This window comes from Petromyzon marinus, chromosome 35 (genome assembly GCF_048934315.1).
Source record: "Petromyzon marinus isolate PM22_M1 ecotype Great Lakes invasive population chromosome 35, UKy_Petmar_22M1.pri1.0, whole genome shotgun sequence".
Classification (NCBI taxonomy): Eukaryota; Metazoa; Chordata; class Hyperoartia; order Petromyzontiformes; family Petromyzontidae; genus Petromyzon; species Petromyzon marinus.
The window spans coordinates 7,471,597-7,543,685 of NC_133701.1; the positions used below are offsets into that span (position 1 = coordinate 7,471,597).

At 43.7% G+C, this 72,089-nt stretch overlaps 2 protein-coding genes across 4 annotated transcripts in view; one reads left to right on the top strand and one right to left on the bottom strand.

The window, feature by feature from the left end:
- Positions 1-8,774: 8,774 nt before the first annotated feature.
- On the bottom strand, positions 8,775-31,471 carry LOC116948923 (G-protein coupled receptor 54). 2 transcript variants are annotated; one of them, XM_076071896.1, is made up of 5 exons: positions 30,781-31,471; positions 22,999-23,123; positions 19,129-19,264; positions 15,469-15,707; positions 8,775-10,674 (listed from the first exon to the last, which is right to left on the bottom strand). In XM_076071896.1, exons 1-5 carry the CDS (start codon positions 30,998-31,000, stop codon positions 10,330-10,332), a joined length of 1,065 nt encoding a protein of 354 aa, XP_075928011.1. In that variant the 5' UTR covers positions 31,001-31,471; the 3' UTR covers positions 8,775-10,329. The 2 variants fall into 2 exon arrangements, with proteins under 2 accessions (XP_075928011.1, XP_032822083.1); XM_032966192.2 differs by having other exon boundaries at positions 8,775-10,680; positions 30,781-31,470.
- Positions 31,472-71,212: 39,741 nt separating this feature from the next.
- The window catches only part of LOC116948924 (protein shisa-like-2B), a 15,904-nt gene continuing 15,027 nt past the window's right edge, over positions 71,213-72,089 (top strand). Inside the window, exon 1 of one of the 2 annotated variants that reach the window (XM_032966194.2) lies at positions 71,213-72,089. This exon is cut by the window's right edge and continues 597 nt beyond it. The gene's annotated coding sequence lies outside the window, so the exon portion shown is untranslated. The other variant, XM_032966193.2, reaches the window with a different exon arrangement.

Below are 72,089 nucleotides of genomic sequence, written 5' to 3' on the forward strand. Positions count from 1 at the left end.
CCAAAGCCCAATAACGTTTCTTAACAGTTTGAATTATGTCACTAACCTGCACATGTTATTTAAATTTCACTTCTCTAAATGTAATGACAAAATAAGTTTTGTGCACTTTACAATTTTTTGTTCAATGTTTTTTGTATTACTAAACCACGTGTCACTTGGCATTATATGGTTTAACATCACATGACTCGAGATCTTGAAACCCATACTCTCAGCATGGATGTTATCAAGAGAATGAGTCATCTAGCCAACTCCATGAATTCACAATTTCAAATATATCAGCGCACTCCTTTGAACTGTAGCAATGTAAACACTGGTAACATGGCCACCCACATGTAATATATATTGTAGCCCTTGGAAATCCTCTTCAGACTCGTGGCCTTCTATTCAATGTAAAAGACGCTACAGACAGGCAGGTGTTAATATATGAAATCAAGCCAACCGCGAATGCTATGCAGTTTTTCAATAAGGGAAGAATATATTTCATTAGCTGGGTGTTACACAATCCACAACAACCTTGACCGTTCACAGTACGGGACGTAGCCACCCACAATCGGAAAAATTTAGTTGTTTAATATCTCATAAGGTGCATTGCGTCATTGACTGATTATGCTTTATTTAACACAGTACCCCACCAGGCAAACAAATATAAAGGGCCTTTCATGCATTTTAATATAACTTATAAATACGTATTCATGATACTATTTTATGCATATACGTCATATAAAATGTATGTGACTGTGTCGGGGGATGACGTATTTCAGGAGCAGAATTTGTATTCATCCTGGAGAAATCCGATGAGCTGTGAAGCTTTGTTTAACTAATGATCATATTGGCGGTACAACGGTGGTGTGCAGTATAAAATAGGCCGATGTTTCACAATTTAATAATTTTCCCGCGATTCGGTACCCCTGTGAAAAAAAAAAAATCTGATGGGGCGCATACAAATTAGTCCTCGTGATGTCGAAGCAGTTCAAAGACGAGTGTAGAGTTAACATTTGTATTTATAGACTGTTTCATGAAGGCCGGTATGTTATGCTGCACTAGTGTACCGCCAATAAGTCCATATGTCCTGTAGGGGCAGTTCAGAGAGTTACAATAAACAAAAAAACGATAGGCATACAAAGTATAGGCAAGGTAAGCAAATGGCTGAAAATAAATAAAATATATAAAGTAGATAATTTCAAATTGCATTTCATGACATAGTTTACAATGGATTGACCGTGGCCATTTTTTTTTTTATTTTGTTATTTAACTAAAAAAATGTTTGGTTATGGAAACAAATAACACTTGCAGAATGTCAACCCTTGAGCTGACCACACAATTGTGAATCTATACTCTTTAGCCATTAAATATCACTTCATCAATATCAAAACCCAGATGCTGTGAGTGGCATCAGCTCGACCGTACGTGGACAAAATTATGGTTCTTGAACCACTGTATACATGATTCATTATATCTTTGCTCTGAACATTACCATCTCATATGCATGGTGAGTTTTATTCAGATACTCCCATTTCCTCTCACGTGCATTTTAATGAACAAGGACCCTCTCCTGAAAAGGCCTTGACACTCATTCAGCCAAACATTTCTCCCAGCAACAGTAAACACTAAATCGTACTGTATTTTAAATTTACCATTTCCATTTCGAGTCTGGTGATATGGCATTTTGTGGTTTTATTTGTCAAGTAAAGTGCTTGGGGATGTCATGGCATTCAAGTTCTCAATACATTCTAATCCTCATCCTTATCCTTGTCTACAACTTGAATTGTGAATGTCGTGCAGATGGCCACCAGATGTGATTTTGTGTATTTGTGGAACACATCACATGTACCTTAACTTAAGACAGTGCCATGACCATCATTTTCGATAGGTTAGCTATGCATCAAGTGTACATCTATGATAGTATTAACCTTTATTTACCCAGGAAAGCCTCACCGAGTCTAAAGCCTTTGTCAAGAGGGTCCCACTACATTGGGATATTTATCCAAATCCATAAGTTAGAATTTGGCTTCATATGCAAGGAAACAGGGGTGCTGGGAAAAAAACCCACTAAACACAATAATCTAACATGTAAAGCTCCACAAAGATATATTTGTAATATTCTATGGCTACACTGCTATCAATTCTAGATTTAAAGCTTTCGTGACTGCTAGGATCCATACTCTTTGGTTCTATTGGGTAAAGTCACGTAGGTGAAAATAAAATAACAAAAAAATTAACAAGCTGTCCTCCTGACAGTCTCGTCCCTTCACCTGATGAAGGCCGCTTGTGTTGTGGCCGAAACGTCGTGATTTTTTGTTAATTTTTTTGTTATTTTATTTTCACCTACGTGACTTTACCCAATAGAACTAAAGAGTATACACTGCTATCTCTTGACTGTATCTTTGTTGTATATTAAGCCCGCTCACTCTGTATCTTGAACAAGGTGAAAGTGATGTCTCGTGTCTTACAGAGTAAAGTGACAGAAGATTCAATAAGTGCATTGAAATTGGTCGGAGATGCGTCGAGACTTTGGCATTTTTTTGTATTATCTATCGTGTCTACTCATTATTTTAACGAGGTATATAAAATTGGGAAATGCTGTGAAAACAAAACCGTGACTGCATGTTCATGAATAGTTGCCTCGGCTTAGTTATTTCAGCAGCAGATGTTTACACCCTATTAGATGCCCTGTGTGTGTTATGATATTGGCATTATGCTTTTTTAAATGTTCCACCACTATCTCAATAAGAAAGTGCGTCACATTTAAATGGGAAAATTCACAAAGAGTTATGATTGAGAGCAAATGCATCCCTGGCATTTATTTTAAATTACGCTGTGTTTACAATTTAAACAAAAGAGATGCTTCAACATATCCGAGTGATGCTAAATCTATTAGCACAAGTTTGAACCTCTATCTCTATGAGTTAAGGGAATTGCTTTGTAGAAAAGCAATGCTGGAAAATGCTTGTCATTTCTGTAACCCAATTATTTTTCAGATTTTTGATTATTAAATCACGTAATGCTTTTCCAAATCTTTTGTTATTAGGAAGTCTTTCTACTACCTGACACAGTCAAACAAATATATTTTAATCTATTAAAAAAAAACAGCAATAATTATTGTTTATAAAATCTATTTATAAACATTTTCAGCTTCCCGTTAAGTTGAAGGACAATCCTCACAATACATTTAATCAATCTTCTAATCAATTAATTTAGTTTTCTATGTTCGATTGAGAATTCCGCTTAAATAGCCTGTGAGATTATTTTAATAAGCATGAAATATAAATGAATGCACATATGCACGCACAAGAGAGAGGTCTATCTATATATTTGTGCACACGCATATATATCTCTCTGCATTATAGGTCACAATGATATGTTACATGCCCCTGTTAACTGCCGAATTGCGTTTAAAATTCCCTGTACAAGAAATCTTTTTTTTTGCTAACGAGTGCAAGGCTAAAGTTTGGGTTGTTCGGAAAGTGTTAGGACGAGAGGACCTGTAAACAGACTATTCTCACTAAATGCTCGCATACGTGGGTAAGATTGGTTTGGAAATTGCACCGTGATGCCCGCACATAATAATCTAATGGCAGTGAATGCATCTGGTAAATTTGACTAGTTTTCAAAATTGCTATTGATGGGAACTTGTTGAGTCGATACAAAGCTCAAGGACAGGTACACTGACCATACATCTCATCGCAATGTTCACATCATATGTAGAAAAAAAAACTTTACATCACTTTTGTCAAATCACTAATGGACGAAGGCCTCTCCACGTTGTGTCCGTTGTGGAGGTTGTTTGACCATTGTTTACCAGTCAGTGGCGTATGAACAACTTACATAGTGCGATCGGAGGCTAATGAGACTGCAATTCGTCAAATCAGGTTTTTTTCTCCCTTTTTGAATATAATTATTATTGAGGCATCATTCCATGATTGATAACAATGATTTATCTTTGATATAGCGTTATTTGCTCGGGGATGTTTCAGAGTGCCTCACACGCAATGTGTTATCGTTGAGGTATTTCCTGTGCTTAAACGTTTAGTAAAATAAGTCTGCTAATTTTATCCAAGCTGTCCCCGCTTCTTTGATGATGTCCAGTCATTCCATCTGGTGTCATAGCTTTCCTATTTTTTCATATGGTGTGTGAAGAGCAGTGGCTACCTCTTTATAACAGTGTGAATAGTGGGGGCTACCTCTTTATAACAGTGTGAAGAGTGGGGATACCTCTTTATAACAGTGTGAAGAGTGGGGGCTACCTCTTTATAACAGTGTGAATAGTGGGGCTACCTCTTTATAACAGTGTGAAGAGTGGGGCTACCTCTTTATAACAGTGTGAAGAGTGGGGCTACCTCATTATAGCAGTATAAAGAGTGGGGCTACCTCTTTATAACAGTGTGAAGAGTGGTGGATACCTCTTTATAAGTGTGAATAGTGGGGGCTACCTCTTTATAAGTGTGAAGAGTGGTGGATACCTCTTTATAACAGTGTGAAAAGTGGTGGATACCTCTTTATAACAGTACGAAGAGTGGTGGATACCTCTTTATAACAGTGTGAAGAGTAGGGCTACCTCTTTATAACAGTGTGAAGAGTGGGGCTACCTCTTTATAACAGTGTGAAGAGTGGGGCTACCTCTTTATAACAGTGTGAAGAGTGGGGCTACCTCTTTATAACAGTGTGAAGAGTGGGGCTACCTCTTTATAACAGTGTGAAGAGTGGGGGCTACCTCTTTATAACAGTGTGAATAGTGGGGCTACCTCTTTATAACAGTGTGAAGAGTGGTGGATACCTCTTTATAACAGTGTGAAGAGTAGTGAATACCTCTTTATAAGTGTGAAGAGTGGTGGATACCTCTCTATAACAGTGTGAAAAGTGGTGGATACCTCTTTATAACAGTACGAAGAGTGGTGGATACCTCTTTATAACAGTGTGAAGAGTAGGGCTACCTCTTTATAACAGTGTGAAGAGTGGGGCTACCTCTTTATAACAGTGTGAAGAGTGGGGGCTACCTCTTTATAACAGTGTGAAGAGTGGGGCTACCTCTTTATAACAGTGTGAAGAGTAGTGGATATCTCTTTATAACAGTGTGAATAGTGGGGCTACCTCTTTAAAACAGTATGAATAGTGGTGGATACCTCTTTATAACAGTGTGAATAGTGGGGCTACCTCTTTATAACAGTGTGAAGAGTAGTGGATACCTCTTTATAACAGTGTGAAGAGTAGTGAATACCTCTTTATAAGTGTGAATAGTGGGGGCTACCTCTTTATAACAGTGTGAATAGTGGGGGCTACCTCTTTATAAGTGTGAAGAGTGGTGGATACCTCTTTATAACAGTACGAAGAGTGGTAGCTACCTTTTATAACAGTGTGAACAGCAGAGATATGATATTTGGACCACTCCCTCGTCACCTGAACAAAATGTGTTTCATAGTGCTACTAACATCTGCATATAATTCCTCCACGAGTTTGTATTCTATTCTCTTTCTATTGTGTGTTGTGGTTCCACCTGAGTCTCCCTGGGGGGTACCATTTGTAATTTTCCCAATTATCAAGTGCATTGCTGCAATTTCATGTTGCCATTGCTTGTTATAACATCCATAATCGTGTTTCTGTTCGGTTCTCTTTAATTTTTTACCCATTATTTTCATAACTGTTTTCACATACTCCTTTGAATCAAGACCTATTTTAGTGCAACAAAGTCAAATCCCCCAGCGAATAACAATGTTGGCATGGTTATCACCACTTAAATATGAAAAACTCAACACCTTCACCGAGAACACTGCCTTAAAATGACACATTTGAAAGGGGACATTTCGGGTAAATGGCCCTTTGAGTATTTTTTCACCTCTACATGCGCACAATTGCCAATGCAGCAAGCGTCACCAAATAATATCTTTGAATAATTAGATAGCTCACATTGCAATGGACAGTGCATTGAGAAAGGGGGGCAAACTACTATCCAAAAAAACACGGAATTAACGTCGAAAAGGAGATATTTGGAAAGGGATGGAAATGCCAAAACAATACATGTGTACGTTATTGAAATCCAAGCACAGCTGAGAAAGATACTGGGTGTTCTGATCAAAATGTCAACCCACCACACCTGTAAACACTTCTGCAGTCTACGTTGGAGATGCTGGATTATTATTTGAAGGGTGCACATAATCTCGAGGTAGCTCAATTGCCTCCTTTATTGTTCACAAAATTAGCAATTGTGATAGAGTTCTTAGGCATCGCAGTTAACTTTAAAGGGCACTGTACTTTAAAGGGCACTGTACTTTTGCACACCTTATGGGCTCATTCAAATATGGCCAGGTGGATGTATACTTTCTTAGGTAAAAAAATACGTATACTGGATTGTCAATGGTATTTGTGTATATGTGAAGTGTGTATATTGCATTTTTAATCACGACTTAATAATTGGTTGTATTTACATAGTGCTAGCTTTACCATAGAAACCTTCTAGCAGATGTTTTTTTTTCCTGCAGCTTAAAAAAAAAGTTAATATATATCGGTCTGGAAAGCCAATAGGCTGATTAAGATTATCTTTGTTCATATGTGGAAACGCAGAATGGAGGTCTGCTTGTAAACATATGCTTCTATCTCAAATTCTCTGCAGAGTTTATGTATGGGATATATTTATAAAATTCCGTAATGTAAAATGTTTTTGAGAGGCTTTGCTGCGTAGCAACAATCAGCCTTATATATAAAAAAAAAAATAAGAATAGGTTTTACCCTTTCTGCCAACAAAACAGGTGGTATGATGTTCAAACACCAAACAGCTAACTGAAACAACACAGCAGACGGACTGCTGAGGAAGAAATGTAGCCAGAATAGCTACTGCAACCAAAGGTTGTATACTCGCTACATTTCTCGCTACATTTCCCCCTCAGCAGTCCGCCTGCTGTATTGTTTCACCTGAAGACGATGCCTTGTGTTGCTATCGAAACATCGTGATTTATTAGTATTTTTTTCTATCGACGTGACTTTACCGAAAGAAGCAAAGAGTATGAATTCCTGCATTCACGAAAGCTTCAAATCAAGATGTGAAAAGTGTACAAACGCTTAATGATTGGTTGGCACGTGGCTTTGTATAGATAAATAAGCCCCATATTTTGTCGCTAATTGAACCGCAGGCATCGTTTGGTCTGTATCATCGCACTCACTGATTGAACAAACGCTGATTGATTGGTAAACACACGTGGCTCTGTATGGCTAAGTAAGTCACCCCATTTTATCGCTAAATAAACCACAATAATTGTTTACATCTGTACGTCCCATGGATAACCGTAGCGTTGCTCTGCAAGTGTCTGGTCGGTGGTGAAAAGCACCACTTTGCAAAAGGGGCCTTTTGACTTGTAAACCAAGACCACGGGACCTGCCACATGGTACTTTGCCATTCGTACTGTGGTGAATGAAAATACGGAAGGCCGAGATTTTATTAAGACGGGTTTTTTTTTTTTACAAGCGAGGCAAGTGAAGGAGCTTCATTTACTGGGTTCTCCAATAATACATATATGTATTGTTGTATAACTTCTTTTGCACTGTACGTAGCCAACCATGCTAATCGGAGGTGGAGGCTCACAACCAATTATAATATGGTGGATGGCTTTTATGCACAGTTATAGGTTTTACTGCAATTGAGACCAGGACCTCGTTAAAATTGAGAATCTGGTTTCATCACGAAGGGCTGCTTGGTTTTGAATGCAGTTATGATAGAAGTACAGGTTCAGTGCTCTCACCTGAGCCAGGCAGCCAGCTCAAGTTGAGCTGTTTACCATTTTCTAATACCGTATAGCAGTGTTTCTCATGAGGGCTTATATTGCCATTGTATGTGGTGATCAATGCTTTCATTCTAGATTCGAAGTTTTCATGACTGCAAGGATCCATACTCTTTGGTTCTTTCGGTAAAGTCACGTAGGTGAAAAAAAAATCACGACGTTTCGGGCGTAACACAAGCACCCATCATCAAAACCCTGCACCATAGGGCCCACTGCATCTCCAACACCACCTAGCCAGTGAACTGGAACACGTGCACCAGGCCCTCAAGATGAATGGATACTCGGACGGTATTATCCGCAAAGCTGTTTCTCCAACCATGGAGAAGCAACCCCCTGAGACGCCGATCAAAACCATCACGTTACCATACATAGCAGGCATTACCAAAAAGATTGCCAAAATCTTAAACAAACACAAGATCCAGGTCCGATTCAGTACAGTACACAAAATCCGTGATCTAATCCCATCTGTGAAGGATGTCATTCCTGACTTGCAATACCCTGGAGTCTACAAACTAAGTTGCATCTGTGGTGATTGTTACATTGGGGAAACGAAACGTCATGTCTCTGACCGTATCCGCGAGCATAAGTCAGATCTGAAACACGGCAGAACTAATTCCTCCGCCGTTGCTGATCATTGCTATAACGCTGTGGGCTCTCATGGTTTTGTTATCTCGGAGACCAAGGTGCTCTGCAAGCCGTCTGGCTACCATCAAAGATTTGTTCATGAAGCCATCCAGATATGCAAACATAGACATCACTTCAACCGAGAAAATGGGTACAAATTGAGCAATCACTGGAAGGATGTTATTAACCAAGTAAAACCGTAACTGCGTTATGTTGTTGCTTCTTTTTCCACATCTTGTTGTTCAGCTCCCCAGCCCCGCTTGCTTTCCCCCCACCCCCGCTGCTGTTTTCCCTCCCGTCCCCCTTTGTTCTCCCTTCCCCTGTACTCGAGCAGCCCCCCCCGCCTCCCATCCCTGGCTCCTCCCCCCCCCCCCCCCTCTTATATATATAGCCTCTTGTTTTGCAGCAGCCCTCTTGACCACTTTAGCAATTGTTTTCTTGCTGTCATTGTCCCACCTGATGACGGGCGCTTGTGTTGCGTCCGAAACGTGGTGATTTAATTTATTTATTTTTATTTATTGTTTTTATTTTTTCACCTACTTGACTTTACCGAAAGAACCAAAGAGTATGGATCAATGCCTCGTTCGTTACAAGATACGTGTCCCGATTATGGACCGTGATTTGATAACATTAATCACTTGCATCTTGTATTTTTTGTAAACATCTACTCACCCAGTCCAAAATGCATTTATTCAATGGGTATAACAGACTCGTAAATGTGTATCCTATTTAAGAGCCAAAATGGATATGAACATTTTTATCCGTTCTATCGATTTTATGAATATACTTCTTCTGGAATAAATGGAACTCATAATACAATGAAAATGACATTAAAAACTGGTATTATTTGTGCTGTATGCGAATGCTGTTCCGTGTCTCTCTGTTTTGTCAAAATCGTTGCTCTGAGCTCGATTGCATAAGTACGTATTTTCCCTGTCCATGCACTGCTGCTGGCAATGTGAGCATCATTACACTTAGTTATGCACTTCACATCCACAATTGTGTTTCCGTGTGCATCAACGAACTGTGCATTATGTACCCATTGCGTCCACAGGATGGTACACACTGGCATTCACCGCTGACAGGCCACCCTGGTCATCGTTACGGGTGCATTCATCATAACACGTACACAGTCTGCTTCACTGTGGATGTTCATTATCCCACTGACATGATTCAAAAAGGCCCATTGTGTGCCAGCGTCATGGTCCAAATTATAAAAAATATCTGCAAACTACTCAATTGGGATAGCACACAGTAACATCCACCCCCCCCCCACCACCAATTGTGAAAATACTGCAGACTTTGTGATAGCCTTGCGCCATAAGAATGGCACGAATACCAAATACACTAAAATTATTATTAAATACCAATAATGTATGTTTTCGCGTGCTTTGGGGCATGAACGTACATATGTACATGCTTGTGATCACCGGGAGATTTGAACATTCCCATATTTCATGAATTATTAGTTTAGTTACCAAAGCATTACACAATCTCTTCTTTGGTTCGTTCGGTAAAGTCACGTAGAATGAGAATAAAATAATAAATTGATAAAATAAAATAACACAATAATATTCTCACGACGTTTCGGCCACAACACAAGCGGCCTTCTTCAGGTGAAAGGAACAAACCTGTCGGGACGACAGAGTTACAATGGCAACGCGGTTCGGGAAATTGCTACATTCAAGTGCAGCACAATTTTCTATGCGTGATCTCAATTTTTTTGCATCATCTCCATAATTTTGGAGGCCCTTGACTTGTTTTCATTTGCCCCACGTATAAAGCATGCAAGAAAATGTCTAAGCCCTGTGTACCAGCATCGATATTTCTTGGCTGCCAACGTCCCCGGAACCGTTTGTAACACAACGTTGGCGCAACGTTCCGCGTTCAATGGGATCTTGTGCGTTTGTGCGTGCGCGCGCGTGTGCAAGGCCCATGCTCACGCCCCTCTGCGGTTCATGTTGTTCATCTCGGTGTAGGCAGCGTCGGGCGCAGGCGCCACGCGCGCCTTGAACAGGCACGGGAACGCCTTCTTGAAGGTCTTACGGAAACTGTCGCCCATGAAGCAGTAGACGAACGGATTGATGGACGAGTTGGCGTACGACATGCAGTTTGCCCATGTCTTGAGCTTGTACGTGGTGTAGCTGATGGCGAAGTGCGGGTAGAAGCTCTGGAAGAGGATGAAGAGCTGGATGGGCCCCCAGCAGAGCATGAAGACCAGCACGACCACCACAACCATACGAGTCACCTTCGCCCTCGTCGCCTCGTTCCGCTCTGTGAGCATCTGCAGCTGCACCGCCGCAGAGAAGAACCGAACCGCGTTGCCACTGAAACACAGCCGGACTGCCCACTAAGTTGTGTAAACTGGTGAGTGGTGAGGGGTCAGGTGAGTTGATTACTGGTGTCAGGTGAGTTGGTGAGTGTTAGGTGAGATGGTCAGAGGTGAGTGTGAGGTGAGTTGATGACTGGTGAGTGGTGAGGGTCAGGAGAGTAGTGAGTGGTGAATGATGATGGCCAAGCGCGTGTCATAGGTCACACTTCCCACAAGTGTAGAGGTGTTAACTTCGCACTGTTCGGTAACCTGCATTGCCACCAGGTATCAAGGGGGCAGTGCAGCGTTACCTCTGGGTGCATAACGGTTGGGGTCAGACGAGGTGAAGTGGATCGTAGCCACGGTTTGGTAAGAACCAATCAGCCAGTTCCACGTGGGAATGTGTGATTGGTTATACCTGGCTACGAACGAGTATAAGAAGGGTGACCCAACAGAGCTCGGGGAGTTCTCTCCCTACACGAAGACGGAAGCCCGGGCTGAAGACTAGCTAGGACCCTGGACCAGCCGTCCAGCCCTTCTGAGGGCTAAGGCTTAGGTACCCAGTGGTCAGGACCCACCGGGCCAGCGGTGGGTCAGATAGCCTCCCCTAGGTCCCAGCCGGAGGACTCTAGAATAGCCGTAGACGTGTAAGTGTCGCCAAGCTAGGAGGCTGTACCTCCTTAGGTATCAAGGAGACCTGTGTGTAGGTTACACTGAGTCCGGAGGCTGTACCTCCTTAGGGTATCGGGTGAGGGGACCGGATACCCCTCTGTGTGTGTTAAGGATTGTATAGGGAAATAGTTACAATGAACAGAGTGTGCCTCCTAAGAAGTTTACTCGTATTCTTAGCTCTTTCGGTAAAGTCACGTTGAAGGGAAACAATACAATAATAAAATATATATTAAACAATAAAAATTCTCACGACGCTTCGACCATAACACAAACGGTCGTCATCAGGTGTGTCGGTTTGCATAAATTTATTTATTTTTAAAGAGTGTATTTATTTATAAAAAAACACGCCAGCGCCACGCACAGCGATTTGGCAGTTTATTTAGAAGGACTAGTCCATCTATGTTCTGAAAAGAGGAGGGCGGATTCGAAAAATTAATGTATGCTGTCTGAAAGCCACTGTAAGCGTGAACAATCAATTATGACCTGAAATGGTTTATCAAATCTTTCCAATGATTGCTAAGCCAGAATCCATCTTCTTGGTTGAAATTGTCTCTGTGCTTGTATATGTGGATAGCCTCATGAACGAATCTCTCATGGTAGCCAGATGGCTTACAAAGAACCTCTGTCTTGGAAAAGTCAATGTCATGTGAGCCTACTGAATTATAACAATGATCTGCCACGGCCGAGGTGTTGGTCCTACCGTGTTTAAGGTCTGCTTTGTGTTCACGAATGCGGTCTGAGACATGGCGTTTGGTTTCTCCAATGTAACTACTACCACAGAGGCAACTTAGTTTGTAGAGACCAGGGTACTGTATGTCTGGAATCACATCTTTTACAGACAGAACCAGATCACGGATTTTATGTAATGTGTTGAAACGGACCTGGATCTTGTGTTTATTCAAGATTTTGGAGATCTTTTTTGTGATCCCCGCAATGTACGGTAAAGTGATGGTTTTGAAAGGCTCCTCAAGAGGGTCCTTCTTCATGGTTTGAGTGATAGCTTTGCGGATTGTATAGTCGGAGTAACCATTAGCCTTAAGAGCTTGGTGCACGTGCTTGAGTTCACTGCCTATGTGTTCCTGGTAAGATATGCATTGGGCTCTATGATACAGAGTCTTGATGAGAGAATTCTTCTGTGATGGATGGTGGTGGGAATCCGGTTTCAGATAAGCATCTGTATGGGTAGCTTTCCTGTAGACAGAGTGGCTCATTGAACCATCAGGTCTCTTTTTAATTAGGACATCCAAAAAAGGTATCTTGCCATCTATTTCGACTTCCATGGTAAATCTGATGGCTGGGTGTATGGAATTGATGTGGTCGAAGAATTGGTCTAGAGCAGGCCGGCCATGTGGCCAGATGACAAAAGTGTCATCAACGTACCTCTTCCATAAGGTTGGGCGCAGAGTGGCAATCTGGATGGCGTCAGTCTCAAATTTCTCCATGAAAATGTTAGCTATAACCGGAGATAGGGGGGCGCCCATTGGGGTGCCTCAGTTTGTTTGTAGAAAGTTCCAAACTGGCTCGTTTTTTGTCTGAAATCCTGCGTCCTTTCACTGGAAAAAAACATCTCTGCGGTACAAAATTCTACTCACCTGGTATCGACAATCAAGGGTATTTCCCTGTCCCCAGACGACCTGCTTGTCAGTTTTGATGTAGTTTCCTTATTTACCAAGGTTTTTGTACCTGACACCATCACAATCATTGAAGACTTGGTTCATCAAGGACTAAACACTGAGGTACCCCCCCTGGTGAGACACCGTTTAACCAATACATACTTCACTTGGATTGGAACTATCTACAAACAAACTGAGGGCACCCCAATGGGCTCCCCCCTATCTCCGATTATAGCTAACATTTTCATGGAGAAATTTGAGACTGACGCCATCCAGACTGCCACTCTGCGCCCAACCTTATGGAAGAGGTACGTGGATGACACTTTTGTCATCTGGCCACATGGCCGGCCTGCTCTAGACCAATTCTTCGACCACATCATTTCCATACACCCAGCCATCAGATTTACCATGGAAGTCGGAAAAGATGGCAAGCTACCTTTTTTGGATGTCCTAATTAAAAAGAGACCTGATGGTTCAATGAGCCACTCTGTCCACAGGAAAGCTACACATACGGATGCTTATCTGAAACCGGATTCCCACCACCATCCATCACAGAAGAATTCTCTCATCAAGACTCTGTATCATAGAGCCCAATGCATATCCGACCAGGAACACATAGGCAGTGAACTCAAGCACGTACACCAAGCTCTTAAGGCTAATGGTTACTCCGACTATACAATCCGCAAAGCTATCACTCAAACCACGAAGAAGGACCCTCTTGAGGAGCCTTTCAAAACCATCACTTTACCCTACATTGCGGGGATCACAAAAAGATCTCCAAAATCTTGAATAAACACAAGATCCAGGTCCGTTTTAACACATTACATAAAATCCGTGATCTGGTTCTGTCTGTAAAAGATGTGATTCCGGACATACAGTAACCTGGTGTCTACAAACTAAGTTGCCTCTCTGGTAGTAGTTACATTGGAGAAACCAAACGCCATGTCTCGGACCGCATTCATGAACACAAAGCAGACCTTAAACACGGTAGGACCAACACCTCGGCCGTGGCAGATCATTGTTATAATTCAGTAGGCTCACATGACATTGACTTTTCCAAGACAGAGGTTCTTTGTAAGCCATCTTGCTACCATGAGAGATTCGTTAATGAGGCTATCCACATATACAAGCACAGAGACAATTTCAACCGAGAAGATGGTTTCTGGCTTAGCAATCATTGGAAAGATTTGATAAACCATTTCAGGTCTTAATTGATTGTTCACGCTTACAATGGCTTTCAGACAGCATACATACATTTTTCGTCTCCCCCCTCCTCTTTTTAAAACATAGATGGACTAGTCCTTCTAAATAAACTGCCAAATCGCTGCGTGTGGCGCTGACGTTTTTTTTTATAAATAAATAAATACACCGTTCAAAAATAAATAAATTTATGCAAACCGACACACCTGATGACGACCGTTTGTGTTATGGTCGAAACGTCGTGAGAATTTTTAATGTTTTATATATATTTTATTATTTTATTGTTTCCCTTCAATGTGACTTTACCGAAAGAGCTAAGAATATGAATTACTGCAGTCACGAAAGCTTTAAATCAAAGGTTACTCATCTTTATAAACACTACACAAGTAAGAATGGAAAACATACTTGCATAAAAAATTTAGATGGCTAATGTTTGCCAGAATAACATTTCAGATTAATCTTAGGGTATTACAACAGGTAATGGGTGTTTTTGTCCTGTCTCTACTCCACATGAAACACATTACATACGATGTGGGGTGGAGTGGCAGCGACCTGATCTCAAGCCAAGGTTATAAACATCAGTGACGAGTATTCTTTGGGTCCATACTCTTTGGTTCTATTCGGTAAAGTCACGTAGGTAAAAAATAAAGCAACAAAAGTCACGACGTTTCGGCCACCACACAAGCGGCCTTCATCAGGTGAAGGGACCAGACTGTCTCGAAGACTGCGCTCTGGTCCCTTCACCTGATGATGGCCGCATGTGTTGTGGCCGAAACGTCGCGATTTTTGCTGTTTTATTTTTTACCTACGTCACTTTACCGAATAGAACCAAAGAGTGTGGATCCTTGCAATCACGAAAGCTTCAAATCTAGAATATTCTTTGGGTCTTTTCGGTAAAGTCACATAGATAGGTTCAAAGAAAATAACAAAAAACTACGACGTTTCGATCGCAACACAAGCAGTCACCTCCACCGCCAACAGTGTGAGTGTGTAAGGCGAGGTGCTATGATTACTTGGCAACCCTTTGATTGGTGGAAACCCACCACCAGCGCCATCATTGCCCTCTACGAGTACCATCACTCACATTAACATTAGTTGCTCCGCCCATGCTGCTAACACTTGGGCTATGCCCATTTTTAAAACCTTTATAAACAGTTCGCCTTTAGAAGCCAACCCCCTTTTCCTGATGACGACCGCTTGTGTTGCGATCAAAACGTCGTCGTTTTTTGTTATTTTCTTCGTCCCCCGTGTCCGCTGCTGCCTACCGGATGCCCTCAATCACCTGCACGTTGTCATCCTGAGGCTCCACCGCGGGACGTCCGATCTTCTTGATCATAATGCTGTAGCACACGGAGATGGTGACCAGTGGCAGCATGTAGACCAGCACGAAGCTGTACAGCACGAAGGCGTGCTCGTGGGGCACAGAGGGGAAGGCGTCAAAGCAGTACGTCTTGGGCCCGTACCACTCCTTCGTGTCCGTCTTGTGGTACAGGGCCATGGGCAGAGACATCACGAGCGAACCTGTCGAAGGACAGACAGCAGCAGGGCGTGGTTTGGGGCATTGATCTGGCCAAGTGGTAGTGCCGCCGGCGCATCTTGTTGCAGAGACCTTGGGTTCAGCCAATTCCAGCAACAATTTGCCAGAATTATAAACTTCCTGATAAAGCTGGTTGTTACTACAGTATCAGCAAAACGTCGTAACCCATTTGTTAAATCTAGCGAGTAGGGCCGTCCAGGGGGGGGGGGGGGGGGTGTGGGGCCCGCAGAAAATCGGAATGTGTGGGCCCTCTAAAGCCGTAAAACTAAACCGGAAGTAATACATCTTACACCACGTCGGAGGATGCCCCCCAAAATGCGGGGCCCCGGGCAGTCGCCCTAATTCGCCATATCCTAGAGACGGCTCTGGTTGTTAGACTGGTGTGCCTAAGCAGTAATGCATTGGTGCGTTTTCTCATGTGACAATTTATGAATTGGCTGTGTCGGGTGGCGGAGGGCACATTTTACCTACGTGATCAAAAATCAATTATGAATCATAGTGATGGTAAGTTTTAAATACCAAATTACCCATAGGATTCATCACAGTTCTTGAGTGTTGCATTTCAACAATTGTAAACCATTATGTATTTTTGGAGAAGTGACGTCACATTCACTGCTTTGTTTCTATGCGGCATTAAGATTAACGAGGATGTGTCTCTTACATGCTTGTGTCAAAAGTGATAGGTACATTGATTGACAATGCTCATCTTCAGTGCACGAAATTCCACATTGCTTCCTATTGTGGAGTTGTGCTACCTGAGATCATTCCCGAGTGTATTGAGATCATGAAGATTGTGGAAGAAATAAATAACAAGAAGGCCAACAGAGAATAACGACTCTGGTAGAAACATCTGCAATGAAGATGAATCTGGATCGAATACTAAATTGGGCACTGCATATGTATCTAAAGGAATGGATGAGATTTAGAGGTTTCCAGTTTATTTGTTTAACCAGGTGAGAACCCAAGAGGACCAGGATAAGTATAATTTGCGAGAGTGACCTGGGTCACTGAATTGACAATTGATAAATAATATACAGTACAGCAATATAATATAAAGTACAACTGCCCTTAGTGGGGGAGTTTAAGTACATCGGGGTCCCTTTCATGAGAGCGAGATCGGCCGGCGGATCGGTGCGGCGTCCGCAGTGTTGCGGGCACTGGGCCTTTCCACGGGTCATGAAGAGGGAGCTGAGTTTTCGAACAAAGCTCGCGGTTTACAGGTCGATCTACGTTCCCACCCTCACCTATGGTCGTGAGCTTGGGTAACGACCGAAAGGATGAGATCGCGGGTACAAGGGGCCGAAATGAGGTTTCTCCGCAGGGTTGCCGGACTTAATCTCCATGATCGGATGAATAGCTCGGTAATCCGGGAGAGCCTCAGAGTCGAGCCGCTTCTCGTCCGGATTGAGAGGAGGCAATTGAGGTGGTTCGGGCACCTGGTAAGGCTGACCCCCCCCGATTGACCCCCCCCCCCAGAACTCTACCAGGCACGTCCCACTCGGCGAAGACCCCGGGGCCGGCCCAGGATGCGCTGGCAGGACTATGTCGCTCGGCTGGCCTGGGAATTCCCAAGGAAGAGCTAGAGTCTGTCGCCAGGGAAAGGGAGGTCTGGACCGCCCTACTCAACATGCTGCCGCCGCGAACCTCGTCAGAACGAGCGGACTGATAAAGTTTAGAAAATAAAGTACAGCAATGCAGCAAATACAAATCAGAGCACGTGAGGAATCGTAAAACGAACACTTACGATAAGGCAGAGAACCAGATGGACAGACTCAGCAAATATATATATGAAAAAAAAAACCCACTGATGTTATCCAAAGCAATGCCACTGATTCAATACGGGAGTCAGCGGAAGGCGGTCAATCAAGCCTTACTTCGTTGTTGAACGCACGGATCATAACTGAAGTAGAAAGGCATGTTGATGATGACGGTAGCCTCTCTAGTGCGGAATGATGAAACGATGCGGCCAAGCACCCATTGAGACCAGTCCATTTGTTACCAAGCCAAAGTTCAGGTTCAAGGCCACTGCCATTCTTGTAGCAGAACGGTGACTCAGTGGGGAATTAATCTTAGCCTGGTATTTTTCATCAAGTAATTACTCAAACTGCATGATTTCAATGTAAAAAAAATGGCAATTGTAGGCCATGGATAAAACCTATTCCAAATGTGTTATGTTCATCCAAAATAGCACGATTACAAAATACGTGCATTTAAATCTCTGCTGGTCACATGACAATGACGCAGTAGCCCTACTCGTTTAAAGGATGGGAATATATAGTGGGAGTTATATGGGCTTATTGTCACTCATATCTTATATATGAATATGAATACCTATTACATGACACCTGTAAAAATAAAAACAAAATGTGGGGCAATGATTAATATAAATGCGGTAATAGTTAAACCATTCAACATGACTTATAATATGTAAGTTGGAAGCTTTTTAAAATAAAATTCTCATGCTATTTTTACACTGTGCCCATAAGGTCATCACTTATGTTATTATACTATTGCAAGCACTACACTCTTTGTTTCATTCGGTAAAGTCACGTAGGTATAAAATAAAATAAATCACAGTGATTTCAAATCAAATCAATATTGCAATCACCTCGGGTATTATTCTTGATAATTATATCCAGTATATATTTTTAAAATCGTCATATTTACAATTTTGATCCACCGTGCATGTTTTGTACACATGACTCCTCCCTTCGCAATATCTTATTTCTCAATTGATATAATATTACACCAGGATATTACACCAGGATTGGCTGTCACGGAAAATATGAGATGCTTTAATGCTCATGAAGCCAATTCTCCCCTTTAATTGCAGCCACATTAGAGCTCATATACTCTCCCTCGCACGACATCTGAATGAGCAATGAGTGCGTTTACCTACACAATGGGTAGGGAGCATTTGTATAAATTATGACAACACAAATGGCCTTTAAATAATCTTGTTTCCCACTCGCCCCCCCCCCCCCCCCAATGCACTGCTTCTCCGATATTTATTCAGAGGTAAAAACATGAGGTGGCCAGGTGGCTTGGAGAGTCTGACCGCTGAGCCGCCAACCACTGAGGACCCGAGTGTGAATTCTGGTATAATGGTAGTACAATGGTTTAATGGTTAGAAAATTGGATTTTTAATCCAGAGGTCGCCAGTTCAATCTCCTGGTGCGGCAGTTTGAAGCAATTGGAACATTTCTTTAAAATCCATTCGACTGCCCCTGTCCACCTAGCAGTACAAATGGGTTCACTGCAGTCGGTCGGCAGGTGGGGTAAAGTGTGGAAGAGTAGGCCATAGGCTCCCTGTAGATTGACTCTCCAGAGCTAGTGGAAGCCCTTCTGTGTGCAGCAGAGTGAGCGAAGCAATTGAAAGGGCTGCACCGTCGAAAGCAATCTTACCGATCCAAATGCCGATGCTGATGCAGGCAGCCAAACAGGGGGTGCGGTGCTGGAGTGAGCGGATCGGGTACACCGTGACATAGCAACGATCCACGCTCATCGCTGTGAGCGTCATGCAGGTGGCTTGCACCGTCACCTGCGAACAGCATGGCCATTGCTTTATTACACTTTTGAGCATCTGCGTGGGATGATATTTCATGCAAAATAATGGCTTGCGTTTAAATAATCCGTGATCGCTCAATACTTGAGAGTGAACGCATTTATCATTCTTGCCAGCTTGTGATTTTGTTTTTTCACCTGAAGATGATTGCTTGTGTTGCGATCGAAACGTCGTGATTTTAAAAAAAATATTTTTCTATCCACGTGACTTTACTGAAAGCCCCAAAGAGTATGAATTCCTGCAGTCACGAAAGCTTTAAGTCAACATTTATACGCTTGCTTGTGTTTTTTTTCTGGAATTCCACCCCTTCCTGTCCCCATTAGTCTCCCTTGACAACAATGCATACCTTCTCAATTAAATCTGAGATAAGCAGTAATTCCAATGATGATCGTAATTACATTATCTACATCCCTTTCTTTGGTCCATGTTCTGGATGAAATGCATATTCTATGAAGAAGAGTCATTTCTCAAACCGTTACCTATTATACACATTTTCCCCGAAGGCAGTGTTCATGACGAATGTGTTGAGTTAAAATTGTTTTGCAATTTGCTACTTGGGTTTTTGACGTGGGTCTTACGATTGTCAAGATTTAGTTGGCTCGAAGTTGACCTGGTAAGGCTGGAGAAGTGATGGAGTGTACGAGCCTTTTAAGGCCATGCTACATCATTGATCCCCCATGTAACTTCAAAATTTATTTTAAATTGCCCCATTTTCTGCCGATGTTTTAACATGTTTATAACATCAGCCAGATGGCTAGTAGCCACAAACATCTATCGGGGTAATAAACTCTGACTTGGAGAGCAAAATTCCCAGTCAGGTTAACTCTGGGGTCCAGCCATTCTATGATATTGGAATTGGGAAAAGGAGATTTTTCTGTGTCTGGAATAAAGTGGAAACATGTTCACATCCTCCGATTACCACTGTTAGCTTCGTACGGTGCAAACGAAGTTCAACATATTCTTGGTTCTTTCGGTAAAGTCACGTAGAAGCGAAACAATAAAATAATAAAAATATAAAACAATAATTGTTTCCCTTCTACGTGACTTTACCGAAATAACCAAGAATATGAATCCCTGCAGTCACGAAAGCTTTAAATCAAAATTAAGTTCAACATACATACATCAATTCATATGCTACAAATACAAGCAAACCTTTTAACCATTTAACCACTACAACTGATTCTAAAACAGCATTAGAAACAGCAGCAAGTCCACTACAGAATGCTTGCACGTTTATTTAAATGGTAGATATTACGAGTTACGGTGGAGCAGTTGCACAAGGAGTAAGCACGCTGCAACTACGAACCCGGTGACCTGAGTTTAATTCCCTGCCACGGCTAACATCGGTGGCGCGTAATAACGGAACTGCTCCTGGGTACTCCGTTCATCAACCCGCACTGACCGATGTAGTGAAGTATGGTCAAACAACACCCTCTGTGTCCCACAAGGTGCGGGGAGACATTCGAGCAACAGTGGACTGAAAGTGATCACATTTAAACAAAATACATCTCATTATTTTACTAGTAGTAGATGCTTGGCTTGGAAACGACAGTCTGCATTAACCTTTCTGGTGACTGTACCTCGAGAATGCACCAACTGTAGAACAAGCACCGATATCTGCAATAACCAATATCTGGCAAAACGCACCGCGATGCAACCTCCATTAACACCACACATCTGCCTGCTCTTTGAAGATCAAGTGATCATGCACCCGGCTCTTCCAGCATTGCAGAATTTATAGAGGAAAATATCACACTCCGCAAGAAATGAATTTATATACCACCATAATTGCAAAGATTTCAAGTATCTGTGAAAGACTTGAAAGGGAGAGGTATAAATGATTATGTCACGGGGTCACGGAGGTGTCGTATAACCTTCCTCAACCTCTCTTTGAAGAAATCCGACATTGCTTCCTCCAACATTTTTAAAATATATACCAAGAGATGCGATGCTTATTCTGCCCTCGTGGTTGACTCTGGAGTGTGGCCAGGGACACATATGCAGCACGTTCAACAAGTCGAAAAATTGTCGCTCGTAGGTAGGATAACAATGCGAATGCAGCCTCTAATTAATGTGCCACTTCATTTATTTCACGATTCTTTCATTAATGTTGATATGAACATCACTCTCGCCAGTACATTTTTAACAAAGATGCCTTCATTCTAAGGCTATTGCTCGCAGTTTCTATTGTACCTTCGCTGGAATGCTGCATTCCACCTCTTAGCGAAACATTTCGTGGCCTCATTTATGGGCCTTTTTTATTGAGCACAATTCCATTTTATAAAACATATCTTAAACGTCCTAATGAAGGCCGCTTGTGTTGTGGCCGAAACGTCGTGATAATATTATTGTGTTATTTTATTTTATAAATTTATTATTTTATTCTCATTCTACGTGACTTTACCGAAAGAACCAAAGAAGATGAATCCTTGCAGTCACGAAAGCTTTAAATCGAAATCTATTTGTTTGTTTAGTTATAATCACAGTTTGCTGAACACAGTTGCGCAGAGGCCCAAAGCGCAATGCATAATTGAAGATGTACCAAGGTAAAAGCCGTTTCTTCGAATTGAGCAAAATTCTAAGAACATGCTGATATGACGTTTGAAAAATAAAATCTGAGCTTAACCTGTCAGCTGAAACATATACGTTGTATTTTATGCATTTTAAACATACATTACCGAATACATACACACACTTCTGCTTAAACAAGATTGTAAGCGCAACAAAAGCGGAAATTTCCTGCCTCAGGCATTAGCTGTCTCAGCACGAGATAATTCACCCACAGGGGAATTCACACAGCAGAGGTAATGCAGCTTTCTTCAAGGGACAATCCTTTGGTCTCTACACTGCACATGGCTACTGCTCACAAAAGCACCAGTAGCCTATCTCATTTATACTGAAAAGAAAAAAAATGTTATGCACGGATATCAGCTTGTAATCAAGTGACAGTAAAGCCCAAGAAACAGGGATAACGTTCTCATCATTGAGAAAATGCATTTTTTCAGCCAAAATATTCACAATAATTACTATTAAAAAAATGTTGTGTACCATATAAAAACAAGATAAATATAGATTTAAATAACAATGTCTTCGAAACATGTGTTTTTTATGTTAACATTTGATGACATTTTTATATCCCGGATATATATTTTGAAAGTTAGGCACACACAAACACCGACATGAGAAACCATGCTGAAACCCATGTCAACACACGTGATAATTACAATAACAGTAGAAGCTGAATCTCAGGACACCGCTTGCCAGCAAGCCCAAGTGTGCTTGGTATCAGAAGTTGCCCCTTGGCTTCCTTCACGAGAGTAATGCACAAATGTGTTGCTCGAATCAGAATTGTGTTTATAGAGATACAGGTGCGGCCCTGCAATTTATTTCTCACGCCACTGCTGGCTGGAATGACATCGGCTAGAGTATTTGGCCTACTCTTCCACACGGATTTAAACGTCTTGGAAGAGGTTGGAGTACCGTCACCACACTTCATCCCACCACATGTGACATGCCAGTTGACTGTGTTGACAGAGTTATTTCATAAGCTCACCCGTTATGACCTGCGGATTGTGCATATGTAATGTGTGCTAATGTCCAACATCTATTGTAACAATTGTCATAATCAAAGTCTTACACACAGAGGGACCTGAGCATGCAAGTGCATATACATACAAATACTAGAGTATCATGAAGACAACTCAGTCCACCTGTTGAAGATAGTTGACAAATTTGCACATGAAGTCACCAAACACCCAGCTTGGCAGTGGGTAAAGTGTGGCCGTGAATGGAACGCAGCAGACCAGAAAGATGATGTCCGTGCCAGCCAGGTTTACTAAAGCAAGACAGAGAGAGAGAGAGTGAGAGAAACAATCAAAATAATATTACATTGTGTGTCACAAAAACCCCTGTGCAATTAGTTGCGGTAAATAATTAGAAATGACTGATGGAACCAGAGCGTCTATAATTGTCGTTGCAGACGCTGCAAAATGACACACCCAATTCATTTCATGAGACACAAACGATATATACGGTACATCACTTAGGCATGTATATGCGCAGTTCGTGTGTCAATCTACTGGGTCTCTACACTGCACATGGCTACTGCCCACAAAAAAACACATCAGTAGCTTGTTATTTATACTGAAACAATTATCAAGTGACGACAAAGGGATACAGTTCTCATCATTGAGGAAATTCCTTTATTCAGCCAAAATATTAACAAAAAATACTATTACCATTTTCCGTACTATATCAAAACCAGATAAATAGGTACGTAAATAACAATGTAGGTGGACATTTTTTTTAATGATAACATTTAAACTCACGTGTGCATGCCATTTTTTTTAATATCAGGATATATATTGAAAGTTAGGCCGTGTAGGCTGAGGGTTGTTTTGGCCACTAATCTGCCCAGTGAGTGTTGGTGAAGGTAGGGAGATGTAGACTAGTACTATATGCGGTAAGGCCTCGACATTCGTGAGGGTTTTTCGCTTGAAAATCTGCGCAAAATTTATAATTCAAGAATGAAGATTCTACGTTTGCGTTTAGGTTTCTCGCGTACGACTGAACATACGGGAGCTAATTAAAATGTTTCCTAACATTAATCCTGTGATGTACACATAAATAACATCCGTAGGCTTAATTAAATAGTGCAATAATACACGTAGATAACGACACAATAAAATCTAATAATTAAAATTAAAACATCAATAAATTATACTGCAAATGTTGCATTTACAGGCGTCCGTATGGCACATCCACTCCGCACGCAACAAGGCGTCCACTCGTTGAGGACGAATCATACGGACGACGAGATGTATGCGATGTCTACACATCTACGATCTGCATGAGCACGTCGAGTGTGAGATACACAATGTATGTTTGTTGAACTTCTTACGCACCGTATGTATCCAACCGTGCTAAATGGAGGTGTAGGGGAAGGACAACAAAATAAACACAAAAAGCAGTTCTCAAGAAATTAGTTTTCGAGCGGCGTCCTCATATCAGAAGGAAGAGCGTTCCAGACGGCCGCGGAAGCGCATCGGAAAACGCACGAGGCAATAACCGTCTTTATTCGTTCGTTAAATGCTGCTGCGAGGATGACCGGAGTTTGTGTGATGCTTTATGCTCCTTGACGGGATCAGCAATGTATCGTGGTTCACTTGTGACAAGCACCTTGTGTGTAACAAGTGCGACCTTATCATGTATTCGTTCGGCAACCAGAAGCCAATGCAGCTCAGCGAGCACTCGACGGACACGGTCAGATCAACAGTGACTTGGGTGTGTGCACACGAACGCCACAAACTGTCACTTCGGAAGGGGAAAAGGCGCGAAACGTTGAACTGTATGCAAATATAAAATCGCGAATCATATTTCGCAAAAGAAAAATCCGCGGATGAAGAGGGTTTCATTGGATTGCTCTGCACTGCCATCTGCTGCCCTGAATCCCCACTACATCTGCCTTAGTATTGTAAACGCTGCTCACCCTTCCAAGCATTATACAGGTTTCAACCTGACTATCCTCTTGAGATATGATGGGATCGGGTGCATTTCGCGTGACCTGCTCACAGGCAAGGATTATGCTTATCCACAGCAACCGTTAATGGACTTCACATTGATGGTTCACGCTATGAGTGTCACATTGCTCAAATGAGAGCAAGCCCACATCTTTTCTTTTCTCTGTAGAAAGCGTCTAAACCTCTGGACAGAAGAGTACAAAAGCACCTCCTTAGCTCATGAAGGGATGATAAGAGCTCACATCATGCTTTTCAACTAATCTTGAATGATCTCATACTGTGCCTGCCTGACGATCCTTAACATGGTAACTCTCGTAATGACGATTCAATATATACACGGTATAAAATGGTGTTGCCATTGGAGACTTTGCCTCGTGAAAACTCGATACACTGGTTGTGTTTTTTGGAATTGCAGTATATATCACGAAAATTTACAGTGAGGGAAAAAAGTATTTGATCCCCTGCTGATTTTGTACGTTTGCCCACTGACAAAGAAATGATCAGTCTATAATTTTAATGGTAGGTTTATTTGAACAGTGAGAGACAGAAAAACAAAAAAATCCAGAAAAACGCATGTCAAAAATGTTATAAATTGATTTGCATTTTAATGAGGGAAATAAGTATTTGACCCCTCTGCAAAACATGACTTAGTACTTGGTGGCAAAACCCTTGTTGGAAATCACAGAGGTCAGACGTTTCTTGTAGTTGGCCACCAGTTTTGCACACATCTCAGTAGGGATTTTGTCCCACTCCTCTTTGCAGATCTTCTCCAAGTCATTAAGGTTTCGAGGCTGACGTTTGGCAACTCGAACCTTCAGCTCCCTCCACAGATTTTCTATGGGATTAAGGTCTGGAGACTGGCTAGGCCACTCCAAGACCTTAATGTGCTTCTTCTTGAGCCACTCCTTTGTTGCCTTGGCCGTGTGTTTTGGGTCATTGTCATGCTGGAAAACCCATCCACGACCCATTTTCAATGCCCTGGCTGAGGGAAGGAGGTTCTCACCCAAGATTTGACGGTACATGGCCCCGTCCATCGTCCCTTTGATGCGGTGAAGTTGTACTGTCCCCTTAGCAGAAAAACACCCCCAAAGCAGAATGTTTCCACCTCCATGTTTGACGGTGGGGATGGTGTTCTTGGGGTCATAGGCAGCATTCCTCCTCCAAACACGGCGAGTTGAGTTGATGCCAAAGAGCTCCATTTTGGTCTCATCTGACCACAACACTTTCACCCAGTTGTCCTCTGAATCATTCAGATGTTCATTGGCAAACTTCAGACGGGCATGTGTATGCGCTCTCTTGAGCAGGGGGACCTTGCGGGCGCTGCAGGATTTCAGCCCTTCACAGCGTAGTGTGTTACCAATTATTTTTTGGTGACTATGGTCCCAGCTGCCTTGAGATCATTGACAAGATCCTCCCGTGTAGTTCTGGGCTGATTCCTCACCGTTCTCATGATCATTGCAACTCCACGAGGTGAGATCTTGCATGGAGCCCCAGGCCGAGGGAGATTGACAGTTATTTTGTGTTTCTTCCATTTGCGAATAATCGCACCAACTGTTGTCACCTTCTCACCAAGCTGCTTGGCAATGGTCTTGTAGCCCATCCCAGCCTTGTGTAGGTCTACAATCTTGTCCCTGACATCCTTGGAGAGCTCTTTGGTCTTGGCCATGGTGGAGAGTTTGGAATCTGATTGATTGATTCTGTGGACAGGTGTCTTTTATACAGGTAACAAGCTGAGATTAGGAGCATTCCCTTTAAGAGTGTGCTCCTAATCTCAGCTCATTACCTGTATAAAAGACACTTGGGAGCCAGAAATCTTTCTGATTGAGAGGGGGTCAAATACTTATTTCCTTCATTAAAATGCAGATCAATTTATAACATTTTTGACATGCGTTTATCTGGATTTTGTTGTTGTTATTCTCTTTGTTTTTTTCGGTAAAGTCACGTATAAATAAAAAATAATAAAATAACAATAGCGTACGACGTTTCGGTTGCAACACAAGCAGCCATCATCAGGTACAGAAGAGCTAAATTTACGAGAGAGAGGAAACACATAACCCCAGATGTATATACAGACACCCAAGTAGGGGGGAACTAACACAGATACAACAGGGTACAACAGAGAGAGAAGCATACCTAACAATCAGGGTTTAGCAAAATTTGGAAACCATATAAAGCAACACAAACGGTCGGTCAAAACACAATTAACGCATAGTCTGGTTGATTACGCAATTTCAAAGATTGTTAAATTGCAAGTTAAGTATGACATTTAAAATACAGACCGCGCACACACACATAGACATCCAAGTAGAGTGAACCAGCACAGACACGCACACAGTGAAGTCGCCTTAAATAGGCAGAGAAGGTGAGGCTGAGAGACAATGGGACAAATTAGCATGAGGTATGCATGGAGCAAAGGGGGCGCGGAAGCACACACTCGGAAACACCAAGGCCCACACACAGGCAGAAACAGCACAGAGACACAAATCCAAGCCAAGACACAAAGGCAGATGCACAAGCAGAGACAACACAAAGACACAGACCTCATACCTCCCCGTAGAGGTGGTTCAGACTTGATTCGAAGCTTTCGTGACTGCAAGACTTTACCGAAAAAAAACAAAGATAAATTCTTGCAGTCACGAAAGCTTCGAATCAAGTCTTGTTGTTATTCTGTCTCTCACTGTTCAAATAAACCTACCATTAAAATTATAGACTGATCATTTCTTTGTCAGTGGGAAAACGTACAAAATCAGCAGGGGATCAAATACTTTTTTTCCTCACTGTACATACACACACATTCACTTATTTACCCAGGCAAGCCACATTTAGTTGGAGGGATCTTTTTCAGGAGGGTCCTGCATTTGGTTTTTATTTGAAGATGTTTTTTTCAGCTAAATCATGCGTGTTTATTCGTCTGGGATGAAACCGGAGCACCACGAGCGCGAGCGGGTAACACTCTTTCTCCATAGAGATGGAAAGAGATGGTGATTAGTCCACTTGCTGTAATGCCGTCTGCCGAGTCAGGATACGGCTCCTCGACGCACATGGGAACGGAGTTTTGCAACATTTGTGCGGTGATTCACCAATCCCCTACCTCTGCAGTGCTGGATTACAGGCGTCCGTGGCCATCACCGTGACCAATTGTGCTAAAAATATCCCAATCTTGCAGCCCTGGTCCAGAACCAGTGTTCGAAATTCCACATTCCCATGACAGGTGCTATAACGATCGCTGTTGCCTCTCAACTTAAAAATTCCATTGTGGAATCGATCATAATGGTATGAGGGGCTAATTTGACGTGTTTGAACTCATAACACTTGTGAGCAGAGAAGGGTCATGGGCTTGCATGAATATTGCATCGTCTATGAACAATGTCCTTTTGGAATCCGACTTCAATGGCCACCACGATTTGCGATCATCGAATCGTTCCTTTGAACACATTTACACATCCGACATCAGGCGACCTCGAGAGAGCGCACGAATACACGTGGGGTTATTGAGGGCAAGGTGGCATGTCACATTTACTGGCGGCGGTCTCAAATTGCTGCAAAGCATTCGGGATGCCTCATTTAAATAAACCCAGACGTGCGATTTAAATGAGAGCCGTATGAGTTCAGCGCTGTATACTAATTGTCGTCTGTACCATGGAGGCATAATAATGACAAACAACGTGACCTCGTGGGCTATTTATGCCACCACCTACATGTAAACAAGCTCGTGCTTATTCCACCAGGGTGGGGCGGTGTCGCCCCCACTGCTCCATCAACTGAGCAACCTGCGCTCAATTCCAGGCCACGGATAATATCGGTGGAGAGTCATATCCGAAGCAATTCCAGGTGGCCCTCCTTAACCAACACGCGCTTCCCGGCATGCTGAAGTATGGTCAACCTAAATTTCCTCACTGCCTGCGCAGGCGCGAATTGACAAATGGGCTGTACATGTACCGACGCTGCGGGGTTGGTGGATCACGGATACGTTGACCCATCAAATGCGCAAGTGAAGGCAGTACGGCATGCAGGTTTATGGTACGTGTTATTGCCCGGTGAGCGTGGTTTTCTCCAAACACTTCGATGTGTTTGCGCCAGAGGCGGATCAAGCTATTTTTCGTTTCAATATTGCACTTCGTAAACAACAGTTATTTTCTTTGGGTAAAAATCAATTAAATACGGTCTCGAGGAGGAGGCGTAAGGGGAAGGGGTACGATCGCCTGACCTCATCGCCCCCTACCTCCCTTGGGTCCGCCAACTAATTTGTACTCGGGTTTAAATCGGTTCTTTTTTAAGTGCTTTTTGGTAACCGACGGAAATAATCAGTGGAAACATTTTTGCCGATTTTCCGCACAGAAAGTGGTGACCTAAATAATTATTGAAAGCAGTGTTACATTTACACAAGGCCGTAGCCATGGAGTCAACATTGGGGGAGACCAAATCTTCCAGGGGATCTAGGCCCCCCTCCCCAGAAAAAAATCTAAATCTGAACACTAATTTCCTGCCTAAAATATAAAAAATTGACTAACACATGGGATGGACTTTTTTTACTTTTTTTACAATAATGTCTAATAGTGTATATTGTATTACATTGCTCTGTTTTTACTTTTTTTACCTTTTCTTGTTTCATTGTATGTAATGGCAGAGATTAGGGATTAATAAAGTACAATCATGACCACAATCATATAAACATAAATCTATGCATTGTTATATGAAGACAAGTGCAGATATTGTGGCTAAGGTTCAGCAAATTGTTTTTATTTACATAGCATAGCATTTTTAAAAAATATTGTTTATAGAAATATATTGGGGGGGGACATTTTTAGCATATTTAAATAAGTTAGTCATGTAGAAAAGACGTTGTATGACTTTTGGAGTCCTCTGGTCTCACACCGTTTTGAGACGAAGAAAGCTGTTTCTGGTGTGGACCAATCTGTTTCAAAGACAATGCATATATTATCAGAGAACGTTTTTTGTTTGCATTCTGACCACACGTATTGTGTTTAATGCAGACATGATTCCTTGTAAAAGGTTTCAGTTTGGTGTTTTAACATCTATACACCTGTTTTGTTGCCAGACAAAAGGGGAAAACCTTCTCAGTGTTACATTCTTTTACAGAGAGTTTCCAACAATGAATCATTCTATTACATTGTAGTCTTTTATGTTGAATTGCTTTTTTATGTGCTGGGGTGGAGCGGTGGCGCAGTGAATAACGCCCCCGCGCCTGCGCTATCAACCCGGCAACCTAGGTTCGATATACGGAAGTGGTGAGTGATATATGAACCGGTCCTGGGCGTCTCTCTCCTTCACCGAACCGAACTGAGCAGGGTGGTGAAGTATGGTCCAACTACCCCACATTCAACGCGGCACAGGGAGGCCTTCACTGCTGGATGAAGGCCACCCTACGCTTGTCGGTTTTGACGGTTGTTTGACCATACTTTACAATGCCAGTCAGTGCGGGTGCATGAAGGGGTGGGAGCGCACAGAACCTGTGCAACCCGTTCATGTAGCACTCGTAACGGATGCGAGGCGCGGCCGGGACTCTAACTCAGAATCGCGAGTTCATAGCCGAGTGCGCTACCCACTGAGCCACCTCTCTATCCTCCTCAGGATTGCTGAAATGGCTGTGCATTGTCATAAAAAGACTACTATCCCCCGTATAGCCTTAACAGACTGTTGGGGCAAGTGCTGTTAGCGAGTACCTATGAAGGCCGGCACGGCACACGAGGAGGTGGGTGACCAGCACCAAGCACGGCCGCCATTGTATCCCCAGTCGCGATGTTTACACATCGCAACAGGTACTCAGTTAAGGCTGAGTCGACCTAGAGGAGACCGAGGACCGATTTAGATAATCGTCATTGGTGTTGGCCATGAGTAGGAATCGAACTCGGGTCGTCGGGTTCGTCGCGCAGCGGGCTAACCATGCTATACGACAACAGTCGCTGACACATGTATGGTGTACATGCTAGGCGTTCGCGTGCGCATACCCACCTATGAAGAAGTTGGTGACCGTGCGCATCTGTCGGTTTTTCGTGATGACGAAAATCACCAAAGAATTGCCCACCAGCCCCACGAGCATGATGAGAGCGAAGAGAAGAGGTACAAGCCACGCGTCCGTCATGAAGGGCATTTCTTCACCCCGTGTGACGTTCATGAGGATGCCACGAAGCCGAGACGCATTCACAGCGCTCACGTTAAACGCGGGACCCATATCACAATGGAGCTCTTGATTTCCAATTCCTGTACAGCAACAACGACACCAACAACTCTACCGCCAAGTGTCGTTAACTTCAAATCGAAAGGTTCGTTGTTCATTTAGCGCGTTGTTAAATACTCAAACACTGCTGGCCCCGAAACGCGCCGATGAGCACCCACGTACGCACGCATGCACGCTGCATAAACATAGTTTTAAAAGCAACCTTGCACGACAGATTACAGTGATCGAAGTTAGTTATGTAGACTTCTAAGCAGCTGTATTCATCAGCATCGATACGCGCTGTTGTCTAACGCGATGTCCGTCTATAGCCGTTCACAGGAGCGGCGCTGTCCGTTTCAGCACCACCACGTCCCGGGCATTCCGCGAGCCGGAGCTGCAACGCACAGCTGACTGCACGCGCAAAGAAGCCACTGTGGAGAGGGGAACGCCTTCATCACCATTACTCCCCTCCTCCCCACCTCCCACCCCGGCTCCTTACTCCTCCCCATCACCTCCTTCTACGCCCACGCGAGAGATTAGTTTCGTCACGTACAACTAAACGGTGCTGGAGAAAGAAGGTTTGAGGAACGATGTAGAGGGAGATTTTATTCATGATAAATGTTTTTGGGTTTAGATCGCGTTATTTATAAATGTGTCGTAACCCTCCACCACCCGACACGGCCAATCAGCAAAAAAGTGTCACGTTGACAAAAGACAAATAGTTCACTACTTTAGCCCACCGGTGTGTTGAAGAGTGAATCCACAATATTTACAATTTGAGTACGACGTTCCGCTGGTAATTACATTTCGCCAGAATGGTAAAGCCCTCACTTGCTCCCGGTCTTAAATAGAGCAGCAGGATGACGTCATCATTAAACTCATTCAGGTGCAGTGATTTGAGGCGGAGGGGGGGGTATTGTAATTATATAAACGATTATTAATCAGTCAATGGTTATGATTAGTAATGAGTTGTAGATTAGAAATTAGTTGTAATGTATGTTATTGTGATTAAATGCTACATTAGTAATCCGTTAATTAGTATGTGTTTCCCCTATAAGGAATTGTAATATGTATTATTTAAGAATACGCCTCCAAGCCGCACTAAGCCTGTAGCTGTCAGAGCAATTAAAGTTATTTCTATTTCTCTCAATTTCAATGGATTCTCTGATTAGTCTTTGCCAGTAATAATTAGTTTTACACAACACTTCAACGTCATCAAAATCAATTGAGTGTCCTTGTTGACAAGCATGTTCTGCTACTGCCGACAGTTGTGTTGAGAAAATTGAATATTTCTTTGGTGTTTTTTTTAGTCTTATGCTGATGTTACGTCCCGTCTGTCCAATATAGCATCTGCCACATAAACAATTAATCCGATATACACCTTCTGTTGATAATTTAGGTAATTCGTCTTTAGTGCAAGATAATAGTTTTTGAATTTTGTGTACTGTACCAAATCTTACTGTAATGTTTTGCTTTTGCAAAACACGGGCTAATTTGTCAGTTACTCCTGAGATATATGGAATTTTAATTGTTTTAACAATCTGATCGCTATATTCTTAGCTCTTTCGGTAAAGTCACGTTTAAGGGAAACAATAAAATAATAAAATATATAAAACAATAAAAATGCTCACGACGTTTCGACCATAACACAAACGGTCATCATCAGATGTGAAAACCAACGGCAAGAAACATTGGTTTTCACACCTGATGATGACCTTTTGTGTTATGGTCGAAACATCGTGAGAATTTTTATTGTTTTATATATATTATTATTTTATTGTTTCCCTTCAACGTGACTTTACCGAAAGAGCTAAGAATATGAATTACTGCAGTCACGAAAGCTTTAAATCAAAATCTGATCGCTTTCAGCAGTGTTGCTTTGCGATCGTGATTTGGCATTCAGTGCTCTGTTAATTTGAGTATTATTGTAGCAATTCTGTCGAAATGCTTCTTTAACGTGTTTGATCTCTCTCACTAGAGTTTCACTATCTGACACTGTTTTTGCCCGATGTATGAGCATCTTGATAAGAGAGGATTTCTGAGCTGGATGATGATGCGAATCTGCATTCAGATAGGCATCAGTGTGCATTTGCTTTCTGTAAACGCTGTGTGTTATTTTACCGTTTAGGCCATGTCCAAGCAAAATATCTAGGAATGGGAGTGTGTTATTCACCTCCATTTCCATGGTGAACTGGATGGCCAGGTTTTGTGCATTGAGATGATTTAGAAAATCATAAGTGTATCTTTACCATGTGGCCAGACAACCAAAGTGTCATCCACATACCTAAACCAAAAAGATGGTTTTAATGTGCTCGAGGCAAGTGCTCTTATTTCAAAGTTTTCCATGTACAGATTTGCTATAGCAGGAGATAAAGGATAGCCCATTGCTGCTCATTCCTTTTGTTTAAATAAATCCCCTCTCCATAAGAAGTAAGTGTTATTTAACCAATGGTCAGCAAGTTTCGGAATATCTGTTGGTAAACCTGTATTCTTTACTAGTGTATCAAGTAATTTAAGCGATTCGTTCACTGGAACCTTAGTGAATAGAGAAATCACATCATTAGGATTAGGTTTAATATCTTTAATCACATTCACAAGATGTTCTGAATTTCTTATGAATGAAGATGTCCTACCGATGTAGGGCTGTATTTGTTTAGTTATATATTTTGCTAATTTATATGTGGCAGAGCCAATTTTACTGACTATGGGTCGTAATGGGATGCCGATTTTATGAATCTTTGGTAGCCCATACAGTCTAGGTGGTTTTGAGGCCCTTGGCTTAATTTGGTATTGCTCATTCTTAGGGATTAATGAATTTGCAATTATTGCAGTAGTCTTACGTTCTAAAGTATTAGTTGGATCTCGTTTAATTTTAATGTAGGTACTTTCCTCTAGTAAATTGAGAGAAATATAAATAACTTTAATCGCTCTGACAGCTACAGGCTTAGTGTGGCTTGGAAGCGTATTATTAAATAATACATATTACAATTCCTTATAGGGGAAACACATACTAATTAACGGATTACTAACGTAGCATATAATCACATTAACACACATTACAACTAATTACTAATCTACAACTCATTACTAATCATAACCATTGACTGATTACCAATCGATTATATAATTACAATACCCCCCCTCCGCCTCAAATCACTGCACCTGAATGAGTTAAATGATGACGTAATCCTGCTGCTCTATTTAAGACCGGGAGCAAGTGAGGGCTTTACCATTATGGCGAATTGCCCGATGATGTTGGATGTAATTACTAGCGAAACGTCGTACTCAAACTGTAAATGTTGTCGATTTACTCTTCAACACACGGGTGGGCTAAAGTAGTGAACTATTTGTCTTTTGTCAACGTGACACTTTTTTGCTGATTGGCCGTGTCGGGTGGTGGAGGATTACGACACATAAATAACGCGATCTAACCCAAAAACCTTTATTATGAATAATATTGGTCGCGAAAGCCTACGTGTTCAACTGAGGGATATATTGTTTGATTCGTCTTTGCATACATTGATGAACGTTAATAGCTCATCTCCTCTGTAATGGGCGGTCAATAACAATCAGTGGCGAGGCGTGGTTGGTATGGGCCCTGGGGTAAGCAATTAAAAAGGAACCGCCCCCATCCTGTGTCTAATTTCCGTTCCTTTCCGTAGCCCGAAACTTGGGTCCTCTCAGGGTCCCATGGGCAGCCAAATAAATTACAGTATTTGCGCCGTTTACACGCCACCGATAACAACAGTGCACAAATTCACGTTAGTCTAATGTATTCTTGCTATGCACTACATGTATGCAAACGTTCGACGTTTTCACCTATTTTTTAAAGTGATGTGCAGTGTTCGTTTCAGTGGGTCAGTCCTGAGCCCCGTGGTGGAAATTTGACACGTTTCTATGACACATCTAATAACAGATTTCCCAACAAGATGCTACTCGGTTTATTGACTCTCAAGGGATATTAATGGAATTCAGTTGACTCTGGCCAGATTGAAATGGAAAAGCAGCGATATTCCTGCTTGTTCGAGTTCTGTAGATACATGCGCACAATCCTAAACGCCGCAATTAATTTGGCAAAAATCTATTTCAAATACAAAAGTCCTCGAACGATTTTCCAATATCACATTATTGTAACCAGTCCATGTCCCATATTAACCTTTAATGTGTTTCACCCCATATTCCACAATTTTACATCCGAGTTTTTTATTAAAGGGATGAGCCCCTCATGTCTTTTCCCCATATGGGTGAGATGTATTGTAATTTTTTTCTTGACCTTAAGAAAAAAATTAACGTTTATTCGGAGTGCAGAACAATTGCATTATACATTGAGGAGTAGTACATCTAAAACCATAATTTTGAATGAGTTCTGATGTTATTCGTGGAACATGGTCAATATGGAGTGCAAATATAATAACTCATTTTAAAAAGTTTTTTTTTTTAAACAACGGTTTGAGTAACAAATTCGTTTAACTCAGGGTCAAGAAGTACATCAATGGCGCCTGAGATACGCGGCGCCTGCGTTTTGTGCGAGCCGTTTCCACAGTTTAGGGACCGCGGCATTTTTTACCTACACAAATATATAAATAATAAGGCGTCCATAAAAAAATGTAAATTGCTATAAAGTAGCGATTTAATTGATTAATTCATGCCGATTTTGATACAGGCATGCATTGTCACCGGATCTGAGTACGTGTGCAAAATGTGGAATTGATTGGACAACGGGAAGTGGACGAAATGTTGATTACAAGAGTTGACCCAGACAAACAGAGGAATCAAGTTAAGTAAAACCGTTGAAAAATCGAGTCGACTGGCATGACAGTTGCTAGACTCCTGGAATATGCTGTTCTGGTCAACACACTTTGCTGCGTGCTTAACAGCAGCCTGTGCTACAGTGATTATACCATGAATATAAAAGTCTCCGTAAATAATTATAGATTGTGATTTCAATATGCATGATTATTAAACCACCATCATCATTACGTCACACCGTGGTGATCTTAATTATGTTGTCAGAAATTACAGATTTTTTTTTTATTTTGTCACCAGTTTGTCTTGTACAGCAGAAAATAACACTATGTAACACAATTATTGTTCCTGGGTAGTAAGTATTATTTCGCAATTGCTTACGCCTAAAAAGTATAGAGAATGGCTATTATTCCCCACAAACTTTGCTTTTGTGACCAGGACAGTGATATTTTGAAATTTACCTATTTTTCAAAAGAAAACGGGCGAATTTGTGTTTTCGTTCACATAAAGTCAGGAAAAAAACATATTAATCTAAATTAACATGTATTTATCCTAAAGTAATACAAAAATAACTACAAAAGATTTAGAAGTGAGTAGTTTTTCGATATTTACGATTATACTGTAAATCACTTTCACGAATCAGCCCCCAAATGTAGTCTCCCAATCTTGTTCTCGTTATACTGTCCTTGGTAGCGGCGTTCAAAGTCCAGTATATCCTGGTGGAAGCGCTCGCCTTGCTCGTCCGAGTACACTTCCATGTTCTCCTTGAATTTATCAAGATGAGCATCCAGGATATGGACTTTGAGGGACATCCTACAGCCCATTGTGCCATAGTTCTTCACCAGCCTCAAACAGCTCCACGTAGTTTTTGACCTTGTGATTGCCCAGGAAGCCACGAACCACTGCGACAAAGCTGTCCCAAGCTACTTTCTCCTTACTAGTGAGCTTCTTGGGGAATTCATTACACTCCAGGATCTTCGTTATCTGTGGTCCGACGAAGACACCGGCTTTGACCTTTGCCTCAGACAGGTTAGGGAAGAAATCTTGAAGGTACTTGAAGGCTGTCGACTCCTTATCTACAGTTATGACAAATTGTTTCATAAGGCCCAATTTTACGTGCAGTGGTGGCATCAGCACCTTCTGGGGGTCCACCAGTGGCTCCCACTTGACGTTGTTCCTCCCTACAGAGAACTCGGTCTGCTGTGTCCAGTCCCGCCTGTGGCAGTGCACCTTGGTGTCCCTGCTGTCCCAAAGGCAAATATAGCAGGGAAACTTGATAAAACCGCCTTGGAGACTCATCAGGAATGCCACCATTTTGAAGTCTCCGATGACTCCCCCAGCCGTACTCATCATACTTCAAGGCGTCCAGCAAGGTCTTGATGCTGTTGTAATCCTCTTTGAGGTGCACCGAGTGAGCCAGGGGAAGAGACGGGTACTTGTTACCATTATGTAGCAGCACGGCTTTGAGGCTCCTGGATTAGTTGTCAATGAAGAGGCGTCACTCATTCTGGTTACAGGCGATTCCGATTGCCTCGAACAGACTGGTCACATTGTGGCAGAAGCAGAGCCCATCTTTACGGGTGAAGAAGCTGCAAAAAGGTTGGTGACGCTTCCTGTGATCTGCGACTTGCACACCTTTATCCAACAAGTTCCACTGCTTGAGCCTAGACGTCAAAAGCTTGGCATTGGACTTAGTGAGACCAAGATCTCTGATCAAATCGTAGAGGTCTTTTTGGTTGAGGTAGTATGGGTTTCTCTCCTCAGCTCCACCTCTGAAATTGTCATCTGCATCTACAACGTCTTCCTCGCTCTCTGACTTGCTGATCTCTTCTAAAGACGGCTGCTCTCTCTCCGGAGGAGTGGGTACGGGGAGCTCGTGGCAGTGTGGCACCGGGGCGATGGATGAAGGAAGGTCCAGATACGTGATAGCAGGTGCATTCTTGCCAGTCCAACGTTTGGAAGGGTCCACCATGCAAAATAAGCAGTTGCTTGAGCGGTCAATGCGTTCCCGCTAAATTATTGGGATAGCGAACTTCATGGTAGAGGCTCTCTTTTCCCCTCTGTAACATCCAACAAAATACATTTATTTCACCCATGACTAATGTGTAAGAGAATCTCGCAACATTTTTCATGTATGATATATTTTTTCAATAACATTGAAAATTGTAAAACATTTTCAAATTATAAATGTTTACAATTAAAAAAAATTATAACAAATTTTTTAACATAAAATTCCGAGCAACAATTGTCCATCTTACCTTCCAGAGTTGTTTTTCATTGCTCGCAGGTGAAATGAGGTGCCCAGGGTTTGTCTTGATCACCAACAGACATGCCGAAATATGCCTTGTACACCTCACACATCTTAGCAGATGCTTTCACAGTTTACTTTTTCGCTCTTATCTTGATTAATTGGCCGCAGACATACCAAAATGCGTTTGCCAGATGCTTGTAGCCTCTTGATGCCATCTCAGAAAAATACAGATATGTATCCACTTTGGCAGCTGGAACTAAACTGAACTGGTGGGCTTAAGGCCCCTGTATTTATACTACTATTTATATTACTGGAAAGTTCTAGAATGTTCTAGAAGTTACTCCAAGTTTACTCGGCACTTAATCTATCTGGGATGTTTCGAAAAATAGGTAAATTTCAAAATATCACTATCCTGGTCACAAAAGCAAAGTTTGTGGGGAATAATAGCCATTTTCTGTACTTTTGAGGCATAAGCAATTAGGAAATGACACTACCCAGGAACAAAAAAAAATGTTTTACACAGTGTCATAAGTGTGGCCGCTGCGATGTGTAAACATATACAAGTATATATTTTTCCTATAAAGTATATATTTGTAAATTTTGATTTAAAGCTTTCGTGACTGCAGTAATTCATATTCTTAGTTCTTTCGGTAAAGTCACGTTGAAGAGAAACAACAAAATAATAAAATAAATATAAAACAATAAAAAAATTCTCACGACGTTTCGACCATAACTCAAACGGTCATCTTCAACCAACACACCTGAAGATGACCGTTTGAGTTATGGTCGAAACGTCGTGAGAATGTTTTTATTGTTTTATATATATTTTATTATTTTGTTGTTTCTCTTCAACGTGACTTTACCGAAAGAACTAAGAATATATATTTGTAATTTGTTACTTATATTCTCCATAATTACACTAATGATAATAATATAGTTTGCATCGAACGTCGACTCATATCTAATAGAGGGTCCTTGTCTATACTGTACGTATACATCTGGCAGATCACCAGCTTGGTTTAAGAAATCCTGGCTCTGCTGATGAGACCTTAAATGTCGAAACTGGTCCGGAGTTTGCTTGTATTAAACCAATGGTGCTGAAAAAAAAACTCAAAGAAGGCTCTGTTGCTGTTGGACACACATGGGAGGGAGGCGTTATTTCTCTGCTGATTCATTTTACATGGCAAGGGTGGCTACAACGCAGCTCCAGAGTTGCATGCAGCTCCCGGGCAGTTCAAGTGTGGCTTGATGAAATCACAGCTTAATTTCTAACATTTCAATTTTAAAAAATCTGCGGAAATGGCAGTAGCCATGGCCACTCACCCCTCACAGCAGAACCAGACGCGCGGTACCTCCCGTGGTGCTGCCACTGTTGACGTGCAGTTTGCCAGGCAAGGCAAGTTAAAAAAAATCTAAGTAGAGTGATGAATATGATGTGTGCATTGTAGAATGCATTCTCAGCAGACATTGTTGATTCCTTCTGATGACTATATAGCACATAACAAAATACAATTCTCAACATTTTTAATGAGCATTTTTTACACGACCAAAGACATGATAAAACGCTTGTGACCATAATATTGGTCGTAAAAGCTTATGTATAAAACTAATTGCATTGGTTTGTTAATCAGTACTGTTGCCTATCAAGGAATTTACAAGTCATTCAACGCAAACACTGGACGCCAACAATTCCAGTTAAATGATAAGGTGAACAAAACATCGATAGTATAGTACCAATGCATTCTCTCAACAAGCAGCTTCCATGGGGTCATCATTTTCCATTTGTTGGCAATGCCGACCACAACATATGTTATCGCATGAAGACGACAACAGGCTAAATGGCTGCGTTGGGGATTTCAAAACACACCACGTTGTTACACACAAAAAACACGGAAGATCTATTGAGAATAAAAATGCATTTGGCTATGAAAATAAACCGCACATTTTTATTCCGCATGAGAAAATTAAACTGTACATTTACCAATCATCTCAGAACGATTCCACATTCAAATAAATAATAGGTAATTGCGAATATATAATCTTAGTTCTTTCGGTAAAGTCACGTTGAAGGGAAACAATAAAATAATAAAATATATATAAAACAATAAAAATTCTCACAACGTTTCGACCATAACACAAACGGTCACGAAAGCTTTAAATCAAAATTTAAATTGCGAATATATAAATAAGCTTTAAAAAAGATCACTAATATATACCCAAAAATTAAATTCAACAACAAAGCCTCTCCGTTTTGGATAGTCCAGATGTAGGGGTGCTATGGGGAATAAACACATGACACGGGAAGGTGTGGTTCACCCACACCTTGGTGGCTACAACAACGTCCGCTAAGGCTCCAGTGGGTATAAAGTGCGGGGAGCCAGGGAGCTCGGGGCAGAGTGTGGGGCCCGAGGCTGAAGCAACCAGTGAAGAAAGAAGGCCAGCTAGGTGAGACCCTGGAACTCCTGTGACCGCTGCCCTTTTCAGGGCCGGCACAGCAAGCCAGTGGTGCGGCCCCAGAGCCCCAGAGTCAGAGTCCTTCTAAGGGCCGGTCTGGTCGGCGGGGTGCCGAGATCTGTGCCTAACCAGGGCCGGATCTGATAGCCTCCCTTAGAGCCCTACCAGGAGGAACTGGGAGCCTAGAGCTTAGGCCAGAGAGCCTGGGGTGTGTTCCTGAGTTATACGGGTGGAGGGGCCGCTACCCCTTCTAGTGTAACCCTTGTTAAGGTTTAAATAAATAGTGCTGCTTCTATTCTGCCGTCTCCGTGTCCTGGAACCCACTACAACTGGTGTCAGAAGTGGTCTTAAAATGGACACAAGGAGTACAAACCGATCACAGGAACCCCAGGAGGAGGACGGCTCGCCTGGGATTGCGCCAGAGGCCGCGGCCGACGATCCTGGGATGTCCCAGACGCCCCAACAGCAGCCGCCGCTGGAGGAGTGGCCGCCGATGGAGGACGGGTTGCAGGCGGCTCACTCTCGACTGGCTGAGCTGCTGTATGCCGCGGCTTCCACGCTGGAGGAAATCAACCGCGCGGGGCTGCGGGCGCAAAGGCGGCAGAGAGACGAACGCCGTTCAACGGCCATTCCCGCCGAAACACAGCCACCAGATTTCGGATTTGCCGCCATGACAGTGTCCGCCACGGCGATTGGAGGGTCGCAGCGCCACGTGGACGCTGTGGGCCAATCAGCGGTGGTGACGTCATCACCAACGGACGCCCGCTGTCAGGACCAATCGGCGGGCGCATCGTCATCACCTGCGCGACCGCCGATGGGTGTCCTCAGCCCCTCAGACACCGGTGGAGAGGCCGGAAATGGCGCGCGGCACCTCTCAGAGACGAAGCCATCGTTTCAACAACGCCTGCCGGTGTTGAAGGAGTTCGTTTCAGACGGCGGCGACTGGGGGGCCTTTCAACGCCGCTTTCTCGCTCATCAAGAGATGGCCGGCTGGACGGACAACGAGGCGTTGAGTGCGCTACCGGCCATGCTGGACGATGACGCCCTTGCTACGCTCATCACAGCTCCCAGATCAACGCGATCTACGCTACAGTCGGCGCTCCAGGTCCTCACCATAGTCTACGGGCCATCGTCGGACTGCCGCAAACTCTTCCACGAGCGGTGCAGGGGCCAGAAGGAGCCACCGCTGGCGTATCGCACGGCTCTCCTGGCCCTCGCAAAAGCGGCTTTCCCGCGGATGGACGGCGAAGGGGTGGACGCGATGGTGACGGAGAAGCTCCTGGCGTTGGCCCAGGAGCTACAGATCGTCATCGTCGCAGAGGACGACGCGGACATGTGCTCCTTGCGGGCAGCAAGACACATCCACGCGCACCTGATAGCGCAGCGTCGATCACCTCTCGTCCCCAAGGGCGCAGCTGCGGTGTGCGCTGGGACGCCGACCATCCCCCCCTCCGAGGAGGTCTTCGCGGCGGGTCGCCCGGTGGAGTGGAGATCCGGAGGGAGGCCGGCTCGGACCACACCGGATCGCCAGGAGCACCCCAAGGCGCTCATCACGTGCTACAACTGTGGCCGCAAGGGCCACGTGGCTGCGGAATGCCGGGCGCCTCGTCAACGACAGCCGGGACGGTCGGACGGCGCTCCAGCCTACAGGCCTCCGCATCGCAACCCGGCAAGTCGCGGCACCCCACATGCTCGGCCTGTGCACACACCTGTCCCCACCTCGCGCGTTTCGGTGTACGGGCCTCGGGGTACGCCCATTGGTTTGTTGGGTGGCGGCGGGGTCGAGAGGGTGCTCGGGCCGGGGCAGTGGACGGAATTGGCCCACCGCATTGTTGCTGCGTCGGCAGGCTCGTCCGTGGTCGCGGGTCACATTGACGGGGTCGAGGTGCGTATCCTCGTCGATACGGGAGCTTCGGCGACCATTGTGTCAGACTTGATTTATAATATTCTTCCCGTTCAAAGCCGCCCCTTGCTCCCAGTCACCGTTCCGTGTTACGCAGCGAACGGGGGTTCGCTGGGTATCATAGGCCAAATTCGAGCACAAATTTGCATTGGCGATATCAAACTCTCCGGGCCGATATTAGTCTCGTCCTCGCTGGCGGTTCCGTGCTTGTTGGGGACGGACTTTTTGGGCAAAATGCCGATTAAAATTCTAATTGATCAGGGTTGCATCGAGCTTCCCTCGGGCCGACGGGTAACATTCCTGCCTTCCCCTGTCACCTCAAGGGCAGCGTGCGCGTCGATACAAGCGTTCGTCACTCGGACGGTGCGTGTACCTCCCGGGGCGCAAATGCTCGTGCCCCTTCGCTTGCGTCGGCCTTTCGTGCCCGGTGTTCTGGACCAGGGAATTCTGTTAGGGCCCTCGAGGGCTGGGGAAAACGGGCTGGATCTGGTGGCCGCTCAAACGCTCGTTAAGGGGAGCGATGACCCGTTTATCCTCGTCCTTAACGTTGGCGTACAGACGGCCGTCGTTCCTCAGGGAACTGTGCTCGCGCACGCGACACCGGTCCCCGTGGTAGACACGGTTATGGGTAATGTGGGGACCGATCCTCTGGCTCAACCGCATTCTGAGGGGGACGATAGTTGGATGGACACACTATGTTCGGGCACGAGTGATCTGTCCGACTCCCAGCGTGCCGGCCTACGCACCCTTCTGACGGAATTTTCCGATGTTTTTAGTAAACACAAATATGACATTGGGTGCACGAAATTGTTGCGTCACCACATTGACACGGGTGACAATGCCCCGGTACGCCAGAATCCTTTTCGGTTAAGTCCGGCCGAAAAAGATCATGTCAAATTGGCAGTGGATGACATGCTGGCTGCAGACATTATAGCCCCTTCCACCAGTCCATGGGGAGCACCCATAGTGCTTGTCAAAAAGCACGATGGGTCCTTGCGATTCTGTGTGGATTTTCGCCGCCTTAATAAGATCTCCGTGGCCGACGCGTATCCACTTCCCCGGATGGACGAATCTCTGGATGCTCTGGCTGGCGCACGTTTTTTTTCTACGTTGGACTTGTTATCCGGATTTTGGCAACTCCCATTGGATGATGAGTCCAAGCCAAAGACTGCGTTTCGCACACCACACGGCCTATTCCAATTTAACCGGTTACCTATGGGATTACACTCCGCTCCGGCGACATTTCAGCGCCTTATGGAACTGGTTTTGGCTGGCTTACAGTGGAACGTCTGTTTGATCTATCTGGATGACGTCATCGTGTTCAGCAAGACATTTGACGAACACCTTTTGCGCTTGCGCGCCGTGTTCCTCAAAATGCGTGCTGCGAATTTGAAATTTAAGCCGCAAAAGTGCCACCTGCTACGGGAATCCGTACGCTATTTGGGGCACATCGTCAGCCGCTCGGGCATATCCACCGATCCCGCAAAGACGCAGTGTGTCAACTCCTGGCCAACCCCCACCTCGGTGGCTGAGGTCAGGAGTTTCATTGGATTTGCGTCTTATTACCGGCGGTTCGTCGCGGATTTCGCGACCATTGCTAAGCCCTTACACGCTCTGACGGCGAAGGGAGTGAAATTTCACTGGGGCCAGGAGGAGGAGGTCGCTTTTTGTTCCCTTCGCGACGCTCTCGTGCGGGCCCCTCCATTGAGCTACCCCGATTTTTCGGAACCCTTCCTGCTCGATACAGACGCCAGCAATACGGGCATTGGGGGTGTGCTCTCACAGGTGATCTGTGGTGTGGAACGCGTCGTGGCTTATGGCAGTAGGGTTTTGTCTCCGGCGGAACAGAGATACTGCGTCACGCGTCGGGAACTCTTGGCTATTGTATTTTTTATGCAACAGTATCGCCCATACCTGTACGGTCGGCATTTCACTGTCCGTACGGACCATGCGGCATTACAATATGCCTTGCGGGTGACACAGCCTTCGGGGCAATTGTCCCGATGGCTCGAAATCCTTCAGGATTATGATTTCACGACCACATATCGGAAGGGTGCTCGGCACACTAATGCGGATGCGCTGTCTCGCCTGCCGCCCGCCTCAGATTGCGCTTGTCTCAGGGGATCGGGGCGTTGTAAGCCGCCAGAGGATAGCCCCCCCTTAGATATCCCGGTTCTCGCTGCTGCCACTGAGGACCCCTTGCCTGAGGGTCCTGTCGGGGAGGGAGGTGCGGACTCCTTGCTGGGGTTGTCCGTTGCTGAATGGGGGCGCCTCCAGATGGAGGACGCATCCCTCCTCGCGTTGCGTCGTCGCGCAGGGGGTTCCGTGCGGGGGGTCGCGGGGATTGATTCATACGGGCTGCTCCAGGGGCTCCTAATGCATTGGGATGGGAGGGCCTGCCGTCACAGGCTGGTGGTGCCATCCGCTTTGCGGGGTAAGGCCGTTTGGGCCGCACACGAGCGACTTTTGCACCTGGGGACCCACAAGACCCTTGCCGTGCTCCAGCTGGATTTCTTCTGGCCGGGTATGGCAAGGGATGTGGATGACCTCCTGGGTGCATGCACTCAGTGCGCCCAACGAAAACCACCAGCGAAAGGCGCCTGCCCACCGCTACAATCTATCACGGTCTCTCGGGTTAACGAACTCGTCGCACTCGATATATTGGGGCCCTTCCCTGCGACCCCTAGGGGTAACAAGTACCTGCTGGTTGGCGTGGAATATTTCACCCGATGGCCTATGGCATGGCCTCTTGCTAACCAGTCAGCAGCAGCCGTTGCCGAGGCCTTTGTCCAGGGCTATGTCCTCGACAAGGGTGCTCCCGAACGGCTGCTGACTGACCAAGGGAAGAACTTCTCTGGCGTCCTTCTGCACGAGGTGTGTGCGCTTCTTGGTACGAAAAAGATTCGCACATCCCCCTATCACCCACAAACCGATGGCATGGTGGAGCGGCTGCATAGGACGCTCACATCTATGTTGTGTCACCAGGTGTGTGACTCCCAGACCGATTGGGACCTTCACATTCCGGGGGTTTTGGCCGCCTATAGAATGGCTCCTCACGCGGCAACCGGCTTCTCGCCGTTCTTTTTGATGTACGGTCGCGACGTTGACCCACCAATTGCGAATCAGCTCCGCGTCTCGGAAACCAGCAGAAAATCGAAATTGGCCGACCACGTTAAATTTAATATCCTGAGGTTGACCGAGGCGCGGGAGGCAGCGGCCCAAAACTCTTCCTCTCGGCAGAAGGCCAACGAGAGGTTGCGATCGCGCCAATCACGCACACATGCGTGGAAGCCAGGCGATCAAGCCTGGCTGCACTGCCCTCAGGTGCCGTTGGCGACCTCGGCGAAATTGTTGCGGCCTTGGAGGGGCCCTGTGGTTATTGTGAAGGTTATGCGGCCGCAGTGCGTTCGTATCCAGTGGGGGAAACGCCGCTGGTACGTACACCCCTCGCGTCTGAAGCCGTTTGTGGCGCCGCGCGTCCCTCCACCACATTACACAGGCCGAGCATGTGATGTCTCCGCTGACTCCCGGACGGCGTCTTCGTCACCTGCCCTTGATGCTTCGCTAACTGTTCCACCTTCAGGCGCCTCAAGAATGACGGCTTCCAGCGCGCCTGCGCCACCCGGTGGGGACGGAGTTTGCCCTTCCGGGGTGACGGAAGACGGTGCACCTGCACAGCCGGTGCCCACTGCCGGGCCGACCGGACCCTCCCCCTACGATGGACCCGCAAATCGGACTCGCGCCAAAATGCGCCGCTTGTTGTAAAAATGGTTCTTGTTACTCTTGTTGTTCACTGTTAAGTTTTCTTGCTGCGTTGATGGGGGGGGCGGGTACAATGTATATGTGTATATAGTGTAATTTTGTATAGGTGGGTTGGGTTATTTATTGGGGTGTTCGTTCTTATGAGGCACGCACGGGTGGGGGTTTGTTGTGTTTATTGTTCGAGTATTGTTGCAGCCGGGACGGCTGCGGGTTACACGGGAGGGGGTGATGTAGGGGTGCTATGGGGAATAAACACATGACACGGGAAGGTGTGGTTCACCCACACCTTGGTGGCTACAACAACGTCCGCTAAGGCTCCAGTGGGTATAAAGTGCGGGGAGCCAGGGAGCTCGGGGCAGAGTGTGGGGCCCGAGGCTGAAGCAACCAGTGAAGAAAGAAGGCCAGCTAGGTGAGACCCTGGAACTCCTGTGACCGCTGCCCTTTTCAGGGCCGGCACAGCAAGCCAGTGGTGCGGCCCCAGAGCCCCAGAGTCAGAGTCCTTCTAAGGGCCGGTCTGGTCGGCGGGGTGCCGAGATCTGTGCCTAACCAGGGCCGGATCTGATAGCCTCCCTTAGAGCCCTACCAGGAGGAACTGGGAGCCTAGAGCTTAGGCCAGAGAGCCTGGGGTGTGTTCCTGAGTTATACGGGTGGAGGGGCCGCTACCCCTTCTAGTGTAACCCTTGTTAAGGTTTAAATAAATAGTGCTGCTTCTATTCTGCCGTCTCCGTGTCCTGGAACCCACTACACATACGAGGAGATAATCTCTCCACACACATATATATCGTACGAGCCGACATACGCGCACTCCTGTTTACCATACACATCATATCACTTTAATCACACCTGGGGGCCAATTCCATTTTCTCCAGTTTCCTGCCACTGCTGTTTGTGCAGCGATGATGGGGATTTCAACCAAGAGCCCCAGCGAAATGCAGATTCCGTTGCCGCTCGCAAATGCCATGACAGTAGACATTGCCTGCCACAGTGCCATGTCAGCGAACCGTTGAACAGCCATGAACTCGGCAAACCGAAGGTGAGAAGCGTCCATTTTTGTAGGAGCATACCACTCATCAAATCTCTTCACCAACAAAATTCTGCAAAATATGTATTATTGGTAATATAGATACTGCAATCATTAAATAATGTTCATCCAGCAGGCACCGACCTCCAAAACCTGCCTTGCAGTTGCAGACCATGCAGCACTTCCATCTCTATAACAACTGACACACTTCATCAGAACACCCCAAAGGCATTGTTTGTCATATCATAGGTGTGTATGCTTTCACCAATCCGCATTGCACAATGTGGTGAAGTATGATCCCACAAGGCATCTGAAGCTAAGCAGGTTGTGAGCCACCATGCACAGGTTGTGAACCACCATGCACAGACCACAGGTGTATGGGCGTTGTGAGCAGCAGAGGACAGTGCAGAAACACCCATTGCTGTTCTGTATTACCCTCCCACCCCACACACACACCAAAACACACTACCAGTATGGTGAAGTATGGTCAATTATCCAGCAATATAGTAAATGTCTTCTGAGGAAGAAAACGTGCTATGTATGCTGATATATATAGTATACACATTTACATATAGGTTTGCACACACATCGACGACGGTAATGTATTGCATCACCTTCAAATACTGTTATCTATTGTATAAACACGTTTTTTCTATGTTTACCATTTGCGTGCCAAGGTGGCTGTTTAAAGCAGTGGCTCGTCACTGCAACAGTGGGGGTCATGAACCCCCAAGGACGTGCCTGTGAGCGGCGTTACACCGGTATCAGGTAGGGAGGGAGCATGGCAAATGGTTGTGAGCATATCAATGCATACGATTCAAGTAAACAGGTTACTGACATCAAGACCGTAGTTATATTATATATTGGGAGGGACACATTCCCCCCCAAATATTAATATATTAATTATATATTAATTACGGGACACATCCCCCTCAATATTCAAATATGCTAAAAATGTCCCCCCCCCCCCCCCAATATATTGCTATAAAAATATTTTTTATATGCTATGTAAATGAAAAAAAACTATTTGCTGAACCTTAGCCACAATATCTGGACTTGTCTTCATATAAATCAATGTATAGATTGCTGTTCATATGATTGTGGTTATGGTTGTAATTTATTCATCCCTAATCTCTGCCATTACATGCAATGAAACAAGAAATGGTAAAAAAAAAGTAAAAACAGAGCAATGTAATACAATACACCATTAGACATTATTGTAAAAAATAAATGAAAGTCCATCCCACGTGTTAGTGAATTTTTTATATTTTAGGCAGGAAATTAGTTTTAAAATATAGATATTTTTCTGAGTTGGGACCCCCAGACACCCTGGAAGATTTGGTCCCCCTCAATGTTGATTCCATGGCTACGGCCTTGACTGACATTCTAACCCTTGCCTAAAGGATGCGCACTCAAAACAACCGCGTTACTTTCTATGCATCCTATGCCTCAATTATATATTGAAAAAAATAAGCATATATTGCACGTTGGCTTTCTCAAAAAAATTAGACGGTAAATGCGAAATTATTTAAGGGTGAAGCTTCAACGGTAGAGGTGCAGCCCTACCATTTCTCGCTCACGCCACTGCTGTTAGAAGGTTCTCAAATAGAAGGGAGCTCTATAGAGTCCCTCTCCAGACGGTATCTTGGCTATCTCTTCCATGCTGGATAGACATCTCGGAAGAGGTTGGAGTACCGACACTTTACCCCACCGCACGTAGGCCAGGTAGCTTTTGAAAAATAAGTTAATACCTCAGTGGGCTTTATCTGGTAAGAAAGAAAAATATGTATTAATATATTTATAAGTGATTTGTTTACCTTTCCTATACTTTGCACTCCGATCGTGTTTTTGTTATTGTTTGTTCTTCGAACGTTCTGACGCGCCCCCAGTTTACATTTATACTGGAGGAAGCTGATCGGATTCCTCCAGTATAAATAATCTGATTCTGACTGCGGTGTACTCATGTATACTGCCGAGTGGACAAATTCCGTGGGGGGAGGGGCATGGGCGGGGGGTTAATGAACTTTCACCATTGTTTCAACTGCCGTGCCAGGGAATAAACTGGCAATCGCTGCATTGCAGGTCCAGCGTGCTGACCATTACAACACGGCGGCTGAAGTGACTGCAGCGAAATAGACTCATCAATACCTCCACCAAATTGTAACAATATGCACAGCCTAAGACAGTTTTCGTTTGTGCGGCGGTGTTGTAGTCCCTCGCGTGCAACTGTCAAAGCAGTCAATCAGATTTTCGTTTACGACGCCATACGTTATTATGCGTTATTATATTTTGTTTGAGGGATGCTGCCGTGGTGCCAACGATTGGCAGACTGGAAAACCTCCACGCGTCTGTCCATCCTTCAGAATACATGGGGACATTCAAAGGCTCTTCTTGTTATTTTGGTTGCCGACCCTCTGATCTCGAGGGGCTCTTTTGAGCTCTCTCTCTCTCTTGTGGATGCTTGTCTTCCCCGCAGTGGCATGAGTAAGTAGTGGAAGGACTACACCTTTAACTTTTTCTCAAATCATGTTCGAGTTCATTTAAAATATGTGACAGTGACTCCGACATGAAAGTTACGGGCAGTGAAGCAGGTGTGTTTTTAAATGAGTTGTTTGGGCAGATGCGGGTCCAAGTATTTTCACGTAATTGTGTTCTTAAAATTGTTGTCCTGCTGCTTGCCTTTTGTAAACAATTATCACGTGGTGTTTGTCCATCAGCGGAACGTTGGATATTTTGGAAATACCTCAATGATGATACTGTATTTCAAACACGTGTGCATCGCTGTACATCAAAGGGGCAATGTGTTAAACATGATCATATTGGGATGAAGTTTGTTTTAAATTACGGTCGCATAAAAAATGCACACGTATAAAATGTCACTTCATTACAATAACATTGCAATGAATTCATTACAATAACATTGCAATTGATTCTTCATGAAAGCCACATCGTCACAATATCGGTTTTTATTTTTCACATCGAGGTATATGCATGGTCAAAATAATACCTTACCATTTATGTTTCCATCAACAACTGTTATGCATATTCTTAGCTCTTTCGGTAAAGTCACGTTGAAGGGAAACAATACAATTTTATTGTTTTATATATATTTTATTATTGTATTGTTTCCCTTCAACGTGACTTTACCGAAAGAGCTAAGAATATGAATTACTGCAGTCACGAAAGCTTTAAATAAAAATATAACTGTTATGCAATTTCACCGCAGGCACAGGAAGTGTAAAATGCAAGTGTGTAGGTAACAATGAATGATTCATCTGAGAAAAGTGGTCTTCTTGGTAATGTTCAATGCTTGTTGGTGAATTTTGTAGGCACTCGCATTGCCTTATGAAAAAGTGAAATGGTGTCACTTTAAGGTTAGCTCATTAAAGCTGCTGGACTTGAAATTAATAGCAATGAATGCAACCTATTCGAGAAAATGCTGAACTCACATACTTAACATAAATAGTATGTTAGAAATCGTTAATTATTTTTTTTATTTACAAAGATATGTCCTACATGTGGTGCTTAAATTTGTGACACAATTTATCAATCGTTGAAATATGTTTCATATAGACAGCTAGTCTCAGTAAGAATAATGAGAGAAAGGCAAGTGAGACCTCTTGGACATGTCATGAGAAAACAAAAGACTGAATTTGTTTTTAGTAGGATAGGTACAAGAAGATGGGGAAGACAGCGAATTAAGTACACAAGCAATTTGAACAATCGGATTCAACTGGGAGTATGTTATGCTCAGTTTTCCCACCTGATGACGGATGCTTGTGATGCGCCCGAAACGTCGTGATTTATTTTATTCCGACGTGACTTTACCGAAAGAACCAAAGAGTATGGATTCCTGCAGTCACGAAAGCTTCGAATCAACATTATGCTAAGTTGTTGAGCAAATATCAATGGCATAGCCCAATTTGAGGAGCTTTCAATGTGCTTTGTAACCGTCACCATCATCGTTACCACTTACATTTTTACGATCAAATATTGCCCGATGTTTTTTTAATATATATATAAAGCTCTAAGGGATGATAGCCGATGAACGAGGCTGTCACAGCATGGAAGGCAAAGGAGAGAGGGCGTCCCCAAGAGGATGACCATCGCAGAAGATGAAGCGATGGGATCGGTTGATGTGCGGAAGTGAGAGAGATGGTAGCAATGCTGTGCCGTGAGAGATGGTAACAGCGTGGGATGCCTTCATCCAGCAGCGGATCGACAATGGCTGGTCACAACGATCATGGCTATTAAAGCTACGAAGCTCAAATCGGTATTAAGCGGAGAGGGAATTATTTGCCCATTTCTTCAAATAGTGTAAGACTGCTCATTCATATGCAAATGTGCAAATGGAATTCGAAAAAGAGAATACTCTTGGCGTTTTTATGGTCATTATAACAATATGTGAGATATGGAAATAGCATGATTCATAAACGTTGGGTGGGGAACATTTTAACACACTTTAATGAGTAATAATGAAATGTAAACATGATAATTGTTTTTTTACCCTTTTATCTGGCAACAAAACTGACACCTTTTTTTACAAGGAGTCATGTTTACATTGACCACAATACCTGCGGTCGGAACGCAAACAAAAAATAACAACTCTGATAATGTATGCACTGTCCTTGAAATTGATTGGTCCACACCCAAGACAGCTTTCTTTAGAGCTTCGTCTCACATTGGTGTTGGACCAGAAGACGCCAAAAGGCGCACAACTCAAAGACAATGCACCATCAGAGTATGAGAGCTTGGGGTAAGCATTTACACCATTGGAAACCTCATTTGCCTGTAACAAAATATGATAATTGTTTTTTTTTACCCTTAAATCTGGCAACAAAACTGACACCTTCTTTGGTTCTTTCGGTTAAGTCACATAGAATGAGAATAAAATAATAAATGGATAAAATAAAATAACACAATATTAAATATCAATTTATTATTTTCTTCTCATTCTACGTGACTTTACCGAAAGAACCAAAGAAGATGAATCCTTGCAGTCACGAAAGCTTTAAATCGAAAACTGACACCTTTTTTACAAGGAGTCATGTTTACATTGACCACAATGCCTGCGGTCGGAACGCAAACAAAAAATAACAACTCTGATAATGTATGTGGCACTGTCCTTGAAATTGATTGGTCCACACCCGAGATAGCTCTCTTTAGAGCCCCGTCTCACATGGTGTTGGACCAGAAGACGCCAAAAGGCGCAAAACTCAAAGACAATGCACCATCAGAGTATGAGAGCTCGGGGAAGCATTTACACCATTGGAAACCTTATTTGCCAGTAACAAAATATGATAATTGTTTTTTTTACCCTTAAATCTGGCAACAAAACTGACACCTTTTTTACAAGGAGTCATGTTTACATTGACCACAATACCTGCTGTCGGAACGCAAACAAAAAGGACAGTGCATACATTATCAGAGTTGTTATTTTTTTGTTTGCGTTCCGACTGCAGGTATTGAGGTCAATGTAAACATGACTCCTTGTAAAAAAAGGTGTCAGTTTTGTTGCCAGATAAAAGGGTAAAAAGGGTTAAAAAAAACAATTATCATATTTTGTTACTGGCAAATGAGGTTTCCAATGGTGTAAATGTAAACATGTTCGTATCGCTGGTTTGGGTAAAGTGTTACAATGGAATAAAGGGCACAGATCTCTTCATATTCAACCCCTCATGGTATTGTTTATTTACTTCATATCTACATAATGTACTTCTGCTATTCTACAACTTAGATCACAATTAGAAAAATAATAATTGAGCCTTCATCAATCCACCAATTAATGAAGGTCTCCTTCCATGCGTTGTGGGTCATGGGGTTTATTTGTCCATACTTCACCACGATGGTCAGTGCAGGAGGATGGTGCAGTGGGGGTGGGCGGGCGGTGGTCGGGGTGCAGGATGGGTTGTGATGTCACTTGCCACTGACGTTAGATGTGGCTGGGAATCAAACCCAGGTTGCCGGTTTCATCGCGCAGCGCACTAACAACTGTACCACCACTCCGCTCCCAGTTCCCATTTATACTTTTCATGAAATGTAATCCTATTAGGTTTCACAGAGCTGCAAGACTCCTGCTGTTTCAGGTCAACAAGTATCGTCATCAGCCATGCCCTATCCACTGCTGTAATGAAGGCCTGTGCACTCCATCATCATGCCTCACAGTCCTACAATGCCATAAGCCATCTTGTTCCTACACGTGAGTTAATCCCGTCACTCCATCTCCGCTCTCGTTTTCCCGTTTGCTGTGTTGTCCTCCCTTTCTTTGTAAAGTTCTTCGATGATTATTTAATAAATTTAATACGTAATTAACAGTGAATATATTCATTGTTATTTATGTATTTTAGAGATTTCTAAAGCAAACCGCAGAGATGTTTCACTGTACGGTATAACAAAACAACGTTCAATGAACGTCACAAAGACACGTAAGCAAGAAATAACACAGGGTAACATATCAATGATAAGGAATATTAATGGTACCCTCTTCAAAATGCTCAACATATATGCCAATCTTATCGCTCCCTAATTATACAGGATGGTTAATTGTACCGGGACCTTTAACAACTACTGCTTAGTAAACGAAGTGCTGTATTGCTCAAATGAGCATTGAAGCGATGTTCATCTCTTGTTTACAGCCCTGAGCCAGTGACAGAGTACCGTACGGTGCTTCAGCGTGGCCCAGGAAATAATGCACAACACCGCTAGATGCACAATTTTAAACAACGCGATGCACATCATAACCGGAACACTTGAACCGACGGAAGTCCTCTGGTTCACTGTTCTGGTGAACATTCTGTCACCAAATGTCCGCAGAGACATGCAACCTGCAAAGACGTTGACACGATTTTTTTGTAAACGAGTACCACAACCATCATCAACCAAGACCTCAACAATGTACCTCGCTGCCAACTCAAGTCCCGATCCCCCTTCTGGGTTCATGCTGTTAACATTCTACAATCTAGATTTAAAGCTTTCGTGACTGCTAGGATCCATACTCTTTGGTTCTATTGGGTAAAGTCACGTAGGTGAAAATAAAATAACAAAAAATCACGACGTTTCGGCCACAACACAAGCGTCCTTCATCAGGTGAAGGGACGAGACTGTCTGGAGGACAGTCAGCGCTGTCCCCCAGACAGTCTCGTCCCTTCACCTGATGACGGCTGCTTGCGTTGTGGCCGAAATGTCGTGATAATTTTATTTTATTATGTTTTATTTTTTTATATTTTTATTATTACCCTTCTACGTGACTTTACCGAAAGAACCAAGAATATGAATCCCTGCAGTCACGAAAGCTTTAAATCAAAACTCCCCTGAAGCCCTCTCGTGACTAGCAGACATTCGCTTTTAGCTCCTGAATAAATTGCCAAACTCGAGAATAGAATGGAATGGCTCATTAAGCTCTATTTTTTAATTGGAATTACATTAATTAAAATTAATAGGTTGTCAGTATATATGCAATATATTTAATATCAATTATAAAAATGGCGTGCATGAATCACAATCAACAAAATAATATTAAATACATTCTCTACATATTTTGGGGGGGAAAAAATCACACGTGAAAATAAAGATAGGTGTAATATCGGCGGTGCACATTTTGTCCCTTATGTTGCACGACTATTTTATTTAAATGGTTTATTCTCAAAAACGAAGGCCACTTTGTTACGTTGGAACATATCGTTGAGACCAGTGTTAATTTTCGTTGCAGGTATGGAGGACGACGCTCTGGCACACAACACGTGCCCTGCCTCGATCCATTCAGCCCAAGAGCGGAACTCCACTGTCTCCATCACAGCACCGTCCAGTTCGCCGTCCCAGGGACTCGTGGCTTGGTCAGATCTGTCGTGACACCGCCCTTGCCTTGCAGATGATGCCCTCTACAATACGGTGGAACTTGGACATTCTGTTTGGTCCAAAGGGGCCTTGATTGTCTGCACGTTTCTGATTATGATGAACAATATCATTTCGATTTAAAGCTTTTGTGACTGCAGGGATTCATATTCTTGGTACTTTCGGTAAAGTCACGTGGAAGGGAAATATAATAATATCATTATTAAGTACCTCCCTCTTCTGGTATTGATACACCTCAAAAAAAGCCTGCGAATGCCTCCCTCATGTTATTCCATTGCTTCCTATCCTTAGTTGCTTCTGTCCAGCAGTGGCCAATGAACACTGTGATTTTGTTTAACTGCTGTCTCCTCCGATCTCTTCCTCTGCTTCTTTTTCCTTCTCTCCCTATCCACTCTTTATCTTTCATCTCACGTCAGCTGTTCTTAGGACTTGATTTATTTTACTCTAAACGACTGGCTGCCTCAGTATTAGGGTTAATATGCTGTTATTTCCCCATACATTCTATTTCAAAATAAAGCAACTACAAAATGATGAATAATGAAGCATGCTTCATATTACTATAATTTTCAGATTGCGTTTAATTGCTGCTGATTATGCCATGCTGTGAAGTAAGAAGAATAATAATATGATTGATATCAGTATTCAGCGTGATCTATTTAAAGATACTTCACTGATTTCTCAAGAACTGATTGCATATTGTGAATACAATGGCTCCGTGTCTTACATATCAGATTATTCAAAGGTTAAATAAGTGTAAAACGTGCAGAGGCACTGCAATAAAATGTTGTTCATTTAGAATGTCTCCCTGTTTAGTGTGGGTTCTACAAATGTACGGCCCTGTATATAAAATAGTGAAATCAATGGGCAGATGAGAGTCCACATTTTTATTTTAAAATTAAAAAAGCAACATACCCAAAGTGTGTAAATAAGAATATTTCTAACTAGTGCTAATTACCTGCTATTATATTTGAATCTGAACAATGGACAGTGACGAAGAAGATGGAAACAAAAGCCGAAAATTATGCCAAGACACACGGAGAGGCGCATACTTAGAATTACAATGAGAGACGTAAAGAGGAACACGTGGTTGAGCGAATGTACACAGCTTTAAGAAACAAATGCGACCGTTAAGAAATGTAAGTGGGCTTTGGCCAGAACATCAGATGATGACCAACAGGCACCCAAGAGGATACCCACTGCGGAGATGGAGTGATAACATTGGCCTTTTTTACAGGCACTGGGTGTATATGAGAGATAGTAACATTTTGAGAATGCCTTCATCCAGTCGTGGATTAGTCATGACTAAACGGTAAATGCTTCCATGCTGTATAGAAATGAATTTACAAAAGATGGGGTCAAACGCGAGGTGAAAGCGAGGGAAATAAAATAAAATTGTGATCTTACATTTTCTGATAGGCCAGGATGAGGCGATTAATGACATGGTCGCCCTTGAATGTTTTCTAAAAGAGTGGGAGCGACACTATGGGAAGATTGCTCGCTTGGTTTTGTATTCGCCGAGTGAACATTGAGGGCTGATCAATCACGTGATAGTGGGAAATATTAGACACCCTCAAGGGGATCAGAGTCACTGAAGGTGAGAGGTTGGGATGAGCGGCAGGACATTTGTAATTGGAAATATCCTAGATTTGAAGCTTTCGTGACTGCAAGGATTCATACTCTTTGGTTTTATCCGGTAAAGTTACGTAGGTAAAATAAAAGAAAACAATTAAATCACGACGTTTTGGAGGCAACACAAGCTTCCGTCTTCAGGTGGAATAGTCACAGCAGAAAATCTGTGTTGAGTACACAGCTCTGAGACGATCGGGTTTATATATAGGTTAAGGGGGGGAGGAGTCAGAAAGGGGGCGTGGGTGGGTGAGAGGGCTGAGTCAAGCCCCCTTTTGTTAAGCTGCAGGGGGTTCGGGTGGAAGGCTGTGGTGGGCTGCCAAACATGCGGTAAAAAACATCTAATGTTTTCTATACCACCACTGAGAATTGCAGTACAATTAAAAGGCAGCTAACGTTTGACTTGATTTATAACATCTTTCCAATGGTTGCTTAATTTGAAACCATCCTCTCGGTTGAAGTTGTGTCTGTGTTTGTATTTCTGGATGGCCTCGTGGACAAATCTCTGATAATAACCGGTAGGTTTGCAGAGTACCTTGGTATCGGAGAAAACAATATCATGATCACCCACAGCGTTGTAACAGTGATCAGCCACGGCAGAAGAATTCGTTCTGCCGTGTTTCACATCTGATTTGTGCTCACGAATTCGGTCAGAGATATGTCGCTTTGTCTCCCCGATATAGCAGTCACCACAGGTACAACTCAATTTGTAAACACCGGGGTACTGTAAGTCAGGAATAACATCCTTTACGGATGGGATCAGATCACAGATTTTGTGTACTGTGTTGAACCGGACCTGGATCTTGTGTTTGTTTAGAATTTTGGAAATCTTTTTAGTAACGTGATGATTTTGATCGGAGCGTCAAGTGGTTGTTTCTGTATGGTGGGAGAAACAGCTTGGCGGATGGTACGGTCAGAGTAATCGTTCATCTTGAGGGCCAGATGTACGTGTTTTAATTCACTGGTCAGGTGGTGTTGGTCAGAAATACAATGAGCCCTATGGTATAACGTTTTGATGAGAGAATTCTTCTGAGTCGGGTGGTGGTGGGAATCAGGTTTCAAGTAGGAGTCTGTGTGGGTGGGCTTCCTGTAAACAGAATGTCCCAAAGAGCTATCAGACCTTTTCTAAAACAGAACATCCAAGAATGGCAGCTTGCCATCTTTCTCCATTTCCATGGTGAATTTGATGGAAGGGTGTCTGGAATTGATGTGGTCTAGGAAAAGGTTCAAAGCTGGGAGACCATGTGGCCAAATGACGAAAGTGTCATCCACATATCTCTTCCACAGGGAAGGACTGAGGGTGGATGTCTGGATGGCGTCTGATTCAAATTTCTCCATGAAATCAGACGCCATCCAGACATCCACCCATTTCTGACTCCCCCCCCTCCCTTAACCTATATATAAACCCGATCGTCTCAGAGCTGTGTACTGAACACAGATTTTCTACTGTGACTATTCCACCTAAAGACGGAAGCTTGTGTTGCCTCCGAAACGTCGTGATTTAATTGTTTTATTTTATATTATTTTACCCACGTGACTTTACCGAATAAAACCAAAGAGTATAATTGGAAATATTGTTTGACTGATATTTCTAAGAACAATAAAGTTAGGGTAAAGGTGGAACCATTACAATTGTTTGGTCACGCTATGGCTGGCGACAGGGCCTTCACGATTGGGAGCTATAGAGAGCTCATCAAAGAGGGTATTTGGCCGCCTCTTCCACGGTGACTCGATGTCTTAGAAGGGGTGTGGCTATGCACACTTCACCCCATAGTACACGACCTGCTGATCAACCATTCACTTACTAAAGCCTGAGTGAGTCTCAGAACTCTTATTCGGGAGGGTCCTGCATTGGGATGTTTGGTCAACTCAAATGAATGGGTCCTTTCTTGCCAGGATCAAAATATGAGTAGTGTTTCACTCTTTCTGCAAATAAAACCGATGTTAAGATGTTCAAACACTAAACAGAAACCTTTTTGCAAAGAATCATGTCTGCATTAACCACATATACTTGTGGTGAACATACAAACACATATGCTCTGGTAATCTACGGCATTGTCTCTGAAAGTGATTGGTCCACACCAGGGACAATTTTCTTGAGAGCCTAGTCTCAAACAGTGTTAGACCAGAGGACGCCAGAAAGGGTAAAACCAATTCTTATATTTCAATGAATGGGTGTTTTGCTTCCTGTGGGAAGAAATCGCAGAAGCTGGAGAAAACCCACAGATGCAGGGGGACTGTCATCTGCTCGCCACCCTGCATCCCCACGTCTACAACCCGTGGCAGGTCCTGGTGGTCGCCCATATCCAAAGTACTCACCGGCTCAGTGCTGCTCAGCATCTGAGACCCGACGAGTCGGGTGCATACAGGGAGCAAACGTTTTGTAAGTTACAAAGCCTTCACCACATTAGGTAACCAGCATGCCCTTGTGATCTTCCCACTTCCCCTTGTACTTCTGCACTGCTAAATTGAATGTAATGAGATGGTGTACTGCAGATCGTTAATGCCATTATTTACGAACAAAGTTGTGCTGTATACCTGTAGTAAGTCAAAGTTATGTATATGTACACACACACACAAAGATCCTCCATACTGACATGTCGACGAATTGGGTAAGTGCTTTTAACAAGCACACATTAAGGACAGCATAGCACACTGGACACTGCATCACTAGAATATGTAACGTTGTGACGTTAAATACACGAGGTTGCAACTGTAAGTTGTACGCGGAAAATTAATTTCTAAACAAAGCCTTCAGTATCCCAAACAAGTTTCGTCACGACAACAACAAAAAAAACATTGTCAAAGAAAATGTAATGGACTTGCCAACAAGTCCAGGAATTAATCAAATCGAAAATTGAAGCCTTAACAGCAGCTAATAGAAACTGTCTCCGGTCCGGTAATCCCTTGTTAATGGGTAAGTTGTGAAAAATCCTTTCTACACTGAGACCCATTTAAATGTTTTATGTATTTGTATACATTCGGTTCTTTTGCATTTAACCATTCAAGTGAGGTCTGGATCGCCCTGCTCAACACAGCCGCAACCCTCACCATGACCAATCGGGTTGGGAACCGAACGAACGAACTCGGTCACGCAAGCCAGTGAGCAAAATGTATTAATATTCAACAATTAAATTTCGATTTAGAGCTTTCGTGACTGCAAGGGTTCATCTTCTTTGGTTATTTCGGTAAAGTTACGTAGGTAAAATAAAAGAAAACAATTAAATCACGACGTTGAATCTTCTTTGGTTCCTTCGGTAAAGTAACGTAGAATGAGAATAAAATAATAAAATAAAACAATAAAATTCTCACGACGTTTCGGCCACAACACAAGTGGCCTTCTTCAGGTGAAAGGAACAAACCTGTCGGGACGACAGAGCTACAAGCTGCCTACAACCTCTGTCGTCCCGACAGGTTTGTTCCTTTCACCTGAAGAAGGCCACTTGTGTTGTGGCCGAAACGTCGTGAGAATTTAATTGTTTCATTGTATTATTTTATTCTCATTCTACGTGACTTTACCGAAGGAACCAAAGAAGATTCAACAATTATTGAAGATGAACATGCATTTGTTTTTAGCTTCATGTTGACACTTGTCTCCTCGTCGCATGGCTGGTGTGGATGCAGAGCAACAAATACAATTTCACATTCAAGTGGTCAAGCCAGACAACCGCGTCAGGAGCAGTCGCGGAGTGTCAGGAGCGGTCATTCTACCAAATCTACCGGAATATTGTAAATGCTGCAACTTGTGGATGTTTGTCGCCCTCTGTTGGACGACTGAGAGACGCTGTGCATACATTGGGATTGAAGTCAAAGAACAGCGCTGCGAAAGCGTTTTCATTCCACGCGGCACAGAACCAAACACCCACCGTGGACCTTTCGTCCAGCAGTGGATTGATCATGGCTGATTATGTGTGTGTGTCTGTATGTGTGCGCGCGCGTCTCTTTCTCAAGTGATACGCCACTACGGATGAACTTGGGGCCGTCACGGAAATGTGGAATTTCCAAGATCGCTTTCCCTCTCGGCCACCGCGAGTTAATCGCGTGGACTCAATTAGAAGCGCAGATATCATTTAAGTGTCTTAAATACAATCTCACTTGCATCAAACCCACACTGAAATTATGCACGCATTTCAACATGACTGATGAATGGCTAAGTTTCGTGAACAAGGCTGCAAGTATTATATACCCATGTGTCAGATTGTTCAGCTACCAATGCCACATGTACGTGATCACTAGATGACAAGTGTTCCACATTATGCAGATTTCATGGCTTAATAGCAAACACAGCTGTAATTGAGTCGTTGAGTGTAATCTCTCACCAATTCAAGTGATTCATACTTTCCAATAACTAAGCACAATACTCTGCCTCCGCATGAAGCAGGATTACGTTTGTCAATGATGTATTACTCATGGATACGCTGATAAAGGGGTGCTGCCCATGTTAATGGTTAAACACTGGCCTTGATATCCAGAGGTCGGTGCGCGTTAATGTCCACGTGGGTAACTATAATGATAGGTATTATCAACTCATGAATGTGAAAATGTATCAACCACGTCTGAATTTTATTCTCTACCGGCCACAATTATTCCGAGTAAAATTATTGTTTACAAAGGTCTGCTGAATACATGCACTTACATACAAGGAAATGCAGTCGTCCTTAATACAATTCAATGGTACATTTGCTGTCCATTGAATTATGCCACTCGGTGTAATAGCAATTTCACCTTGGATGACTCCATTGCTCAGCCAACGAATGACCGACCGTGTGTACAGAGCAAATATGCGGCAAATATTGAGAATGCGAATTCGCAGGCAGTGACTATTTGTAAACCGTGTGCAAAGATTTACACGAACAGTTGCTCTACGATATAAAACATTAGTTGGAGGAGCAAATGTTTTCGACATGGTATGTCCGGTAAAATGTGTTGTTTCATCCAAGTATTTACCAAACTGAGGTTTATTCACAGCCACATAATAAAATATGAGAAGATATTTATAGTTCTATATAGGAAAGAACTATAAAGGAAAAAGTAGCATTTTTCCAATAACTGGATTGGAGATCAATGGCATTAATATATTATCCGTGTTAGATTTCCTGATGAACAGTGGTGGCACTAAGCAAACCAAGCAAAAGCTAAGGCCCCAAGGAGCTAAAGAGTACATTAAATATAAGCTCAATTTAAAATTTTCATAAACATAACATGCGAATTAGCATAACCGACCAATTAATATATTTCGCCTTTATCTTGTCTGCATAATTCGTCTGTCACCTCATTAAAAATTGCCAAAGGACAGTCCATTGGGCTAGCACCACTATTGCTGATGGCACTCATAATGACGAGTGAGAAATATAAATAGAGGAAATGATTGATGAACTTCAGAAAGACGGTTGCAACATTGGACTCAAGATAATTACAAGTTTGGTAAAACATTTTAAAAATATATATGAAGTGTTGGAAAAACAGTAGAATATGTGTATCTTCAAATTATCTCAAGTGTCCGTCCTTCACCAACCTGCACTGATCCCCACGTGGTGTAGTATGGTCAAATAACCTCCATGATCGACACGGCATCGGGAGACCTTCATCCAGGATTGTATTAAAACATTACATTGAAGTATTACTCCAATAGAGATGGCTCGAAGCATACCTTATGATGATGATAATAATAATGAGAATTCATTATTCATCCAGGAAAGCTATGTGGAGTCCAAGGATTTTCTTTGCAGGATGGCCCAGCATTGGGTTTTTATTATAAGATGGGGGTTTTTTTTCAGCCAAAGTATTAATGTTAATACGTGTGGGATGAAACCCAAGCATCCGGAGAAACCCCACACGTGCGAGGGAGTAACACTATATCCCTGTACATATGGAAACAGGTAGCGGATTAGTCCACTTACTGTGCCACATTCTCCTGGTGAGCCCGAGGTATGCAACCTCGACACCCACGGGCAGGGATTTTCACAACCTTTGTGCGAACAGTTTAACACGTAGGCTTTCGCGACCAATATTATTCATAATAAAGGTTTTTGGTTTTTTGTGCGAACCACCAACCCTCGCCTCCACAGTGCCGGTTTACATGCGTGCATTCACACCACCCAGCTTATATAAGCACAGTTTTGATATCAGCAACATATACTAACACGATACTGATGGGGTTGAAGGCAACAGGCAATTTAAGAAAAGCACACTTCTTGGGATAATACACATTGGTGTTTACTCCCAATGGATGGGCTTACAATCCAGCTTCTCTCGTGTCCATTAAAGGCCATACGTACAAAGCATACACATGAATGAATAACTCCTGATGGCTTTTCAGCAGTGCTAAAAGGCTGTATTTTCTACACGTTTCTGTGTTGTTTGCAACTTATGAATTCATAATAATCATTCTTTCAGCCTATTTTTAAAAAATACCTTCATTCTCCATTGCTTCATGAAATTATTGTTTAAGAAGAAAACAAGCTTACAAAATGGCTCGATGCAGGTAGGAGGGTGGGGGGAAGAACCAATACTCTTTGGAGTCAATGCAAGCATCTGTTGACGTTTTGAATGGGCAGACGTATCTCCTACAGGACACAAGGCTCCGTGTCTCGGTGCATGAATGAAGAGTCGTTGCGCAAGTTTTTTTAATTCGCCACCTGAACATTAAATAAATCGCTCGCTCGTCAGCAACAAGACAGGCGCCACAATGTCAATGGAATCTGAGTATCTGGAGACTGCAAGGGAACGCATCAATCGTTAGGCATTTGCATTCTCACCGTTGACCTGGGTAAAGCTATACTTAGAGACGAGGCTATTGCACCGAGCGAGAAAGCGCCACGTAGATAACAAGCGATGCGACAGCAATGGACTTTCAGACCGTGAATTTTCAGTGTTGTTGGTGCTGTCGTCAGCATGTAATTTGCCGCTGCTAGGTACAGAGCTCCACGATGTTTTTTTTTCTTCCATTAGTTTCCTTCCCTTGTTGCCCTTTTGCGTTGTTTTTTTTTAGCCCACAAATACAAACACCGGGCCACGTGTGCCCTCCACTCCCTCGCCCCTGTTTAGAGTCTAGACTCAACACCATCCTCTTCAAGATTCCCCACGTGACATAGTTGTTGTTGTTGTTGACCTGATTTCTATTTGCCTCAGTGGTGCTCTACGTTTTGTTTTGCTTTGTCGTTTTAGTGGCCTAGATCCAGGCCCCGGACTGGGACAAAAGCCAGTCCGGGCAAATTGCCGGGTGGGCCGGTCCATTCTGAGGGCCCTGGTGGGGCGGGGGTGCTGGTCTGCGTTGGGAAATTGTAAATGTAATCAGAGTAAAATATATATGCGTGTAATATTAAGAGATGTTATTACCTCGAATATGTACGCTTCATTGATTATTTATGCTCTCGATTAGCATTAAGTCCCCATATATTCGGCAGCCCCAAAGATTCTTCCTCACCCCCCCCCCCCATTTGTTTTTGGACCAGCCCAAGTGGAAAATGAGGTCGCAGGGCAAAATCACGATGAAACATCACATCGAAAAATGTGCTACTATGTACACAGTGTCTCGCACAAAGCCATTAAAATCACCCACGAGCCAGAATTTGGCCCGGTGTGTTTCCAAAGGCCTCGGCCGATAATATATCTTTTGTGTGCCGGCCCGTCACTGCCTAGGTCACGCCTGCAAAATGTTGACTATCGTGGTCTCTGGAGTTCTCATCTGGTTTAACAAATTAACTTGACTTGTCTGTCATTTGTAAAAGTGCTTTCAATCACACCCTACTTTAAACATATCGACGCCTCCCTTTCACTCCTGCGATGTGCATCTTGACGTGCTTTTGAAATGAAATGTTGCATCAACACTTAACTGTATTGGGTCTTAACGTGAGGGGACATGCACACGGTGAATGGGAGGTGACAGGGATGGCAACGGAAGGACGGAGAGGTGGGGAAACAAGAGGGTGGGTGTTATTGGAGGGGCAACTAGTCGAAGGGGGAGGAAAACGGGAAGGCATTAAGTCAGTGAGTTCCTGTTCTGTATGTAAGTTGAACTTCTCTCGCGCCGTACGTAGCCAACCGTACTAATCGGAGGTGCGGGGGAAGGACAATAAACTGAACACAACAAGTTGTTCTACAGAAATGAGTTGTCAATCTTGATTTAAAAGTGCATAGCTCCGGTGACTTCCGAATGTCGGAAGGAAGAGCGTTCCAGACGGCTGCATAAGTGCAGTGCTCATCTCCCGTTTACAGCCCTGAGCCAGTAGTGGAAATTCCACATTCATATGGCGGGGGCAAATAATCCGAAAGGACATCCACTGTGGACTTCCCCACAAAGTGGTTATAATTGTATCGACCCCAGTGGGATCATGGGAACAGTCATCCCCCCAACCAAGATTTTAATCCGCAACCGTTCGACAGTGACCCCTCTCTGTCACTGAACCACCAGGCTTAGACAGCGCAAGGGAGAAGCAGCGAACGTAACAGATCGGAGTCCGTGGGTTTCACGAAGTCACATTTCATGTTGAAGTAGAGCGTATGAGTAAGGAGACTAGAACAAGATACGAGGGGAAGGGTTTGGCTGAAGGAAGACTGACAAACGATCTTAAGAGCAGGGAAGATGATTGTATTATTGATTCTAGTTTGAACTGAGAGCCGGTGAAGGAATTTGAGAATTGGTGAAATGTGGTCGAATTTTCTGGTGCGAGTCAGAGGTGTTGCGGCAGATAATTCTGGAACATCTCGGGGTTACAGTGAAGCGTTTATTGAGGCCACAGAGATTGCAGTGATCAATACAAGAAGTGACACAGGCATAGATTAGGGACTCAATAGCTGATGGGATAAAATAATAAGTGGAAATTAAAGAATATGTGCAGGTAAGAGGTCCGAGGTCCTGCAAAGTTGAGATATGAGCAGAAAAAGAGATCTCTGGATCAATAATAATAACCAGGTTACAGATATTGCAAGCCAGCATAATATCATGATTTACAAAAGCGGATACAGGACGAGATGGATCAAGCACGCCTTATATGAGCACAGTTCTGACATAAGCAACACATGCTTACATTGCACTGGGAGGGGTAAGGCGAAATGCGATTTCTGATATGAGCACAACACTGAATATAAAAAAACTCAACACATTCGCCAATAACACTGTGGCCTGATATAGAAAAAATATAGACAGTTAATAGGCAACGCGTTTGGCTATGGCCCTCCTTTATAGCGCATGTGTAGTGACATCGCGGATGTCACTGTGTAATGCCGGCCCGAGAGAGGCACGGCGTGCGATCTAGCGACATTGCGGACACCACGTGGACGTGGGTGCAGTACCGGCCCTCGAGGGGCTCGGTGAGCGCTGACTGACAGTTCTGGATGGCACCACGCTCTGCGTGCAGTGCCGACCCCTACAGGACAGGGTGTGAGAGTGCCAGCCACGGGAATGGGGTTACTATAGGCCGTGGCACTCTGGTTGACCCCAGAGGACACGTGACCGGTTAAGTCTACACAGGGGCCCCAAGTGGGGGCTGGGGTGGTCACGTGTCAGGGTCGAGATCCTGCTCGAGGATTCTAGAAGGTGGTCGTGGCTAAGGGCGAGGCCAGCCCCGCCACAGAGAATATAAGCCGGGTCCCCGAGAGGGACCGGCTGCTGTTGTTCATCCTGAAGAATCTACATTCTACGTTCTACGTCCTACAGAGTCACCAACACGTGGACTGGGACCCAAGCTGTGGTCTGGTTCGTTGTAGCTAGTTACGGTGTAATTAGTGCAGTTAGCCTGGTGGTCACCACCATAGGTTGTTATCTTATTAAGTGGCAGTTGCCCCTTGTGTTGGTATTAATAAATGTGTTGCCTCCAAGAAGTATCTGCGACTCAGTTGAACTCACTATACATGCATGAAGGAGGGCCGTTGCTGGAAATGCCATTGATGACACATGTTTTCAAATTAAGGCAGTGGCATTGATGAATGTGTAAAGTTGTTTTGTTTTTGCAAAGCTGCCAGCACCACTAACTTCTTTGTTTTTCTTTGGATATAAGCACACTTGGTCTTGGTCCCAAGGGGTGTGCTTATGACTAGCTTCGACTGGAATCGGATGTGGATTATGGACACGGACATAATAATTGCCATGGAAGACCTCAGGTATAATGAGATTGAACCTACTTAGGGCAATCTGATTGTCGCCAAATGGACTCTTTCATGTTGGGAGATGATGACTGTAATCTCCTGTGGAGTGACACAAGGGGAATATCGACTATTATTAGTTGTCATTATATTGCTTTGGGTACATTTGCTTTGTTATTTGAACCTATTTTTTTATTCTAAGTGTAAGTCATTCGGGGTACATTTTAAGTCGTGTCAGCCGCACCGTTAATTATGTGAAGTGCGCTACATATAAATAAATAAGGAATTATTGATTTACAGAAGTGTGGGGGCACGAGAGGAGGGGGTATGGTTAAATGTGACAGAAATAAACGAGATTCCAATTCTGATTGTGTCAGCGGATGTGATGTAGTTCAAACCGTACGCGTTAATTACGCCTTTGATGGAAAATGTAGGTTTTTGAATGTTTCTAATCATCAAGAAATGTATATTTATAGTCGTAGAATATCAAAAGAATGTAGTCACAGATTCAGGTATTCTCTATTGTCGAGCGATATTTTATATTACACAGAAATTTAATGCAGCCTTCTGGCTGTCAAGTCTAATTTTGTTCAGCTAAAAAATATATCAATGAACACTTGTTAACAATCAATGCAAATTCAGCTTAATTAAATTGCCTGTCTAATTACTGCAAATAGAAAGCAATTAAATTATATGCATCGCGTTATAAGCAAATCACGCATATATTTAATACCAAAAATAAGTTATTCTGGTAAAAAAATAGAATGCTATGCAATGGACCATGCTAGGATATTTATTAAAGAATACATTATGAAGGATTATGTTTATAAACGTCGCATCGTGTCTTTAACAACATGAACATACAATTAGTATAATGTATGAGCCTGCACATTAGCAACAGTATTACGATTGAAATGCATTATAAATAAACCGGCACGATAATTAGTTATTTCAGGGCATTTAGTCTGTGCGGTGTATAATTGAGAACACTAATATCTGCATAAACATTGAATCGTAACATAAGGCTTTTACAACCAGACTACTAATTTCTCTTAATTTACAAAACGGAAATATGTATACGTATGTTGAAATTATTTTGCACCGTACTGTGTTCAGCGGAGGTACAGGGTCATGCAAACATTTTGAGAATTTTGCTGATTGCAACTGTAGCATAGAGATGAGTTCAAATTGAAGGGTGACCATCTCACCCCGCCTCCAATGCAGCTTCATCTCACATCGGCATTCGGTCCTCCACACCAAATCTATATTAATTCCCCGAATTATTTGCTAAATCCTAGATTTCCCGCTTTCTCTACATTAAAAATTCATAAGACCTGCATCCGTAGGGAAAAGGCATCAACGAGGATTTATTGGAATCTGACTTCAATGAGATGTAAACGATGGTTAGAATGCACAGTCCTTTTTGTGGGTTCCGTTCGTGGATGAAAGCTTCTACAAGCTATTGGTCAAAGGGTTTCACCATACGTCACTCGCCTACGCGTGATAAAGCACCATGGATCCCTCTCACTCATAGTTATCCTAGTTCATTCTGTTGCCTTTGACAGCACAGACCATTCCACCTCCAAAGCCGGCATGAAGATGTCTCTGACACACTCCCCGGTTCCACCTTTACCCCTCAAACCGTTCCTTTTTTTGTTCCCATACAAACGGGCTGTCTTCTTTTCAGAAAGCCAAGTGCTGTGGGTGTCGCATCGTTGGGCCCTTGCTCTTCTCAATATCTCAATATACCCCACACCTCCGATTAGCGTGGTTGGCTACATACAGTGCGAAAAAAGTTCAACATATATACGTAATCCTCATGCTTGGTAAAATCAATGACGGTTTTAACGTCGACCATCGCTTCTACGCTTGTGATGTCCAGCTCTCCGCCGTCATCAACCCAGCCTCACTCTCCACCCTTGCATTCTGTCTGAATGCAATTCTCATCTTGGGTTCAATTGACCTTTTTTCCAGTGCAATGTTAACACCACTGAAGACCTCACTATTGTCAAAACATGTACAAACTCAGTCATGACTCCAGTTTGAGCGTGCGCCTCCTAAACACGTACATTGCACTGGGAGTTTGCAAAACTCTTCAGCACGGTTGGCTACGTTCGGTGCGAAAGAAGTTCAACACATGTACATACAAATCCTTGGAGCGGTTATTGGTACTGAACTCTCATTATCTTCCTATATAACGCAACTCTTCCGCACAGGGAGATCGAACGAACCGCTGTATTGTACGTCCAGTGTGCTAAACATTAGACCACGGCAGCATCGATCACCCTGTGGGATGAAGGAAGATGCAGTTTATATTTCATAAATTCCTTTGATGCTGTGAAGGTTCCACAGCGGCTTGTGCACATGTTGTCTGGCCATGCACAAACGGCGCCCATTCGCGATTACAGGAACAATTATCTGGAACGCAATTCCAGGGGAATTGAAGGCTGTCAGTTCCTACACGACAGATATTATAATAGAAGTGTTGGTGTGTGAGTAAATAAATAAATATAACACGGGCAAAATATAACAACCTTGCTTTCACATTTCCCATTATTAAATCATTGTTATTTCCCAACCTCTGCCATTTGATGAATAAGCGTTTATTGCCTTAGAGGTTTTTGCTCTTTTAACAATCCCTTTGTAAACCCAACGTTCAACAAAAATCTCCCTCTACCATATCAGTCCTGGATATTATTTGACCATACTTCACCCCGCTGGTCAGGGCGAGACGATAACGATGTTTGGACCGGGCGTGGAGGAGGTGGTGGAAAAAGGACCGGTTCAGATATTATTTCCCACTGAAGTTAGCCGCGGACAAGTGCTCAATACTAAGGTCGACGATTGCATAGCTCAATGTGGGAAGTGAGAAACAACTGCGCCACTCCTATTGCACTCGTCAGACAGACATCGGACACCCCAAACTCCCACAGTGTGGCTGCAACCCTGATCTAGGCATCTCATAAGTCATTGAACGTCACCTAAAACGAGTAACCTGTGTGCTGCAACACAGTAGACCAATATCCATACCAGAGATCCGTAGTTCACGAAAGCCGTATCCAATGCTGACCTTGACACCCACAACGTAAATACCATAATGCGTTGTCCTACACGTGAGTGGGTATGCAAAAGCAATGTGCAATGGTGGATCACAATGTGTACATATGTTGAACTTCTTTCGCTCCGTACGTAGCCAACCGTGTTAATCGGAGGTGCGAGGGAAGGACAACGAACTACATTCAAAAAGTAGTTCTAACATAAATGAGTTTCTAATCTTGATTTAAAAGTGCATAGCTTCAGTGGCATCCTAATATCGGTAGGAAGACCGTTCCAGACGGCCGCAGAAGCGCATCTGAAGAATATTCCAGAATCAGAATCTTTATGTAGATTTCAGGAGAAATCCGATGAGCGATGGAGCTCTTTTTCACACATGGCCAGTAGCGGTGCGTCAGCAAGCTCCAACATCAAAAATACAAAACAGGATAGAAGTGCAAAATCGGGAAAATGGTAAGCAAGTCACTAAGCGCAATTAATTATTGTATTTGTTCAGGTTCGATTTATCGAGATTGGGCAACGCAGCAGAAACGGTAACAAAGCAGTCCCAGCGCACACCAAGATAACACCAGTCAGTAGTAGTCCCTCAATAAAATGGCACATTAACATTGAACTATGGATGCACAGGCAATGATCAAAGTCACACTTCACATTTGCAAATGTGACTGAAAGCGCGCGATGCAGTGACCCGTCTTTGTTCGATGGCTAGCCAAGAGCCCTTGCGAGGATGACCGGAGTTCGCTTGATGGTTTACGCTCCTTGACGAGATCAGTGAGGTACTGTGGTTTATTTGTGGCAAGCAAACGTCACGTGCGTCACTGTTACCACGAGCCACCTTCGCCATCAATAGCAGACATGGTCAATCCACTGCTGGATGAAGGCCTCTTGACGCCGTCGCCATCGCTCGCGGTCCAGCAATGAGTGTGGCAGACCATCTAACACGTGCATAAAGCGAAATGTATACGTGTCGATGTTTTACAACCGGCGATGCCAATTCAAATAAAAAAAAACATAACGGACCGACGCCACGCGTCGCGCGTTATCTTAAAACGCCATTCACTCAACTAACGATGACATCTACCTTTCTAAGGTACGCCGCACCAATTCCGCGTCGATTCGCCAATAGGCACGGACGTCTGAATAATGTACAAACTCCACAACCATTTACAGATAGGTACAAGGCGGTAGGTGGCGTGGGAAGCAAATGCGGCAATGATGGAGGGGGCCGACAAAAGCCTCTCCCAAAGTAAGCATAGACTCGAGAAACGATTTCATTAAAGGACCGTATCCTAAACCATGTTTTATTCTACAGATAAAGCTCACTGAACTATGGAGGTATTTTTCAGAAGTGGGCTGGCCACACATGCTAGCTCATCGAAGTGGCTCATCTCATAATCACACGTGGGAATCTATAGTTGCAGCCAAATAATCTAAACGCGTGATGTTGTTTCTAAATGTGGATGTAAAAGCCAAACGACCCGGAGAAAAATCCACGCGATCACAACAGGGAGACAGCGAGCACGGGTGACTCCAAATATACAAAAGGCATCGTGGGGATCCCGATCGAACCCACGAAACCCTCCTGCACAGCATGCGAGGCAAAGGACAACTTCTAACCACCCTATCCACGGTTTACCCCCACTGGTGCGGGAGCAGAAGCAACCTAGGGACATTGAATTCACAAGGAGCCGTGCGTGCGTTTGCGCAAGCTCCTGGCGTGCGCGTTCGGTACGATGACAAAGCGTCCGCAAAGGAGGTCAGCCACTAAGCGATTCGTTCTTTGACTCCGCACCGAGCCCACGCGGGCGGTCAGCTCGTGACCGAGTTTCCGCACTGTTCACTTACTCACAGTGAGCCACAGTCAAGCGACGCTCACTCACATTCGCCACAAAGGCAATGATTCTCCCGTATAGCCTTCAACGGTCTGAGAGAGCAAGTGCTGAGAGCGAGCACCTATGAAGACCGGCACGGCACGTGAGTGGGTGGGTGGCCGGCACCGCGCCCGGCCGCCTTTGTCTCCCTAGTGGCGCTGTTTACACACCGCACCAGATACTCATTTGAGGCTGAGTCGACCTAGGGGAGGCCCAGGACCGGTTCAGATAATCACCACTGGTGTTGACCGTGAGCGGCAATCGAACCCGGGTCGCACGGGTTCGTTCCACAGCGCGCTGAATGCTACACTACCGCTTACACCAGCGCGCACACAAACACAAAACACGCTCACTCACAGTCAACCACGCACCCTTTTTACGAGGTCACACTCTCTCACACTTAAGTCACGCAGACGCTTAATCATGCTAAGTGTCATGCTTATACCAAGTGACACACACACACGGTCACACTCAGTCACTCG

Coding starts and splice junctions, on each gene's coding strand:
- LOC116948923 (XM_032966192.2), bottom strand. CDS start 31,000: ATGGGTCCCGCGTTTAACGTGAGCGCTGTGAATGCGTCTCGGCTTCGT. Junction 19,265..22,998: donor TTGTCAACTATCTTCAACAG/GTGGACTGAGTT, acceptor TGCTGTTCGCAG/GTGACGGTGCAAGCCACCTG. Junction 15,708..19,128: donor CAGCATCGGCATTTGGATCG/GTAAGATTGCTT, acceptor GTCCTTCGACAG/GTTCGCTCGTGATGTCTCTG.